Raw genomic sequence first — 65859 nt, 5'->3', positions numbered from 1 at the left:
GGAGTTTATTCAACATGGCTAGCGCGAGACAGACTGTTGTCAATGACTCGTGTCGGTGTGTTTTTGGTAATTTAAAACTGATTTTACCGTGGATTGGAACATATTCTCGGCTCTGCTGTTCACCATCTGTGTTGTTGTGGAGACTTCCGATGCGCAAGAGTGACGTTGCTCGTTAAGAACACGTCACGCAAATAAACAAATCTGATTTGTCGATTGATTTTGTACCTGCTCGAGAGGCCGTTAATGGCCTGGTTCCCAGACTTTTCTCTCAGTGTTTGAAAAACACAGGGAGAACAGTCTGGCCGTGCCAGGCAACTTACTTACCAACACATTTTGTGGCCAAATTGACCGCGTGTGTGTACGGCGTAATTCCGGGTTGTGCGTGCGCATCCGCGCCCGCCCCCACCTTTGTGTTTATTGCACTGTGCTAATCATTTGTGTGTTGTTGATTATTGTGCAGTCAATTTACATTGTTTTATATTTCCACTGATATGCTGTTAAACCTAACCCCAAAACCCTAAACCGAAATTCAGAATTTTTGACGTTAGGCTTAATCTTCGAAGTAGCGCGGTTTAAATAGTCGGTGGAGTTGATTTCAACAAATTCCATACGGTTTGTCAGTTATTTGATAGTTTCAGGGGCTCTGGAATGGCTAAAATAGCATAAGATTAAGCCTTATGTGAAAAATTCAGATCTTTTCCTTTATATTCAATTATTGGAAAGTCAATTACATGTGATGACATTTTTCTGTTGTCATTTTTCTGTTGAGGCAGCAAAGGGAGAAAAATTGGTAAAAAGTAACTGATAAATTACTTATAAAGTAACTTAGTTAATTTGATAATAAAGTATCAGTTCAATAAATAGATTACTGTTTTTGAGGCGTAATCTGTAATTAAATTACTTTTTCAAGTAATCTGTGACAACAATGGTGGCGAGATAGCTGTGCTCAGGTACCACACGTTTATACCCCAGTTCTAGGGGTGTGGGTTTGAATCTCACCTCAAGCCTTCCTGTGTGAAGTTTTCATGTTTTCAATGGATTTGCATGGGTTACAGGTATTTCGGCTTCTTCACACACTTCTGGTAAATCTCTAATTGTCCATATGTGTGCCTGCAAGGGTAGAAGGTTACTGTATTTGTTTACATGTGCCCTGCAATTAGCTGCTGACCAGTCCAGGGTTTACCCTGCTCCTAGCTGAAAGTGAACAGGGCAATAATATGTTTTTGGTGAATTCCACTGAATAATACACACATTTCTGTGCTTGGCAGTTCTATATAACTTGTTTTACTGCTATTTGGTAGAATACCAATGAAGTTGTACTTGAGTTTGTTCATCCAAAGACTATTTTATCTCACTGGCCATTTAAAAAGATCAGCTCATTGTGGGAGAAATGTGTTTCATGCCCTCATGTGCGCTGACCTGCCATGTGTATGTCACATTATACCCCTCCGGGGTACGCAGTGGATCTCAGAGTGTAGGTCAGGTGTTAGTTAATGTCTGTGTGTGCTTAACCAGGTCACCCTCCCCTCACAGCTGTTTTGCTGTGATTGTAGGTTGAGCAAAAACACAAGTGCGATCATTGCCTTTGAATTAAGGTGAACGTCATGTGACCTCACCCCACACAGTGTGGTGCGGTCATACCAGGTGTATGTGTTTGTACGTGTGTGCTTGTGCCGGTGTTCCAAGGTGCCTCCCACCATAACCACGATAACAATAAAAAAATTTAAAAAAAACTTTATTGAATAATAAGTCATGTTGAAAAATGTCTGTAGTGCTGTGTGGGTTAAGACTTGTCATTTTACTTAACTTGTCATCACAGTGGATGACGACATACCATTAAAAAAAGAGGTAACCAACCACAGGTAAGAGCTTGGCGGATTGAGATATCGAGATCATGTAAAGGGAACAACACAGTAGCCACAGTCACTCATAAAACAATAGGTTGGAAGAAGACAATTTTATTCTTAAAAGATTACATTACTTTTTTCCCTCAAAAAATGCCTTTGTTCTTGTAGGCAAAACTTTATTTTTCTTAAAAAGATATAAAACTCTGTTCTTATAGCACTAAAGAAATTTCATTTGTGTGTGTGTGTGTGTGTGCGTGTGCGTGTGCGTGTGCGTGTGCGTGTGCGTGTGTGTGTGTGTGTGTGTGTGATTACGTCACAATCTTTTCCTCAAATGTTCAAGCTTCAAAGGAAATTAGGGTGGCATTTTTTTCTGCATACATGTTAAGTTTTGCCTTACAAATTAGTGCCAATTTTTGTTGCATGGAAGAGGCCCTTTAAATGTGTTTCATGGAGGATGTTCTCACCAGTGTGAATGTGAGTGTGTATGTTGTTTGTCTTTAAGTTCCTTGTGTTTGGCTGCCAACCAGCCCAGTATGTAACCACTCGTGATCCAAATGAGTACAAGCAGTGTGCAAAATATATATAAGGTTGTATATGGATAGGAAGAAAGAAAATGAGTAATTCAAACTAGTGTTAATCTCTTTAAAGATGCATACATGAAGCTTTCCCTAAGGGTTGACCCACTCCAAAGGGTCATTCTCCAGTGACTGACATATTTAAAGCCATATACCCAACACCTTCCTTCTCTTTATCTTTATCTTTCCCTCCGTGAGACTGCCATCTGAGCTCATGGTACCATTGTGGCCAGGTTAGAGCGAGGTCAGATGATTTGGGTTGAGGGGCGTGGGTCCATGAGGCGTTTCTGCCTGTCCTGTAATCTCATCTCTCTGCGGTTACTGTAAGTGATCTGCAGAAGTGGGAACGGGTCCCAGGCACCGCAGAAGAGTGAAAACTCTGGGAAGGGCCATGCTTCTCCTTAGCAACCCGCCACATAAGTATGCTGCTGCATTTACAATCCAACTCCGACGTCTGGGAATCTGAGGGCTTCCCAATGCAGAAGCACCATAAAATAGCACGCATTAGTTAGCCACTGTATGAAACTGAAGTGAACCTCAAAAAAAAAAAAAGACACCACTTTGAGGTCATTAAGCATTAACAAAACCACAGAGCTAAACAGTGCTAACTATAAGCAGCAAACCATCTAAGGGAGATGCTACTTATGAAATGGAACATTTAATAAACCTTAAATATGCTCTAAATTTACCAGACGTGTAAATGTGAGTGTGAATGGCTGGCAACCAGTACAGATTGGACACCGCCTTCTACCACCTGGAAATACACACCTATTTAATTTATCCAACCATGATTTATCCTTAATTTCAATGACCATCCAACCGTCATTCTCTCTAGCATCCATCAAACCCTTCTTCCCCCATTCAGCTGTCAATCTAGCCATCCATTAATCCATACTTCCATCTACCAAACAACTAAACTGGCACGGAGGATGGATTGTTCTATATATCCGCTACGGAAATATTTCACATATCAATCTGGTAAAGATCTAATTGAGATAGTTTTCATGAGAGGATCTTTCAAAATAATATACAGCTGTTGATTGGACGATGGCTCTTCCCGTCGCACTCATCACCAACCAATCGGCATTAAGCCACAGTTTGACGTGTTAGTTGAGAGAAGAACAAAAACATTGTTTCCTGTCTAAAAAGCTTTTAGTTGCATTTTTTACTTCTCTTTTCATGAGGAAATTTAATGTATTTCTGACAAAACTTTGGAAATTAACTTACCTACAAGAACCGTTTGGCACCGCGCCATTGTTGTCAACCAAATTGTCACTTCCTGGTGATGTCACTTTGGCAGCTCCTGTCTCTTTCCCATGATTGGCTCAGTATCAGAAGGCTGAGAGCAGGTTGGGTGACTTGAGGTTGTCAAGATGGTACCGCGTGATGAATCAGGCATGATTGTCTAGGATGCATGGCTATTAATCATCCATTCATCCAACCGTCATGAAATCATGAATTCCTCCATTAATTCATGATTTGTTTTATCCAGCAAGCCAGTCATCCATCCAAAATCCCTTCATCTAGCCTTCTATCCATTCAACCATAATTCCATCTACCACCTATCTAGCTACCATCCACCAATCTTACATCAATCACAATCCCTCCGTCCACCCATCCTTCATTCATCCATCCACCAGCCACCAATCTTTCATCAATCACAATCCCTCCCTTCACCCATCCTTCTATTCATCCATCTACCATCCATCCACCCATGCGTTTATCCGTGTCTCGTTTACTCAATCTTTGCATCCATAATTAATTCTGCATCTATCCATCCATCAATTGGTCCATACATCCAACCATCTATCCTCCATCAATTCATCTTTCCTTCCATCTGCCATCTTTCATCTATCTGTGTTTGTCTGTCATCCATCCATCCATCCATCCATCCATCCACCCACCCACCTTTCATCAATCACATTCCCTTTCACCCATCCTTCTATTCTTCCATCTACCAACCATCCACCTATGCATTTATCCCTGTCTCGATTACTCCATCTTTGCATCCATAATTAATTCTGCCATCCATCAATTGGTCCATACTTCCAACCATCTATCCTTCATCGTTTCATCTTTCCTTGCATCTGCCATCTTTCATCTATCTGTGTTTGTCTGTCCGTCCTTATCTATCTTTCTATCCATCCATCCATCTAGAAGCCCCCAATCATCCACCATGTGGCTTCACTCAGTTTGCGAGATGACTCACACTCTAAGAATAGATCATCTGATTGCCCATTTTCTATTTTTAGCTCCGAGTTGAAGTCATCACCAAACATGTCCAATTGGCCTGTAGTGGATTGCTTTTTTTTTATGTGCTTGAGCTTTTTTTCTGCTTAATTCAGCTTCTGAGGGAGTTGCTCTATTGATTTATTGTTGCTTTACTCATCTACGCAAGATCAGTATGTGTTATGTTGACTCCGACATCGTGGAAAAGGAGAGCTGGCTAACAGCCGCCTGATGTTTACCATTTTTCTGATCCCACTTGAGAGAAAATGAGGAGGTGCAGAGGAGATGTGTGTTTGCTGTCTAGCTCACCCAGACGTCTGAGTTCGTCTCGCTGCAGGCTTTGGGACACGATCCATCAGAGGAGAAAAGATGTTTGTTGGATTTAAACAAATAGGACCGCCTGTTTTTCTTCTCTACCCATCTGGCCAAAAGAACAAAGAGGGAGAAAAACAGGCACAATGTTCACTCGCCTTGCGTCATGGTTTTTCCTTCACAATTCAAAGCTAGAATGACACTAAGTTGAGCAGTTAATTAAAAATGCGGCGGGGCTATCCTCGGATGTTGATCTGAAAATGTACAGTGAGCACTAATTTCTGCAATAGGAACCCTGTACTCTCCTACTCATGAAAATGCATTGGTACGAATAAAATAAAATAAAATAAAGCACATGCTCATTAATAAATGCCTTTTCTTGAACGATCACCTGATTCTCTTCAGCAGAGTGAACAAATACCTCTGGGCTATAAAAGCTACCGTAATTTTTGGACTATAAGGCGCACCTGATTATAAACTGCCACCAGACAAACTTGCCACGAAAACGACATTTGTTCATAGATAAGCCGCAGCTGTCCTCACTGTATTATGTGATATTTACACACAAAAGACATTAACCGGTAACACTTTATTTGACTGCGGCATCATACGACTGTCATAAGACCAAGTGAACCATCATGAAGCTTTGCGGCTATTTGTTTCAAAGCTTCATGTTGGTTCATTTAGTCTTATGACAGTCGTATGATACCAAGTGAACCATCATGAAGCTTTGCGGCTATTTGTTTCAAAGCTTCATGTTGGTTCATTTAGTCTTATGACGGTCGTATGATGCCGCAGTCATAAGACCAAGTGAACCATCATGAAGCTTTGGGGCTATTTGTTTCAAAGCTTCATGTTGGTTCATTTAGTCTTATTACAGTCGCTGAAACAAATAAAACCAATTGGCTGCAAAGCTTCATTGCTTCCAGAAGCTTCATTTGGCCATCACTGCTCCCTTAGGAGACAGTCAACCTCTGCTGCCACCTGCTGTCAACACTGTTGTTGTCCGACATGCCTCCTAGCATGCATTGCAGATGTAAATAAAAATCAAAATTCATGTACTGTGCTAATTATTTACTCAGTTACTGTTCCAGGTGTTTCATTAATTGCTAGTTATGGTATTTGGTAACAGTGGCGCCCCCAGGGGGTGGCCAGGGGTGGCTACGGCCACCCCTACAAATTTGTTGGCCACCCCACTGGCCACCCCGCTTGCCAGTATATCGATAGATTGTTGCAGCATCAGTTATGCATTTCATCCCAAATGCAAATCTGCCAGCACCTGCTTTTCCCCAGTAATTATTTGGTTTTGTTAAATGTACACCTTATGCCTAATATATACATAACACAATAAAACAGAATTGTTGTGGAACTCAAAATGTTGACTGGACAGTTATGGACTATGCACATTAAATCATTAGTAACATCAAATATTACACAATACACCAAAGTATATCAGTAGCCGTGTCCTTAAGTCTTTCTGATAGTTTTCCCCTGACCTTTTTACTGCAATAATATAATGAAAACCTGAAATTATGGCTTTTAGTTTTGGCCACCCCAAGATTTTAAGTGGCCCCATCTGGCCACCCCTATGAAAAATTTCTGGAGGCGCCACTGTTTGGTAACACTTTATTTGACAGTGGCGCAATAAGACTGTCACTAGACAATCATAATTATGACATGACACTGTCATAAGAAAAAAAAATCAACTAAAATGTTACCTAAATAAGCTGCACTGGACTGAAAGTCACAGGATTTAAAATGAAGGAAAAAAATAGTGGCTTATAGTCCGAAAATTATGGTAAATACGGTAATATTTGGTGCTCTGACAAGAGTGAGGCAGTATATGGTAACATAAAAGAGAAGTTAATGTAAACACCCTGCTGGAGCCTATCCGGCTGACCTTGGTGACCTTGCAGTACGTATTAAAAGTTATTGTGAAATGCATGGGTAAAAACTAAAGGCCGCCAGACAACACTGTCTGAAACAGTCGCGCAAAAACACTTAAATTTTCAACAACCCTGCTATACTTTGTGTCAAAGCCAAAATATAACCAGGACTTGTCACGGACCCGACAGAGGAGGACCACAAATGCGTCACGTTTTCAACAATTTATTGACAGGACCAGCAGGGCAGGTGAAAAGATTGCAGCAGTACAGACAAGGGCTAGGCAGAAGTCAGGTTTCCAAAAGCAAAAGGCAGGTCGAGTTACCAGGGCAGCAGTCGGGCAGGTTCAGATTCGGCAACGAGAGTCAGATTCAGAGAGCTAGGCAGGCAGGTAACAGGCAGGCTTCGCACACGGTCTGACAGAGTGGAACTGAGAAGCAAGGCTTTAAATACACATGTTGATTGATGAATGAGGCAGTGCTATTGGCTGGGCTGTGAGTAGGTGAATTGAGGACAGGTGGGGATAATTGAAGGCAATTAGGCCATGCTGCAGGAGAGAATCAGGTCATGACAGGACTGCATTTAATTTTACATTTTTATTGCTTGCAGCATTTGTGGAGAGACAATGTCACTACAATACAGACATGAAAAAGACAGCAATATGCAGAGCACACCAAAAAACTAAAGTAGAAATGTTGATTGAAATTGTTCTCACAGCATTTATCTGAACACTTCTACCAGCCTCAGCCATTGTAAGACCATGATTGAGAACATGGTCTACAAGTGTTGCTCTTATCTCATCAGGAACGAGGACATGTCTTCTTCCTCTTCTGCTCTTCTGCTTCCTCTCCCAACTCCTCTACCACGCACCCTCACTCCTCTTCCTCTACTCTCTGGCTGTTGAGCCTGTCCAATTTATTTTCCTTCCATTGTCAGACATTGTAAGGTCGCATTATATACCATATACTGTATATATTCTTATTAGTTTATGGCTAATGGGATGGACCTTTGAGCTATTTCAGAGAACTGGTTGAATATCGGTTGATCTAATGCTTCTCTTCAGTAGAAGAAGTCAAGAAACACCTGGGAACAATTTATCACTTCAGGACAGATTTAGAAAATAGTAATAAGTATGTCAAGAAACATGCTCGACATATTATAACAATATGTTCAGCTATTTTGCATGTAAAGACGTATGCAATGGACTAATGCCTAAAAATTCTGGAGGGTAAGACTATTCAATGGTGACCCGTGATGATACATTTTGAGCAATGTGACACAAGTAATCAATAATGTAGGAAACATCAGAGAATTGTAATGCATTTGCAACATGTTCAAGAAACCAGAAATCTCTTTTTTGATGTGTAGAGGTGACACAATGTTATGAAAATTGAACGAGTAGTTTTGAGAATTTCAAGTCTGATCTGAAATATGGCGTAGAACATTCAGCATGAGCGGACCAGTGACTTTGAAAGTGAAGCTTAAAACACCTAGCCTGGTACACCAGACTCAACGCTGTTCCAGCTATTGAGTCTGGCCACCCTTCCCACGGAAACAATTTCCAGGGCGGAGCAAGCCACAGCATACAGACAGCGGAGTGGACCAATCAGCGACGGGCAGACGTGACGTTAGTAAAATGGCGACTTCAGGATGACGGACTTGCGCGCGGAAGTAAACATATGAAGAGAGCGGAGTTTATTCGACATGGCTAGCGCGAGACAGATTGTTGTCAGTGACTCGTGTCGATGTGTTTTTGGTCATTTAAAACTGATTTTACCGTGGATTGGAACATATTCTCGGCTCTGCCGTTCACCGTCTGTGTTGCTGAAGGGACGACTTTCGACGCGCAAGAGTGACGTTGCTCGTGAAGAACACGTCATGCAAATAAACGAATCTGATTTGTCGATTGATTTTGTATCTGCTCGAAAAGGCCGTCAATGGGATGGGTCCCAGACTATTTCTCTCTGTTTGAAAAATACAGGGAGAATAGTCTGGCAGAGCCAGGCTATAAAACACCTACAGTTGTCATGGTGACTTAGATCTGGAATCATGTTTTTAGCTTACAGTGGGGCAAATAAGTATTTCGTCAACCACTAATTGTGCAAGTTCTCCCACTTGAAAATATTAGAGAGGCCTGTAATTGTCAATCTTGGTAAACCTCAACCATGAGAGACAGAATGTGGAGAAAAAAAAAAAAAGAGAGAAAATCACATTGTTTGATTTTTAAAGAATTTATTTGCAAATCATGGTGGAAAATAAGTATTTGGTCTATACCAAAAGTTCATCTCAATACTTTGTTATGTGCCCTTTGTTGGCAATAACGGAGGCCAAACGTTTTTTGTAACTCTTCAGAAGCTTTTCACACACTATTGCTGGTATTTTTGGCCCATTCCTCCTTGCAGATCTCCTCAAGAGCAGTGATGTTTTGGGGCTGTCGTTGGGCAACACGGACTTTCAACTCCCTCCTCTCCCCGTGGCGTCAAAATTATAACAAGAACGGGGAGCAAAAATACCAGAACCACACGGGGGGACCTAGTGAATGACCTACAGAGCGCTGGGACCACAGTAACAAAGGCTACTATCAGTAACACAATGCGCTGCCAGGGACTCAAATCCTGCACTGCCAGACATGTCCCCCTGCTGAAGCCAGTACACGTCCAGGCCCGTCTGCGGTTCGCGAGAGAGCATTTGGATGATCCAGAAGAAGATTGGGAGAATGTGTTATGGTCAGATGAAACCATAATACAACTTTTTGGTAGACACACAGGTTCTCTTGTTTGGAGGGAAAAAAATACTGAATTGCACCATACTCACTGTGAAGCATGGGGGTGGAAACATCAATAACGGAGGCCAAACGTTTTCTGTAACTCTTCACAAGCTTTTCACACACTGTTGCTGGTATTTTAGCCCATTCCTCCATGTAGATCTCATCTTGAGCAGTGATGTTTTTTGGGCTTTCATTGGGCAACACTGACTTTTAACTCCCTCCATAGATTTTCTATAAATTTTCTATGGGCTTGAGATCTGGAGACTGGCAAGGCCACTCCAGGACCTTGAAATGCTTCTTACGAAGCCACTCCTTTGTTGCCCAGGCTGTGTGTTTGGGATCATTGTCATGCTGAAAGACCGAGCCACGTCTTATCTTCAATGCCCTTGCTGATGGAAGGAGATTTTAACTCAAAATCTCTGGATACATGGCCCCATTCATTCTTTCCTTTACGCAGATCAGTCGTCCTGGTCCCTTTGCAGAAAAACAGCCCCAAAGCATGAGGTTTACACCCCCATGCTTCACAGTGGGTATGGTGTTCTTCGGATGCAATCCAGTATTCTTTCTCGTCCAAACACGAGAACCTGTGTTTCTACCAAAAAGTTGTATTTTGGTTTCATCTGACCATAACACATTCTCCCAGTCCTCTTCTGGATCATCCAAATGCTTTCTAGCGAACCGCAAACGGGCCTGGACGTGTACTTTCTTCAGCAGGTAGGACACGTCTGGCAGTGCAGGATTTGAGTCCCTGGCGGCGCATTGTGTTACTGATAGGAGCCTTTGTTACTGTGGTCCCAGCTCTCTGTAGGTCATTCACTAGGTCGCCCCGTGTGGTTCTGGGATTTTTGCTCACCGTTCTTGTTATCATTTTGATGCCACGGGGTGAGATCTTGCATGGAGCCCCAGATCGAGGGATATTATCAGTGGTCTTGTATGTCTTCCATTTTCTAATTATTGCTCCCACAGTTGATTTCTTTACACAAAGTGTTATACCTATTGCAGATTCAGTCTTCCCAGCATGGTGCAGGTCTACAATTTTGTCTCTGGTGTCCTTCGACAGCTCTTTGGTCTTGGCCATAGTGGAGTTTGGTGTGTGACTGACTGAGATTGTGGACAGGTGTCTTTTATACCGATAATGAGTGAAAACAGGTGCCATTAATACAGGGAACGAGTGGAGCCTCGTTAGACCTTGTTAGAAGAAGTTAGACCACTTTGATAGCTAGAAATCTTGTTTGTTTGTAGGTGACCAAATACTTATTTTCCACTCTAATTTTGAAATAAATTCTTTTAAAAAATCCAACAATCTGATTTTCAGTTTTTTTTTTCCACAGTCTGTCTCTCATGGTTGAGGTTTACCCATGTTGACAATTACATGCCTCTCTAATCTTTTCAAGTAGGGGAACTTACATGATTGATGGTTGACTAAATACTTATTTGGCCCACTGTATATAGCGCTTTATCTACATTGTTACAATGCCCAAAACGCTTTACATTAGCACACATTTACCCTTTCACACACACATTCACACACCAATGGTGCTGCTGCCATGCAAGGCGCTGTCAACCCATTGGGGGCAAGTTAGGGTTCAGTGCCTTGCCCAAGGGCACGTCGACAGTGGGCAGTCATAGCCAGGAATCAAACCGCGCCATGTGGGAAAAAAATCTTCTATGAGATTGAAGAATAGGGATTATTGTGGAAGAAACATTACCATTATGTTGTATGTTGCAAACCATTCCCTGATTATGTTGCAGTGGTGGAAACCCACATTGTCCCAAACTATCAGAAATGTTGACAGGTTAAAATAAGTTAAGTAAAATAAGTCATGAAAATGCTTAGAACACACATGTTGACATATTCTGACAACATGTTCATGCATTTTGCATGTGAGGACTTATGCAATTAAGTAATGACTAAATGTTGTGGGTGCTGAGACTATTCAATAGAGACCCATGATCATTTATTTTGACGATCATGACAGATGCAACTGATAATGTAGGAAACAGTAGAGAATTGTACAAAATAATTTGCACGGATGCACAAAAACCTCTGCAACTTGCTCAAAGAAATGAGAAACTGCTTTTTTATGTGCACTAGTGATACAATGTTGCGAGGATTGAACAAGTAGTTTTGAGAATTTAAATGCTGATCTGAGAAATGCAATTGAGAAGAACTGTAATATACTATACTTAAGAAGTATAACTGAGTCATAGAGCACCACTTTTTCTTGTAAACTGAACGTAGTCTCTGATGGGTAATTGTTGGATTGAAGAGAAGAAAAAAAGATATTGTCTGTGCTACTAGGCGCCTAATAAAAAAAATATGCTGAACCCTTTTATATTAGGTGGAGGATAATGGCTTCCTCATCGTTTTCCTTCCTAATAAATTGAAAACAGTGTCCCTTTCTCTATCTATCACAAGATGCTATGCCGTCAGTTAAGAAGTTTTTGCATGTCAGTAAATCGCGACTTTTGTCAGCATTTACAGTAATTCATATGAGTATTCCCAAAAAGCTGCTGAAGCTAACACTAACGTCCACGGAAAGTCCCTTTCTGCCTGGCTACACACTTTTTCTCTGAGCCCCTCTCTGAGGAAAGTTTCTTTGTTCTTAGAATGTGACCTCAGTCTTAGTCAGGAGAAAGTGCTCAGTCTGCTAGTTGCAGCTTGCACATTCAGGTGTGTGTGTTAGTAGTTGCAAACACACAACGCAGCACTTGGCCAAGAGGCCAAGAAGCTGGCTGAAAGTGAGGTGTTGCTCAGAAGAGAGTTGTGTTCCTGTGAAGTGTTTTTCTCTTTGATGAGGGCTGCTTTTTACTGTCAACCTCAACCGCAACACACACACACACACGCACACACACACAACTCCACACATACACACTTTCCTCACCTAACTGTGATCATATCATCTGACCCATATTCCACGATATATCACAGCTCACTCTTTTATGTGCTCGTGGGTGATTGCACAAGCTTCCACGTGCGTGTGTGAGGAGGGGAAAAAACACGTTTAAATTGCTTCAAGTCCGCTCACATAACTGAAACAGACATATCGTGAACCTTTATTTATTTATTTTTAAAAATAGAATGACAAAAATCACACTCTATAAGATTGTACTTCATGAAACCGTACAGTAATAAAATTAATGTTATGTAGAATATTTAACATTGCTTGCTCCTCGTTTGCACGACTTGGCCACAGGAAACCGTATAATAGAGCAAAGCGTATACTGATGAAGAGTTTGAAGCGAGTGACATGTGTATCATTTTCACTTTTTTAAAATGGCCATTCGTATCGCAAAGAACCACTGTACTCATTACCCATTTTTAATACTTCTCACAACAGAGAGAAAAAAACCACCAAAGCGAACAGAACCCGCACTCTAAAAGTGATCACCTTCCTTGGTCAATTGGTTTGAGATGGGCAGAAAGAGCAGCGGAACAGGGCCAAGATGGAGAAAGAAAACAGCAACTTCAACCACAATGAAAACGGGCGAGAGAACAGTGGGCGCAAGAAGTTTTATCAAAACAATAAAAGTCCCAATATAACAGTTACAATCATCATCGGCATGTAGACAAACAAGAAAAACCAAACTGCTTTTATCTGCTTTTGCAGTCATGAGTCAACAACTCTAGTTGTGCAGAAAACTACTGCTTTTTTTTGGGACGACTTGCAACATTTTGACTCTGAAAGATGTCAAGTCAGCATTAAAGGTCTGGTGCCTGAAAAGAGCACATGTCACAAACACAAGGGTTTGTAACTCTCATGATCTATCACGTTTATACAGTCACATTCATCTTTTTTTCTTTTTTAGGGGGGAAAAGGAGAAAGAATGACACCATGCCAACTTCCTGATTTTTTTTAAGCTCAATCAACCTCAATTCTAGAACTGTCACCTGAGAAGTGAAAAGGAAATATACTTAGCCATAAATGGGTATGCTGGAGTATTAGGGCCAAAGAAAGAAAAAATAGGACTAACAGATTAAAGTCATATTATTAGTACAAGAAAAAAGTCGAACTATTAGTACGAGAATAAAGTCGTAGTATTACGTGATGTAATCATGTAGCTAAATTAGTTGCTGCATACTTTACATAGCGCTTCGCCACCACCGTTATAATCAACAATTTTGAAAGCATCTCGTGAGGCTGTGTTTTAGAATCAGTTTCACATATAGGTAGCCCCCGGGTTACGACGTACCCGACTTACGTGATTTGGACTTTACGAAACCGGCGTCTCGTCCGCCATTTTGTCTACAGTCAGTTTTTGAATTAAATCAAATTTTGGAATGTTGACTTGTTTGGTGATGCATGCTTTTATTTTGGCACAGGAAGCGCAGAGCAGGGAGTACTTCCGCACGCGAGTAGAAGCACATGTACACGAAGAACGCACGTGCACACACAAGGAAGAGCGTAGGGAGGGAAGAGTGAGAAAGAGAGGGGATAGTTTACAGCTGCAATCTTGCATGTACAATTGTTGCTTGTTAAGCATCCACATAGGGCACGCCTGTATATAAAATATACTGTTTATTGTGTGTATTCAATTGTGGTCGAATACTCATGGGTGAGTTTATGTGATTGTTTTTGATGATGTGTGGACGCTAACTGATACATGCTAACGCAAATTTGAATTGCTGTCATAGAAGATTAAACTGATTTAATTTCATTTTTATTTTAGTTTCATTCTGCAAGTGTTGATGTCATGAGCAGCAGAATAAAGTCAGCAAACCAAACGGACGTCTGACATCATCATTGCGGAGCTTGGCTCGCTGTCTAGCTAGGACTTAGCTCCAACGTCTTGGCGAGGACAGTACAATAACGTATAATAATGTTTTGCTTAGTTATTTTGAGATTTAGGGGTACTTAAAGGGTTAACTCCGATTTACGTGGAAATTCAGGTTACGTCGTTAGCGTAGGAACGGAACTTGTTCGCAACCCGAGGACTACCTGTGTAAGGAAATCCTCTTCTTTTGGATTATCTACATCAAATTATAATCAGTAGAAAGATTTTTTTTTTTAATAATACTTCATGATTTTAACGGCGAAGGCGAAGCGCAACGTAAAGTGCATAGCAGCAAATTTAACTGCATAAGCCATAGTGCATCCATACATATTATGTCATGTACAGTGCTTAATTTGTAAATCATAAGGTATCGGAACGCAAAGTACATATGACAGCGCAGGGACAGGTCCCCGAACAACACGCAAATGCCCACTTGCCATGCTGTGAGACTTACAAGCCTCAATTTCAGATAATATCCATGGTATAAACATTACGACAAAACTTACAATTCTTTAGGCTATTCTCTGCACAGCACGGGCAATTGCCCTCATAACCACAGGTGGGGCTTACAGTAACGTACAGTCTAACTTTTTAAACATAAAAAAAGAAATCAGAGATTTCAATGAATAACACAAACCCATTCTTTTGCAAGTTTCATCCCCCCAGTGTTCTCTGGCCCCAAAGTTCCCACCGCCTTACAAATTGTGCAGCCCAAACCCGAATTTCCTATAGAGGTAATGGCCTGTTGCTCCGGCTGTAGCTGGCCCCCACTCTGGGTGGCGCTGAACCTGACCAGCTGCTGCCACGGTAGCAGCCTCCTGCCCCGGCTTGGCTGGCTGTTCGTGAACCTGGCTTGCTGCTGCGGCGCTAGCCTCCTGCTGTTAGCATGCCTCCGTTAGCTTGATCGCTGCAGCTGCCCTCATCGCCGGTTGTTGCTTTTCTGACTCGTTTTGAACCATCTTCCTTCTTTATGAAAAAAAGACAGTATATGAAACTGTCTTTTGGCATGTTGAAATACTGTTTGATCCTGGCTGCTTTCTCCCCAGGTGCCGCAAATTTCCAGTTTTTTTGTTGTTGTTTTTTTTAATGTCACTATAATCCCCTTTCCACGTTGTATCAAACAGCAGCCTCTGCTCCAAAAGACTCTGCACCTCATTTAGTGTCTTTGCAGGAAAAATGATCATCGGAATGGCCTACTATGACAGTCAACCTTTCCATGCAGACTTTAGAAGAATGCCCTCCTTATATGATACTGTATTTCCTCAACTAGTGTACTCTGCTCCAATGCTTCAGTTAATATTTTTGAAAAACAAATATTTACCATGATGTCATTCCTTTCTGTGAAAACTGCACTACTTTTGACCACAATAAAGTAATTTTGCAAGACTAGTATTTGGGGTTTTTTTGCATAACATCTGCTTATTCAAGTAATACTACTTTAATAAATGCCTTGCTTCAATTTGTCGTTTCACATTAAAAATAATTACCAACATGGTTTTGCTCCTTGTGAAGTTCTGCATACTGGCTGTATTACTTTCTTTAGAATACACTTTGGTGTATGCTACGCCTCCTTTGCCCTAATAGACACCTTCTTTTCATGTGACTGGTGATGACCAACCTGGTGTTGCTTCCTGTGGAGTTTTGCATACTGTCTGCATTACTCTCTTTGGAATACACTTTGATATTTTAAAGTTTACTTCCGCTCCGCTTTAATAAATGCCCCACTTAATTTCTGTTTGTCACTTTTTAAATACCCTCGGTCATGCATGTGAATGTGTATAAGGCTTGCGCAGCATGTATACAAGAGGTGAGTCAAATACAGAAGTGAGCTTTGCTCTAATAGAGGTGCTGCCTCTTTAGCAGGACTGGCAATGATCAAGTAGGCGTTTTGCATACAGCCTGCACAAATCCCTTTTGAATACACGAGTTAATTGCTTTTCCGCTTAAGACATCACACCTCAATCAATCAGTTCATAACTTAAGGCACGATGTTGTTTGGTGGTGCACTTTGCATACTGTGTATTGAATACACTTTGTTAAGAAGCTGCTCGCGAAAGAACACTTGTGAATCAAGAAGTCATTTGATTTCAAATATTTATTCACAGATCATGAACAGAATGCGTGCAAATTCCCAAATAATTGTCGCATTGCTTTGCTGACACAGTTTCTAAGAAAAAAAAGATCATCAAAGTTCATAAAATGCCATTAAAGGTGCAGCTCAAATCAAGATTTTCCACAAGTCTCTTGCTACTGATGTCAGCATTTAAAGAAAAAGTCCAGTCTTTTTTTTTGTAAGCCATTCTTCTCCCGGAACAGCATCATTCCCATCTGATGAGCTCCGGTCCAGCCTCCGCACTCTCACATCCACCTCTTCACAGTCTGATGCAGCCCTGCCCACGCACCTCCGACGTCTTCTCACTATTCATCGAGTGGGCAGTCATCACTCTCACAACGCCTCTCAGAGTGTTCTCACGCCACACCACTGAGGCACCCCCCTTACTGGCTTCTGAGTCTTTCTTCCCTCAGGGTATATCCGCAACATCCTGACCCAGATCGCACTGGCTGGAAGGCTATTTCCCCCTACACGTGGAAGCAGGATTGGTCAGGGAGTTGGGAATGACATGATTAGCTTCCATTCCAGCCACGCAGCCTTTTAATCCTGGCAAACAGAAGGCGGAAAGGCCTGGGACACCCGAGTGAAGCCTTGACTTTCTTTCTCATCATCATCGTTGTCGATGCATCTTCAAGGGATTGGGGGAGAATGACCGAATCAGCGTTCAGGGAAGGTGATTGTGGGAACCCAGTCACACATGCTGCGGCTCTGCTCGCAGAACAGACTCAGTTTATCCAGAGCTGGGTCCTTCCAAGGATTGGCACTGGGGCTCTGGATAGGAGGACAAAAAGAAAATATTTAAATAAATGCAATATTCATCAACTTATTCACTGTTATTGACAGCATTGGACATCAAATCAATTTGAACTGGGATGGCAGGCATTGCATGATCATGTTTTAGTGCTGCTGACGGTGATAGACGTCCATTTGGGCTGGTCAACTATTTTTTTTTTAAAGCAACTCTGATTGTGGCAGCCAATGAGGTAATAGGCTACAACCTCAACCATATGTAGCCTTTTATAAGGCATGAAAGCATATGTTGCCACTATATCATAATAGAACCATGTGACTAGGCCTTATGAATAAAGTATATCTTATAAAAAGTGTAATTATTTATAGTAATTATATGACGGATGTGTGCCAAGTGAGTGACGTCAAGAGCTTGAATATGGGCATTATTAGCTCTTCATCAGCGGTCTCATTTTGCATGTGACCATATAAGGCGTAGTATAAAGAAACAGCTCGTGTCTTGAAATATTGATTGATCTCAGAACGAGATTGGAGACAAGCCTTACCGTGACGAGGATGCAGTGGGCGTCCTTTGGCTCGCCGCCCTCGTCGGCGCCCACCAGATCGGCGAGGCGCTCGATGTCGGTGACGCGCACCACGTTGATGTCGTTGTCGAAGCAAAAAGCCTGGATGAGCGTGAAGTGGATTTGCAAGGCGATGTCGCACGCGTGCTCCTGGTCGGTGGCGAGCACACAGAAGGCGACGCTGTCCGGGTCGCTGTGGGAGGAAGAGGAGGACGGTAAGAACCTGCACAGCGACTTGTGAATCGTGTGTAAATAATAATAATAATGCGTAAAAATACTCACACATTCATAACTTTGGCCGACTCGTACACGCCGACTGTCAAGTAGTCTTGCTTCTTAGCGGCGAGCAGCAACTCCTCCAGTGCCGTGCCAGCACTTTGCACCCTTTTCCACGAGAACATCAGTTAGATGACTGTGCGCTTCCACAAAAACATCAAACATCGATTCAGAATCCGTCCAAGACTCACCTCTCGTTGTGTTCCATCGTGCTTTCCTGTCCGCGGATCTCCTCAAGAGTCATAGTTATAATCCACGCGTGATCGTGATGCGAGCAAGCACAGGATGAAAAAAAGACAAGTGGATCTCGTGTATTCCAGTGCGGTAAAGTTGATTCTCCTCTCTGGCGTTATTCTGAGCTCAGAGCGAGCTGTGGTAGGCTTTATAGAGAGCCCAGCTTCGTTTCTCGGCAAGGGGTGGGCTTTTCCGCTCACGCTTCTCTCTGATTGGTGCAAAGCAAGCCGGCAGGAGGAAAGCAAAAGTCCCCCCCACCCCCCCTCCCTACTCCCCGCCACCCGCATTTACAGCTCAAGGTTTGTTGACAAGCCCACGCGGGGAAGGATTACGAACTTTCAAGAAATCACCCCACCTCCTTTTGCCTTTGTCAACATAACCGCAGTACAAAAACACGTTCAAAAGGGACAGTGAGATATGGTGAACTCCACTGGTGTGATTAAGCAGTAAAATCGATCAAGAGTGTCGTGTTGTCACCTTATGGATGATTCGAAAGTCAAAAGGAGTGCACTGCAAAACATGTTTACACCTTGTTTGCTTCTTTATCGTGTTTTCAAACATTCCTCTTGACGGATTTTTTTTTAAAAATCGGTCTCCCACTTATTGTATAACCTACAAAACAAAGGCTTACCACGTGACGACTGGATGCTTGGAATTGAACTAATTTCTGTGTGTGAATATTCTTCAAATTTTCTCATTCCAAGACCTGTTGAGACTTAGAACGCATGGGAATTTAATGCAGGGAAGGGTTCAGAGGTGATCAGTGTGCAACCTTTTCCAAAGTGCAGGACTTTCCCAGCTCGGGGAATTAACAGACTATAAATAGCTCATTTTATAACAACCTCATTGGATGCCAACAGACGTCTCTTTCTTTGGCTCCAATAAACAAGCTAGCTTGCATGGTAGTGTATTCGAAATGCATGGCACCCCCATGTTTGTTGCCTATTTCACACTCCACCTGTCTGGTCAGGGGGACCTGAGAGCCATTTAGATCATATTTTTTTAGAGCTAGATGCGCGCTGCGCGCTGTCACCCAACCGGGACGGCCGTTATTATTTGTCGGCCGTTTTGTGTCAGTATCGTTCGATAAACATAGCATTAAACAGTACTCGAAGAAGCGTGTGCTTTCAAATACTGTAGCTATAAATTGCTCAATTTTCAACCGATTTTCCAACGAATTAAAAAAAAAAAAAATATATATATATATATATATATATATATATATATGTTTATATATAAACGTCAGTTTGCTGCATCCAAAATAATTCTTTTTTTTTTTTTTCAACACCCAGTCGGAACCGTAGCCATGCACCCACGTTAATACGGTTTGTTTTCAATCAAACCGTTTGAAAATCGGTCAAAAATTCACAAATAATATTTTAGAGGCGAAAATTACTCACATTAGCTTCGCTGCAGAAGAACACGCCAGACAAATGTACTGTCTTAAGATGGCCACCTATTACTAACGCCACCCACTCTGATATTGTGCATCTAGCGCCCTACGTGATGTCTGTAGTGAAAAACACGCCAGTTATTTCCCTTTAACTGGCTATTAGCTTAATTAGCCGTCTGTCGCCACGCGTGTAGTTTATCCACGGGGGCTTTTCTTGACTATGCAAAGAGGCCAGACCTCTGTCGCCTTTTAGCTTGTAGTGCGTATCATGTTATTAAAATACAGCCTCCCAATAAATAAATGATTCTACCAAAAAGTATTTGCTGCCAAATGTTTTTACTTTGACCATACAGTAGCTTTGATATATTACAACAAATAGATCAACAACTTTCCCAGTGTTCTAACTGATTTAACTTAAATTTCTAAATTAACTCATTGGCTGCCATTGACGTCGGTGGACAAACGATTGTTGCCAACCCTCCCAGTCCAAACAGATTGTTCGTCTATCGCCGTCAATGGTATTGAAAAATGATAATTCAGTGCCAACCATCGCAGTTTAAATGCATTTGATGTCTATCTGTGAATGGCATTGAATGAATGAATTGCTTTATATCAACAAAAACGTCCAATTCAATTAATTCTCATTAAATGACAATGACAATACGTGTATTAATGCCTCATAAACATTTTCTATTTTTCTTTTCACATTTTTTATATTTAAACGTGGTCATTGAGCATAAAAGTCTGCCCCTAGTTTAAAACATTGCAGCAGGTTGCATCAACAGAAATGATAACACTGTTTATTTATTTATTTTATTACTCGAGTATATTCTGCCCGAAACGCCAAAAACCAGTAAGCAAGCATGCAGAAAAAACAAAGAAAACACCTAATGGGGATATGTTGCAGAGATAGTGGATAGATCAGCCTTTTAACCAATTACCAGCTTTTTATTGCATGGACTATATACTTTATTCCTTTGTAGAGAGGGGATAGCTAGACTTACAACGCCACCTTCAGGCCATTCAAATATTGTGACCTTTCCTCCACACAAACTAGTCGGGGCTTGTTGCTTTGTAATCATGAGTCATATGATGCTGCTGAGTCACCTGCCTCTACTTCCCCCTTAAAAAAACAGAAGGGGGCTGATGTCATGTCTAATGCAGTACAAGTGTTGTTTACCAAGCACGGGACTTTGCTGTGGCGTGTATCTGACAAAGCAGACTTGGATGACTTTGGAGTAATAAAAAATCTTGTATCCCCCAACAACAAATGCCTAAATGTCTTTAAAATATGAACGATTATCGTAAGCAATTGAATCTTAGCCCCTCTGAAAACTGTATTTATGATTTCAAAATGTCGTTTTGGTTTGGGATATACAGTGCTGGCCAAAAGTATTCTATCCCCTGCAATTCTGTCATATAATGCTGAGTTTCTCCCAGAAAATGATTGCAATTACAAATGATTTGGTGGTAATGTCTACATTTATTTTGCTTGCAATGAAAAAACACAAAAAAAGAATGGGAAAAATAATAATAAATGATTATCATTTTACACAAAACTCCAAAAATGGGCAGGACAAAAGTATTGGCACCCTCAGCCATACTTGGTAGCACAACCTTTAGACAAAATAACTGCGAACAACTGCTTCCAGTATCCATCAATGAGATTTTTACAATGCTCTGCTAGAATTTTAGACCATTCTTGTTTAGCCAACTGCTCCTGGTCTCTGAGATTTGAAGGGTGCCTTCTCCAAACTGCCATTTTTAGATCTCTCCACAGGTGTTCTATGGGATTCAGGTCTGGACTCATTGCTGGCCACTTTAGAGGTCTCCAGTGCTTTCTCTCAAACCATTTTCTAGTGCTTTTTGAAGTGTGTTTTGGGGCATTGTCCTGCTGGAAGACCCAAGACCTCTTAGGGAGACCCAGCTTTCTCACACTGGGCCCAACATTATGCTGCAAAATTTGTTGGTAGTCTCTAGACTTCATAATGCCATGCACACGGTCAAGCAGTCCAGTGCCAGAGGTAGCAAAGCAACCCTAAAACATCAGGGAACCTATGCCATGTTTGACTGTGGGGACCGCGCTTTTTTCTTTGAAGGCCTCATTTTTTTCCCTGTGAACTCTATGTTGATGCCTTTTCCCAAAAAGCTCTACTTTTCTCTCATCTGACAAGAGAACATTCTTCCAAAACGTTTTTGGCTTTCTCAGGTAAGTTTTGGCAAACTCCAGCCTGGCTTTTTTATGTCTCTGGGTCACAAGTGTATCATACCATAGAGTCCCTTTTCATTCAGATATCGACGGATAGTACAGGTTGACACTGATGTACCCTCGGACTGCAGGACAGCTTGAACTTGTTTGGATGTTAGTCAAGGTATTTATCCACCATCCGCACAATCTTTCGTTGAAATCTCTCGTCAATTTTTCTTTCCCGTCTACATCTAGGCAGGTTAGCCACAGTGCCATGGGCTTTACGCTTATTGATAAAACTGCGCACAGTAGACACAGGAACATTCGGGTCTTAGGAGATGGACGTCTAGCCTTGAGATTGCCCATGGTTCCTCACAATTTTGCTTCTCAAGTCCTCAGACAATTCTTTGGTTTTCTTTCTTTTCTCCATGCTCAATATGGTACACACAAGGACACAGGATAGAGGTTGAGTCAACTTTAATCCATTTTAACTGGCTGCAAGTGTAATTTAGGTATTGCCACCACGTTATGTGCCACAGGTACGTAACAGGTGCTGTTAATTACACAAATTAGAAGAACATCACTTTTTTTTTTTCAAAGGGTGACAATACTTTTGTCCGGCCCATTTTTGGAGTTTTATGTAAAATGTAGGGCTGTCAAACGATTAAAATTTTTAATCGAGTTAATTACAGCTTAAAAATTAATTAATCGTAATTAATCGCAATTAATCGCAATTCAAACCATCTATAAAATATGCCATATTTTTCTGTAAATTATTGTTGGAATGGAAAGATAAGACAAGATGGATATATACATTCAACATGCGGTACATAAGGACTGTATTTGTTTATTATAACAATAAATCAACAAGATGGCATTAACATTATTAACATTCTGTTAAAGTGATCCAGGGATAGAAAGACTTGTAGTTCTTAAAAGATGAATATTAGTACAAGTTATAGAAATGTTATATTAAAACGCCTCTTAATGTTTTCGTTTTAATAAAATTTGTAAAATTTTCAATCAAAAAATAAACTAGTAGCCCTATTCTGTCCTCAATGTGTGTGAGTACACAAATTGACAGATAGCGAACATAAGTTCCAAAAAGAAATCAGACGGTGTGGCAAAGTTGCATGGGCTTTACTGAAGTCATCTCTTTTTGACAGGAGCACGTTTATTGTATTTTTGTAAAACTGAAAATAACAAGGCAATGTGTCAATAACTTGCATAAATCACAAAATAACATAAAATGTACACACACGTGTCCATTTGAGCAGTAGCACTAGCCAATTAGCTCACAAGCATCTAACAATGTAACTGCATTTCACCATATATGTGAACAAATTCAAATACACATCATCAATAACTATCTAATGCTCATGAATATAAACAAAGGAGGAATATAACTCACAAGCGATGCATGTATTAGACACAAACAGTGTGATGGGGCTATGAGAACTGCCACTGAATACTGGATGCGGACGTTAGCTGGTCTGAATAGTAGTGTTGTATCGGTCGCGAACGATTCGTTCTTTTTGAACGAATTGTTTGGGTGAACGAGACCGAACTAATCACCATCTGCACTGATTCGTTCTATGAAGTTGGTGGCGCTTGTTCGCTGCGTGGGAGGGCGTTGAGCAAGCGGCAGCGTCTTCTGACATCGCACACGACCAATCAGACGCCAGCCTCATCGCGGGCAGGGGAGGGAGCGGAAACAGAATCATGGCGTATGTCACTCATTTCCACGTGTGGCCAATAAGCAGCCAGCGTGCAGGCAGGGGGGAAAGACTGAGTTTTGTCACTTCCCGTTCAGTGATTCGGTCCTCCGGTTCCTGACCTGGCTTGCTGCTAACTTGACTTTCCAGTAATGACTATGCGGTGAACGAGTCATAAAATGAAAGGAAACGACTTTGTCACATATTTGTTAACGTGGAGCCTATCAAATGCTGCTCAAAAAGACAAAAACACCACACAAATCTAGCGAGCATGGTTTAGTGTTCTACTTTTCTCAACAGACTCGGGACTGTGCCTATGACGATATACTATCAAATTTACAGTAATTTAAAACACGCGTAGCTGCGAGGCAAGCAAAACCTGAGCTGCGGTCGCGTGACGGCAGTGAAGCGGGCAGAGAACTGTCACTATATGGAGGCTTCATGGCAGCGATATGTACCTCATATGTGCACAGAAAAAAAATAATATTTAGTATGATCACCATAATACTGATTTGCAATGAAACTGTATATACATGTCAATTTTTTCCGAGTGTTTTTTTTTTTTTTTTTTCGTGTCAGAGGGTGTCGGTTGGTTTGACAAATTATGTCAATCCGTCCATCAGGTGCTACTCAAGCGCCCCAAAAACAAAGCGCGCGGACACGGGAGATGTCGCAATATGTCTACATTTTTCTTAACAGACTAATGAGAGTAGAAAGGCGAAATCATAAAGCAAACAATTATTTCTCGTCAGCATTTGACGATCTGAGATGCGGGGACGACAGGGGAGCTGACCGGATTATTTTATTTATTAATACCAGTGCAAAAATTCAAAACGATCATCTTAATAATAAAAAACAAAAATACAACAGAGCGAGAGGTTAATATGATGTGTTGGCCGTTCCATAATTAGAAATTAAACTTTCGATTTATTTTTATTTTCGTGACAGCAGGCATGCCGCGTTGGCTGTTAGCAGCAGCATTGTATATGTGAGCAAGATCATGCTAAAGAAAGTCCGTGCGCCCCCGACCCCAAACCCCGACTTCCCCCTCAAAAGGAAAATGTTTAACCGTGTCCTAATTCGAAATGCAAGCACGAGCCATGACTTTGAGCCCATAGAACTAGGACAGACGACGCGGAAGTTCTCCCTCGCTTTTACAGCAGCGGGAGGGAGACGAGGCTGTCTCTGAGAGCAGAATGATATCGCCTGTCACTCATTTCTGAAACTACGACGAGTGGTCAATGTGCAAGAGAGGGAGGGACCAAGCAATGTCACTTCCCGTTCAGTTATACTGCGAAGCGGTCTTTGGTGATTCGTTCGGCAACGTCACTTCCCGTTCACTAACCGAACGATTCATTTGGGTGGGGAGGGAGATGAGGGGGGCGAACGATTCGTTGAACGATTCGTTTGAACGAATCGTTTTACTGAACGAACCGGAATGGATTCGTTTACTCAAGTGAACGACAGATCCCGTCACTACTGAATAGCACTGTCTATTAGTGTGAGTTCGCGTCGACATATATAATCACGTCAGAAAAGCGCGCCGAAACCCAAATAATCAGCTGCACTGAATCGACAGCAGAAGGCGACATTACGCCACATAACATATGCAAGTCACACCCAAGCGCCAGCAGAGGGCGGAAAAACTCCATAAAACACAATTAACAAGTTGGCCTTTCACTGTACAGACATTTAAATCTATCTGAGCGGGCCTAGTGCGTTAATTGCGTCAAATATTTTAACGTGATTAATTTAAAAAAATAATCAACGCCCGTTAACGCGATTATTTTGACAGCCCTAGTAAAATGATCATGTTTTAATTTTGTCCCATTCTCTTTTGTTTTTTTTCCATTGCAAGCAAAATAAATGAATACATTACTACGAAAGCATTTGTAACTGCAATCATTTTCTAGGAGAAATTGAACATTATCTGACAGACTTGCAGGGGTGCCAATACTTTCGGCAAGCACTGGCAGATAAATTGCATGTCCAGGGAGTAGTTTTTTTCCTTATGTGTGGCCTTTTACATTTTTTTTTTTTAAATCCATGTTAAAAGTTGTGCCTGTGTGGAAAGCTTGTGAGCGTTAAGAGCCAAAAAGGACTGTCAAGGTACATAAAAACTTTATTACCGTAACATAAAGATTCAATGTACAGAAAAGTTACAATCATTTTCATATTTACATTCCATTTTTCTGAAATCAGTGCCTTTCCCCTATTCACAAATAAAATCTCATCAGCTCATAATACAGTATACATGCCATTACTATTTACAGTAACATAGAAATATACTAAAAATGCTTGACAGACATTTTGGGTATTGTTAGAGAACTGCAAAACATTTTTAATTGGCAACATTTTTCTTTGTACATAATCAAGAATGCAATTAGGACGTGTATATAAAAAGGATGGCTCTGCATCTTAACAGGTATCGTATGGGGGGGACATCACATGACACTCAAAAAAAAAAAAAACCCCTTGCTACAAGGGAAACACTTAACAAGTCATCTATTGTACATGGCCAAATGCCCTGCAATGGCTTTGTGGTGCAAATGAGACAAATCACTTTAATTAAGCAGCCTAATCTTCTATCAAGCAATGAATGATGAAAGGTAGTTAAGCATTTTAAGTTTGGGTGTATCTTTGACCTATTTAACACCGTCGTTATTTTTGCTTTGTATGGAGATTGGGCCTATAAAATACATGCATGTACTTAAATTTGTTCAAGACTGAGAATGGCCATTTCAATTTTTATAACATGATTGGATAAGTGCAAATCTAGTAACAGTAGTTTATAAGAAGGCTGAACTTCCCTTTTATATAAGTGGAGTAGCACCCCTAAAGTTGAATTGTGATAAATTCAACAACATTGGTTGACTTAGAAGCAGTTAAAATATTATATATATTACTGTATCGGGAAATATATTTAGGAAACTACTGCAATTTGGTGTGGCGTATCTTTTTGGAAATAACTTACATTTTCTTGTCCAAAAAATATTTGTGAACCAAACTACAAATTGTACTACTATTGACTATAAAAACTTTGTTTGGGAGGGAGCGGCGGTTTTGCCATTTCCATGTTTGTGTCCCAATGTAGTTTTCCCTCAAGTACAAACAGTATATTATAGCTCCATCTGGTGGTCATATACACAACCACGCTACATCTCATCTGAACGGTGCTGCTGTAATATAACAGACGGAGGATTCCGGTCTATCCACGTTGCCTTGGACCCTGGGACCTCATACGACACAGCGTCCACCGCTACAGGATCTTGGGAGGCTTCTTGTGAGCCCCCCGGTGTCACCTCTCCCACCTGCGGTGCAGCGGGGAAATCGGTCGAAGAGTTGCCATTGATGGCTGTCTCTGAGTCGGGCTGCTCCACGCGCTGGTAGTCGGGGGTATGATTCTTATTACTGGCTGCAAAAACTGCATCGATGTTCTCCAGTTCAGCTTGGGGAAGCAGGTGAAGATCTGGCTCATCGTCTTCGGGTTCCAGGTAGGGAACTGCGTCGGTGCTCTCTGACGGCAGCGAGCGCAAAGTTCGGGAAATGACTGTGATTGTCAATAAAGAAAACAGAAACCGGAGGATGGTTACTAGAAAGTTCTGAAAGTTTTTTTTTTTTTTTTATGACAAATACACTGACGCCAGATGCAATCAAATGTTTTCCTTTTCTTTGTGATGATAACATTGTGTCTCATTTTTTATGTGATGCATTGGTAATTGTTTTTCCTCTAAAATGTTTCAAAGGAGCACAACAGTGTTTCGTTTGCGTATAAATGACATCAGCAAAACCAGGACCAATCATAACAGTGAACCCACTACATACTGCGTATGTTAGTAAGTTAGGAAAAGCACATCCCCACTTTGAAATGTCCTACAACCTTATCATATAATGGAGGAGATCGACTTCCAACTTTTCTTGTCAATTAGTGAGGAAAGTACAATAATAGAACATTTTTAATGTAATACTATACAAGAGAAGTTTAAAATTGTTATACAAGGAACTTTAAAAACTGTTGTAGATAACTTAATTTTATCATATGAAAAATCTTCTATTAAGCTCCAAGTATCTACAAATATTCACAAGTAGATTAAAATGAACGTAGGAGTCATGTAATACAATACAAGAGAAGTTTTAAATTGTTATACAAGGAACTTTAAAAACTGTTGTAGATAATTTTATCATATGAAAAATCATCTATTAAGCTCCAAGGATCTACAAATATTCACAAGTAGATTAAAATGAACGTTGGAGTCACACGCATACGTTTTATTTTTATGAATTGTTTACACAGTGAATGACCAGTGGTCATGAGCCACTTGTTCAAAGTTACAATTAATCAAAGCATTTTTAAGCATGAAAATTCATGTAATAAAAGACTAAGTGGATAGGTTATCCATCTGATTATCGAAATCTGATCAATTTAGAAATAGCTACTGTAATTTTTGGACTATAAGCCGCTACTTTTTTCCCCTCATTTTGAGTCCTGCGGCTCATAGTCCAGTGCGGCTTATTTGTTGTTTTATTGGGTTATGTAACACTTTATTTGACAGCGGCGTTATAAGACTGCCATAAGACCGTCATAATTATGACATGACACTATCATGGGCATTAATGAATGAGACTGCCATAAGACCGTCATAATTATGACATGACACTATCATGGGCATTAATGAATGCTTATGACTGATGTAATTCAGTGCCATCTGGAAAATTATGTCACTAACTCCATTTATGTCCAGCTCAGATCTTTTACATACATTCTAAAGTGAATTAATGTATTTGTCGGATGACACAAAATGACATCTGCCATAAGCATTCATTAATGCTCATGGCAGTGTACTGTCATGTCATAACTATGATGGGACAGTCTTATGACAACCTTATGGCGCCAATGTCAAATAAAGTCTTACCAAATACCATAACTAGCAATTAATGAAACAACTGGAACAGTAACTGAAGAAATAATTAGCACAGAACATGACTTTTAATTGTTATTTACATCTGTATCGCTACAATGCATGCTAGGAAGTAGAGGTGTGCGAAATTTCCGATTCTTTGATTATTCGCAATCCGGCCGTGGAAGATTCGAGAACGATTCACCAACATCCAAATTCCCATTATTGAAATATGTCAAGTAAACCGGAACCAAAACACAGTCAGCGCAGTCTTCAGGACGCAATGAGGTACGGACCGCATTGCGTCCAGAGAGTAAACATCATGCTTGTCATTACCGGGGTAATGACAATGCTTAAGTCACAGCTCTGGCTCAACTCATGCCACTAGACAGAAAAAAAAACAATACCCGACTGCTGCCGACAGCCGCTACAAACTACGTCCACATCATGCTACGGTAGATAATAGGTATCATATGTATATAGAACTAGATGCAAAATGACAAACTCGACGGTGTTAGCAGCACATGTATTGAAAACTAGATGCGAAATGACAGACTTGCCGGCGTTAGTAAACAGCCGCCATCTTAAAGCAGGAGACTTCCCTAGAAGGCTGTTGTAGCAAACAGTCCAAGCAAACCTAATTAACTTTTTTATCTAAAATACTCCTAAATCGGCAAAATCTTGACTTGAATCTATCTATAAAATAATTTTAAAACTTTCACGTAATTTTAACAACTTTAACGATTGATTAACAACATTAAGTATTTTATTTACTGTTTTGAAATTTTAACTTGATACTGAAATAGTCGTTTATTTAAGCCTGAGAGGCTTTTTGTACAATTTTTGTAACCAATGTACGAAACATTAAAAGCAGCGAATAGCTTGGGGGGTTTGTGGGTGTCCTCAATAATCGATTTATAATCAAATCGTAGCCTCTGAATCGTAATCGAATCGTTCGGTGCCCAAAGATTCCCACGTCTACTAAGAAGCATGTTGGACGACAACAGTGTTTACAGCAGGTGGCAGCAAAGGTTGACTGTCTCCTCCAAGGGAGCAGTGATGGCCAAATGAAGCTTTTTCAAGCAATTATAGTGGTTCATTTGGTCTTATGACAGTCTCATGATGCCGCTGTCAACGTGTTACTGGTTAATAATATTTTGTTGTAAATATCCCATAAGACAGTGAGAACAGCTGCGGCTTATAGTCCGGTGCATCTAATCTAAGAACAAATGCCGTTTTCGTGTCAAATTTGGTGGGTGGCCCGTTAAGAGTCTGAACATTAAGATCTCATTTATAAAAATATGTATTTTTATTACAATTTTATTCATTTTTATTTTCTTATGTTAAAACAGTTCAGGTTCAATGTTTAGTCATATTGGAAGTTGGAAAAAAATTTTTCTCATAAATATATACAGTGGTACCTCTACATACGAAGTTAATTCGCTCCAGGACCTTGTTTGTAAATCGAAATGGTCATATGTCTAGCAGGATTTTCCCATTAGAATACATTATAATTCCATTAATTCGTTCCACAACCCCAAAAACTTACACTAAATCCTTAATAAATACTGCTGGTACTATTACAAATGGCAATTACACATAGCAAAGCAAATAAATTATGAATAAAAAAAACGGGATAGTAATATAATAATAATTCCTGTAATAATGTAATGAATGAATCGGGTTCTAATGTGGCAGACATTTTTGGCTGTATGTGAACCCCCCAACCCCCCATGTGGCTGATATGGCTGAGAGAGGGAGCGATGAGGTTTTGAGTTACTTTCACTTTCAATGTTTTACTTGAGAAAACCGTCAACTCAGGCCTACAGTAGGCATTTTGTGTTGGATAAGTTCTGAAATAAATGATTAAAACCTGACGAAGCTGGCGATTTCTTTGGCGATGTTACCACAATAATAATTGTCAACTTATAAAGACTGGCGAACGGTGGTCGGAGGAAGACCGTGGATATGTATTGTTGAGCCAGTTCACAGATGCGCACCCCTTGCTCATTTTTTTCCATAATTTGCATCTTCATTTCAAAGGTAAGCGTCACCCTTTTCCTTGTTTCACCACCTGTACCAACCTTTTTGAAACCTGTGTTGATTATTTTACACAAGAAAAATCCTCCGTGCGGTCGTCTGTGGTAGTGTCATGTCGTCGTATTTCGAGCATGTCGTCGAATATAGAAACAAATGGCGAGTCAAATTTTACATCGGATGTCGAAAAGATCGTGTGTCGAAGCGATCGTATGTTGAGGTACCACTGTATTTGTTTCTGCCGTGTTTATTTCATGACCCTGATAATGGCATAAGGCAAGTTTAGTTGGAGAGCACTTACTGGAAGAAGGGAGGTAGAGTTCCTTCTTGTCCGTTTTGCTGCCAAATGGATTGACAGACGGGAAGATGATGAGACAAAAAGACAGCAGGAACACCTGGAGGGTGGAAAGTATACCGGATGAAGAAAAAGGAAAGTAAAACATAGAAATGATGAGAAACTTCCTCTCACCATGACACATGTGCTTGTCGTGCTGGACTTCAAGGTAGACATCTTCACCACTGCCTGCAGTTTCCTCAGCTGCTCAATTAAAGAGCTGTGAGGAAGAACATGGAGTGAATTCGTGTTACTTTTTAACAATGTGACACAGCGCATCATCAAGGATTCTTACATGTTCTGCTTCTGCAGCAATTGTACTTTCTTCTGCAGCTCCACATTGTGTGCGGTGCAGACGGCGACCCTGAGAAAAACAGAGGTTTCAGTCATTTAATCATGATCAAGTTAACAACTAGCAGAAAATCCCTTTTTAAAAGATCACAGCAGTCTGATGCTAAATAGTATTATTTGATTTGCAAATTAATGACATTCCCTCCAGTGAGCGAGTAATACCATTCACCTGAAAGCCCATCATTGTCTAGGGATAGCAAGGCTTTGAAGCTCATTGCTTGTCACTGTCTCAGTCTTATGTACAAGCAAGACAAGAACTAGTTATTCTCACCTGTTCTCCAAGCCGTCAACGTAAACCTTCTTCTTTTTGCGACTCTCCTGAGCGGACTGCTTGTTACGAATCTTCCTCCTTATTCGCTTCAGGGTCCTCTCTTCAGCCTGCGTACAAAACATGATAGGATGCTCAGTAAAACCATCAAGTTATTTAGAGTGGGATGCAAACATCAAATTTTGTTTTATATTCATGGCCAGCAAGTGTTTTTAATACAAATAGTGTTTACGATAATAATTTCATCCTTTCAACTGCATCGAATAATGCAGTAAAATGAGGAAATAAAATGACACCTCGAGTTTGTTCTTTCATACTGATTGGCTGCCAGTGACAGTGATGGAATCACAGTTAAAACAGATTGAATTTCTATGGCTGTCACTGGCAGCCAATGAGTTAATAGGCCCTGCGAACAAGAGCATCACAGTACTGTGAGCAGGGTCCCTTTTGTTATTGATGTGTGATGAGCTTTGTGTGATTTTAGTAAAGTTCCAAAAGACAGCACTGAGGGCATGGCTACAAATTAGGCCTGAACGATATATCGTTTAAACATCGCCATCGCGATGTGCGCATGTGCAATAGTGCCATCGCAAGGACGTGCGATAGTTTTTTCATTTCATTTTTTTTAATCCACAAACGTTTGTTTTGAGGAAGGAGAGGGAAGGAGAGCGCACAGCTTCTCTTTCCCTCCAGCAAGTCATCGGCTCCTCCCCCTCCCCCTGCGACAGCGGAGTGGAGGGAGGAGGGGCCGAACAGCAGAGCGGAGGGAGGAGGGCCCGTTCTCAAAGTGAAAGCAAGCAAGCAACACGTTGGAGGAGCAAGGAAGACTGTATCCAAAAGGAGTTTTGGATGTATTTTGGCAAGAACAAGACTATAAGGGACAAAAAACAGCCCTGTCGACAGTGCCTCGCCGTGGTTCCCCTCAACAAGAAGTAATCTGTCAAACATGTGGGACCATTTAAAACGCAGGTATCTATGCATTCCTGCGACGAGCTTCCCATCAGAGGCTTTTTAGCACAGGTGGGAACATTGTTACGTGCCAACGTTCTTGTCTCAAGCCTGCTATAGTGGATAAACTAATAGTCTTGGCCAAAAACCTATGAGACCCAGTTGAGAATTGCTGACAAATACATAACACAGCTGCAGGAATGTCTTTTCTTCTTTTTATTCATGTGACAGCTATCAGGAAGGCAGGAAATTTGGGAGTTAAAATGGTTCTGTTATTCATCACAGTTATTTGCAGTTATTCAGTTCAATTATTTACAAGTTCAATTGAGTTTCTGTTTCTTTTATATTTAAATTTATTGTAAATCGTATTTTTCAAATAACTATATATAGTACAGCTGCACATAAAGTTTTGATACTTAATATTTTTGTTGAAATATTTTTACAACTTTGTTGCCGTTTTGCAGTTTTATATTGTTATATTTTGTGTAAACAACTCAGGGGACTAATGCACTTGCACTTTTATTAGTCAGATTTAATATTTAAGTTCAAATATGTTGACAACTTTGTTGTTTTACTGAGGTTTTTATTTATTGTTATAGTTTGTGAACAACTCTTTTATTTGTCATATTTAATATTTTTGTTCAAATGTGTTGACAACTATGTTGTTTTACTGAGGTTTTTATTTATTGTTATAGTTTGTGAACAACTCTTTTATTTGTCATATTTAATATTTTTGTTCAAATGTGTTGACAACTATGTTGTTATTTTACAGAAGTTTTTATTTATTGTTATATTTTGTCAAAAACTTAGGGGACTAATGCTCCTGCTCTTTTATTTATCATTTAATGTATTTGCTGCTGTTGAAGTGTAAAATATTGTGTTCAATAAATGATCTATTTTGTGCAGACATGGCTTCCTGGATCCCTTCATACAGCAATCTTCATCATTCACAAATGAAACGGTATTATATGAATACACTGTGGTCACGGTGTGTTATGTAAAGTATTTCCAAACAGCTTTTCAAGTCATTTAGTGAAAATTTCTTTAAAAAAGATATATATATATATATTTTAATATCGCAATATAATATCGCAATACAGTGGTACCTCTACATACGATCACTTCGACACACGATCTTTTCGACATCCGACGTAAAATTTGAGCCGCCATTTGTTTCTACATCCGACGAGTTGCTCGAAAAACGACGACATGACAGCACTGCAAACGAACGCACGGTGGATTTTCTTGTGTGAGAAATCAACACAGTTTTCAAAAAAAGTTGATACAGTTGGAGAAACAAGGAAAAAAGTGATGCTTACCTTTGAAATGAAGATGCAAGTTATAGAAAAATATGAGCTTGGGGTGCGCGTCCCTGAACTGGCTCAACAATACAGCTCCATGGTCCTCTTCCGACCACCGTTCGCCACTATTTATAAGTTAAGGTGACAATTATTATCGGTGGTAACATTGCCAAGGAAATCGCCAGCTTCGTCACGTTTTTATCATTTATTTAAGAACTTATCCAACACAAAACGCCCATTGTCTTAAGCAGTTGACTGCTCTCAAGAAAACGAAAGTATTATCTCTACCGCACCGACCTATCTCACTGAGACGTCAGCTTCGCGGTGCGTTCAGGGACAGTAAAAAGTGTCCGCCATATTAGAATCCGATTCGTTACATTATTTACAGGAATAATTATTAATTATTCTTCTTATTATTATATTATTCTGAATTATTTATTTATAACTTATTTGTTTTTCTATGTTTAATTGCCATTTGTAACAGTGCCAGCAGTATTTATTAAGAATTTAGTGTATGTTTTTAGGCTTTGGAACGAATTAATGGAATTATAATGTATTCCTATGGGAAAATCCTGCTCGACATACGACCATTTCGACTTACAAACAAGGTCCTGGAACGAATTAAATTCGTATGTAGAGGTACCACTGTATATTGCAAACCTCAAAAAAATCGCAACAATAGTTTTTTCCAATATCGTTCAGGCCTACTACAAATCCATTGTTTTATCTGAATTTAAGAATATGGAAGGAAAGAAGTATAATTAATCTGTCACCAAAACTAATTATGAGGTGGCTTCAGATTCCACATCCCTGCTCACAATCATACAGTATTTATCCACTAAGGTTACCTTTGTAAGAGGCATATTTGTGGGAATTGTTGCGCCCTCTTTGGCTAAAAGCCGCTTCTCCTCCTCAGAGAGCACAATCTCCTTAAAGTCGAACTGAAAAGCAGTGACAATAATAGTTTTTGCAAGTTGTCTTACATTTGCAAACATGGTATGAATCTTTTTTTTTTTTTTTTTTTTTTTTAATGGACCCACCTGTTCTGTGTTGTCGTGCTGCACTGCCTCCAGCGTTGAGTCCTCAATGGCCAGTGTACAAGGCAACTCACTGGCATAATCACTGACAAAGTCATTCGCCATTTCCTCAGTAACCAGATTATCTGTGGTGGTTATTAAAGAGACGTATCATGAAAATTAACATCTGAAAAAAGAACTACCAAGTTATTCAACTGACTTGCGTTCCAAGTGCTGTACACAAATAAAACTTACTAATGACTCTAACAAGCTGTAGTATTCGAGCCAAAAATTGGGCATTAGGCCTCACACAATACTCTGGAAAATGACTTTCCACAGAATTCCCATAGGTACAAATCTGAGTATCATTGGTTGATCACTCATATGTGCCCTGCGACCAATCCAGGGTATGCCCCATCTCTCCTCCAAGGTCAACTTGGTGAGCTTGAAGTTCACCCATGACGCCAATATAGAGGAAATGCATACAAGATGGATGGATGGCAGCAACCCGCAGAGGGCACAGTTAGGTTTCAACCTAAAGAGGCAGCAGTAATAAAGTGTAGGCCTACCACTAGTTAAGGGTCTTAGGCCTGGACTGTTTTAAACTAAAATGTGAGTTTAATGCCTGCCTGATCAGTCTTGTTGATATGATGATGATAGAAAGTAATTATTCAATATTGGCACATACCCAGATCAATGAAGATATCTGTATCAGGCTTCTCTGCCCAAACACTTTGCAGCAGATCCATGTCCTCGCTTCTGCCTCTGGTCAAAGAGTAGCTGTGATCCGCCTGAACTCTCAAAGCCTCCGGGCTCTCTGCTTGCAGCTCATCAGCGACGAAGACAGGGTCGGAGCATGCTGGGCTCGGATTGGAGTAGTTGGGACTGTGCGAGAAATCGATGTCGCCGCTCTCGGGGCTCGGGCAACCCAAGGGGGTGCCGTTTTCGACGCGGCCTGCGTTGCTGCTGTAGTCGGAGATGCCGCTGTCGCTGCCCATTGGGGAGTGTGAAGGACTAAGTGTCTCCATGTTGTCCCCTTCCTGCAACAAGCTGAGCACCTGAGCCCAAAGAGGAACTGTTCAAAAATGTAATACTTCATAAATCACTTCTTAGTTGAGCTCCATGTTTTGCACGAGCACAATAATGTGTCTACATATAGGACTGTGCCGTGCATCATGTAACGAAAAACCCAAACGAGCAATATAAACCGATAGAACGGTACACTGACATTGAGACGTTGCTTTAAGTAACAGAAACTCAATTGTAAAAAATCTAATTAATACAAAAAACAGATATTTAAGTGTAATCAATTATAGTCTGGGAAAAGGGAACAGGATTGTGTTTGTAGATAGATACCGTCACCTAGTGGCGTTTTACAAGTACTGTATAAGCCCTAGTCACAGTGATGTCACTCAACTTCCGGAGTGTATCTTCAGTATTCAATGGAGGGAAAAAAAAACATTTATCAGTCATTTAAGTCATTTAAATTTGAAAGGTACTAGTTAACATTAATACTTTTTTTCTGTCTTGATAATGTTACCTTGTCTTTTATGCGTTACCATTTGGAAAATACTTTAAATTCACCTTTAGATGTATGCTATAAACCAATGCTAGTAATGTTGTCGTCTGCCTGTGTGTATCACAGCCTTATTTTGTTATTAAAAGTATTATTTTAGAATAATGATAGAATGATAGAACAATTGAATGGTGATAGAATCATCCAAACTAACCGTAACAAAGGATTTCTTGTGTTATCGTTTTATCTTATATGTCTGACTGCACATCATGTTGGATACATTTCTGTTGGTGGCTTTAAACCTTTCATATTAAGATCCATTATGTATTTGACATTTGATTAGACGCATCGTGATTGATGATACATTGATATTAAAAGGAAATACATTACGAAGTGAGGCTTAACACACAGCTCATTCATGCTATTTTGCTTAGTTTTGCTTACTTTAAAGTTACTTTGCTTCCATTCCCACCTCAGAAATTTTTAATATAGTTAAATTTGAAATATATCTACTGTAATGACTGGTATTATCTGTTCCACCCGCAATGGTTGATGGATAGTTGTGCAACCACAGGGGTCGCGTTAACCGAATATTTTCCGTCGTTGACCGGTTTTTTAAAACGGTGACGGAAAAAACTGAAGTCCATCCGTCATTTTGACGGGTTGCAATTCACACCCCAGACCACAGGGTGGCGAGTGAGCATATCAATTAGCTATTGTCTCTCTTGATGCATGATTGGCGTTGGCCTTACTCGGAAAAATGTCAAGGCAACTGAGCGTCCGAACTAAGGCTACGTTAATACTACAGGTCTTAATGCACGAATCAGATTTTTTCGTGTTTTTCCGACTCGAGTGAGGCATTAACTTGACGGTCTGAACGTGACAAGTCACATAGAACGTGACCATTTCAAATCCGATCTGGGTCACTTTCGTATGTGGTCTAAATCCGATCTGGGCTACATTTTTCGCGTCGGTCTGTACTGTCCAGTCCCGCAAATCGGATTTAATGCAGCAATTACGTCATCAAAAAGCAAGAGACGGTACGGTAGCTACGGTAGCGATGCAGCTGTGCGTTATTAGCGCCTAGCTTGCCTTGAACACGGCATTTTAGGAAGGGTCGGACTTGACAACAGTCATAAAAAAATAAAAATAGGTTTGAGGATAAGCCTGAGAATGATCGGTTTTCTCTCTGCTCCATATAAGCAATATTTCAACATTGCTTACACGGCCGAGAGCAGGGGCAAACTGCCCGTATGTGTGTGTGACATGCTATCGATCCATATACTTTGAATATAAGCCTAAACGGGGATTATATATGCCTGTTATTTGTGTCCTCTTTTTAACAGCAACAAGCCTATGGCTACGTTCATACTACAGGTCTTAATGCACGAATCCGATTTTTTGTCATATCTGTTTTTTTGGCGTGCCCGTTCAGACTGCCTTTGTCCATTGAGACCATTCAAGTATTACGCATGCACACTAATTCGCAGTCCGACATGCACTGAGCAAGACGACCCGCATGCGCAGAAGCATCAAAACAAATGACCATACAATCACACATGCTGGCTGTCATCCGTCATTCCAGGGATATCATATTTTGCTTATTAAAAAGAGGACACAAATAACAGGCATAAATAATCCCTATACAGGTTTATATTCAAAGTATATGGATCGATAGCATGCACGCACTGTTCGTGCATGTCACACACACATACGAGCAGTTTGCCCCGACTCTCGGCCGTGTAAGCAATGTTGAAATATTGCTTATATGGAGCAGAGAGAAAACCGATCATTCTCAGGCTTATCCTCAAACCCTTTTTTTTTTTTTTTTTTTTTTTATTAATGACTTGTCAAGTCCGACCCTTCCTAAAAAGCCGTGTTCAAGGCAAGCTAGGCGCTAATAACGCACAGCTGGTTGATGTGTGATGGCGCGGTGTGGATTCTCTGTTAAGCTTGTTCGGACAGAATATTAATTAAAGATGAATGAAAACTAAATACTATTGAATATGTCATTATTAACATTTTAAAAATTTAAGTGATGGGTAAAAATAGATTATGACCGGATTTTTATGACCCTGTCAGTCAAAATGACAGACAACGAAAAAGTCTAGCGCAACCTCTGGGCAACCATGACTGACAGTGGTGGTTGCCGTTGTTATGTTCTCTGTTATGGTCTCATACAAACTGTAATTGCATGTGTCTGCGGCTTGCAAGACGGGGGCGCGTCTGGAAATTGAGGCACGTCTCTCCTAGACATGCGACAATTATCGGTTTCAAGGTATACCGTGGTATGAAAACGTCAAGGTTTTAGAACGGCAAAAATTTTACGTCATACCGTCCCTACGTTATTAGCTATTTTTTATGTCCCAAAAATGCAGGGAGAAATCCCTTGCTTGCAGCTGCAAGGCTCAACCCTCCCCCACTGGTTGTTGCTCACTGTCAGTGTGTCAGCTGTGCTACACCATGGCTTGAGGAGGTGAAACTCCTGAACTCCCCCCATCGAAAAAAAATGAAATCGCTGGTAGGGGAATACTGCAGCGACAGAAAAGTTACAGACGGCCGCGGCTTAGAGGAAGAGGGCCACCAGACATGTAAACATGTTTGCGCAGGGTGGCTGCTGAGGAGGCAATACCCCCAATATGATTTCTCATTTATACAAAATTAAAGGTTAGTAAACACTGTCGTGAACATTTCCCTCCAGCTACGAATTAACTCCAGCGTGTTTAGTGTGTCTATCGGTGGTAAAATGTTTTTTTTTTTTTCTCTCTCTCTCTCTCTCTCTCTCTCTGATAACTGTCTGAGTAAGAGAGTGTGTACACATGTGTTTTTATGGAAAATAATTCATTAATTTTTTTTCTGATGTTAATAATGTTTAGCTGTGGCTGTGGGTTTACGCCAGGGGTGGGCAAACTATTCCACAAAGGGCCGCAGTGGGTGCGGGTTTTTGTTGAAACCCATTAACAGGACACATTTTCACCAATCTGAAGTGCAATCAGTCGATTGCAGGCAGGTGCTTCTCATTTCTGCTGAAACCTCATTGGATAAACTATTTAAACTATCTGTGCTGGGTCAGTTGGAACAAAGACCAGCACCCTCTGCGGCCCTCGAGGACCGGTTTGCCCACCCATGGTTTACGCTAACCTAAATGACTGCATTTATTTTGATTTTATTTAGAATATTTCAGTTATTTATTTATTTATTTATTTAACATTATACTCATTTTACAATTTGCTAATATGTTTTGAAATATAAAATCCTGTTTAATGGAATTTATTTTTAGCCCAGATATCTCATAATAGCACATTTTAGAGCTGTAATTGCAATACCGTGATATTTTTGCTTAAGATACAGTCAGAATCTCATACCGGCACATGCCTAGTCTGCCCATAGGTCTCATAACTATGAGGCCAGGGTTCACAAAAGACCACGTCCCAGTAGAGAAGGTTCACGTAAGCGGCTCTTAACAATGAAATTATAGCCCTATTTGTAGAAACACACCCATTTCCAAACACGCCCCCCATATTTGTATTGCTCATATTGTATTGTATTGTGGACTTCTACTCCACCCAGTGCCTCAGCAGAGCTCTAAACATCCTCAATGACTTCTCACATCCTGGTTTCCAGCTGTTCAAACTGCTCCCATCTGAGAGATGCTATAGGTGTTTAAAAGCAAGAACAAACAGACTGAGGAACAGTTTCTTTGCTAAAGCCATCTCCAACCTGAACTACCGTATGTAACACCACATCACCCAATGTCCAATATTCATTATCTGGGGCTTTGCCTTGCAAAGAACAAGATATTATTTACATGCAATATTCTATGTGCAATACTACTTACGTGCAATATTAACATATTCAACATACATATATACATATTCAATGCCTGCACTGTCAACTGCTGCTACTTCACTTCTATTCAAACATATTCTATGTGCAAAACTATTACGTGCAATATTAACGTGCAATAGTCCAATGCCTTCACTGTCAACTGCTGCTACTTCAATTATTTGCACTGCCTGAACAAAGGACTATCTCGTACACATTTTATTTTATTACATTTATTTAGATTTTATACATTTATACTTGCAAGTCACTTTTGAGATATTTACTTATTATAAAGGGAGATGCTCCACAATTTAATTGCACAACTGTATAATGACAATAAAGGGCTATTCTATTCTATATTGTAATGAGAAACTACACTTACCAATGTCACAGAAAGTACCAGTTCTGATTAAGCTTTTGAACTCATTTCGCCCTCTTTTCCATCAGAGGCAAGACAAAGAGTTTATAAAACAAAAAATGTAGACCTGATGCACAAAATAAAATCTGTTATAATCAGGGGGGCACATAAGTGGTCCGCATGCGCGCATGCGTATTGGACGTATACAAACGCGCTGGCCCTCAACGGCTTCCATACGCTTTTGTGTACCGATGGCTGACCACTGTATTTGTGGCGGACACGAGCTCATCACTTCTCAAAATGTCGGAGGCAGGCCCCACTGAGTAATTATTTCCGTGTTCCCCCAACCCCGTCAAAGGACAGACAGACAACAGAAACGTCACCGGAGCTACCGAAAAAAGGACTTTTGCTGAAAAGTGGCTGCAGGAGGTACCATGGCTAGAAGCAAATGATGCTCGCACGGATATGTGGTACAAAATTTGCTGTGAGAATCCCAATGTCGCTGATAAGAGCAGCGCATTTTATGTAGGGTCAAAGAATTTCAGCCATCCAAACTTTGAAATGCACGAAAAAAACAGCATGTGGCAATTAGGCAAACTATCGATGTCAGGCAGCACCCCACTCGCCCTATGGACAAGTGGCGGAATAAAGTTAATGAAGAGCAGCGCCATGCACTGACAAACGTGTTTTTGCTCGCATTTCACAAAGCTAAACATGCACGTTCAGAGAGTTTTTATGAGGAGGAGGACATCCCACTTTTACAAAGGCTTGGAGTTAATGTGGGAGCCGCATAATGCCATTTATTTTGAATTAGTACTGCTTTTATGTTTATTTCTTTACATTTCACTTCAAAGTAATGGCAATTTTGTTGTGCCAGTTGATGTTAATCAGGCAATAATTGTTAATATAATTAATTAAAGGTATTTGGCTCTAACTAAAGCTTGTCATAATTTTATCGCATCAGGCGGGTCGGCTCTCAAGCTCAATGAGGACCAAGTCACACTTCCACGTCCTCCTCTGAGAACCTGGGCAAAAAAAATATGTGCACCCCTGGTTATAATAATTAACCCACAGCCCAGAGAATCATATTCATTTGAATCATTAAGTGGCTACAGGCATGATGCACAAAATAAAATCTGTTATATAATAATTAACCCACAGCCCTGAGAATCATATTCATTTAATATCATTAAGTGGCTACAGTCATTTCTAAAAAAAGATAAAGAGAAAGCCTGATGCGTTGTAGGATTTGATGATATGGCGAGTGCTGACATTTTAAATGCAAAATTTTGCCTTTTCATTTTCTCGTATCAGCTCATGCATTAAAAACAACAAATTCCGAAAGCCTTACGTCACGGTCGGGGGGCCAGGAGTCAATGAGGCTACTGACGTAAGCAAAGAGCGGGTCCTCGGAAGGCCCGTCCAGGCCGTCATCAAACTGCAACCGAAGCAGTTCTGCTCCGTCCATGTCCACCTGGTCCAGGACCTCAGTGATTGACATCTAAAATTGACATAATTGCAGTGTCTATAAAGCATCATACAGCACAAATGGACATGTTGTGAAAGCTAGATAGTCAACTACATTAATTTCTCCATGAAATGATAAGAATTTAGTATGTTGGCATGGTATGTCAATATGAAGTTTCAGGAATCATCACACTGTGTTATGAAAGTAGCAAAACAACGTGTCCAAGTGGGTGTAAATATTGCATCACTCAAAATGGGCTCATCTTGGACAAAGCCCCGCCCCCTCAAAGCTTGATCACAAGATGTGCAGCAATGTCAACACAAAAGGCGAGATTTAGCATTTCATGAAATAAATACTACTGACTTAATTAAAGCGTGATTTGTTTTAACTGCGCTAGAGTGATTGCAGCTGAATGGCAATGACTCTAATGTAATGCAAAATATATATATACAGACGATTGCATTGAGCATTTGCGTTACTACACACGACCCAAAGACGAAGCAAGTGGCCAGAATGATCAAAGAGAACGCCTTTTATGTTTTTAATCATTTAAATTACAGTAACGTAATCTGAATGGAATAAATAGTAAACCATTGTCTTCATGCACTAGGGGCGTGAATTAGCATTAGCTTGACTAAAATGATGGTGTAATGGTTTCACGCTGAAATTAAACACGCAGCAACCAATTACTAACACGGAGGTGTATATAGGAATCGAATTTCTTACCACAGAAGGGAAAATGCGACCAGAATGACTGTGTCTGAATTTTGTCGTCTTTGTAACGTTTCTTGTCGGTGTGCCTCTTCCCAGTCTTTCCTGTCAGTCTGCGTTTCTTGTTCCGGTTTGACAGCAGCTTCCAACAAGACAAAAAATGCGTCATCGCTTAAAAATCTGATACGTCGTACGCAGGGCCATGTGGTCGTACGTAAATTCATACAATGCACTGTGGGAAATGAAGTCACGTGCAATTTCCGTATTCTAATTCAAATATTTTCCAATTTCAGTCGGGAAAAAAAGCCGAGATGATTCAAGTCTCAAACTAGTGTACAAAAACTCCTCGCGATGCAATTTTCAGAGCAAAGAAAAAAAAAAACCTTTTACTTTTAGTTTTTTAAATTTTTGTGTTCAACGCATTTTGTGATTTTACCATAACCGTTGAAAACTTCTTAAAGAGAAAAAAAAAGTGAAACAGTCTAATGGTTTAATGCCGGACAAATTAGTTATTTATTTATTCATTTTAAGAAAAAAATGTCATTACTTTATTGTGGCCAGTCAACGACATACTACCTAGGACAACTATCATGCGGTCTAATCAGCATCTTGATATGTCTGTGGAAAATGTTTTGGATCTTCATCTCATGAAGATGAAAAAAATTTCACCTTTATATTTTTATTCAGTGTACAAAATTGCTTTTGTGTGTGTGTGTCACAATATTCAGAAAAGCATAAGGCAGTCATTTTTAAAATAATTAAATAAAAAAAATTAAATGTAGGGACAAATAGAAGCCATTCTCATTTATAACCAGTGTTGTTAATCTTACTTTAAAAAAAAAGTAATTAGTTACAAATTACTTCTCCCAAAAAGTAATTGCGTTAGTAACTCAGTTACCTGAATGTATGAGTAATTAGTTACTTGGCAAAGTAACTGGTGATAATTTTCATGTTTTTTTTTCTTTCTTTAAAAAAAAAACAACAACAACAACAACAAAAACAGGTCACACAATGTGTAGTTTAAAGGCTTTTTGGGACAATTGGCCATAGCCCAATTCTTTACCCTAAACCTAACTAGACACAGGGGTATTGCGACCTTTGCTATGTGTGGAAGTCATTTAATGTTGTGAATCAACCGTTAAAGTTGCTAAAATGGCTCCCGTTATTGCATTAGTTCCCTTCTGTCTATTTTGGACATGTGTAAGTTTTAAAACTGTTTCATCATTGAAAGATAGATTTAAGTTATGTTTTGCCGATTTAGCAGCATTTTAGATACAAAGCGACTTTGGTTCGCTAGGAAGGTTCTCTTCAACAGAGCCTTCCTGAGATGGCGGCTGTTTACCAACGCATCTAGTTCTTTATTATACATGTTGCGAATGCCGCCGTGTCTCATTTGCATCTAGTTCTGTATATATGTGATATCTATCAAAGCATTATGTGGCAGTAGTTTGTAGGCTATCGGCTACAGTCAGGTATTATTGGAGCCACCTAGCATAGTAGCATCGCGTTTGCAACGGCGTCACACTCCCTTGCCTCCTCCCCACTCCTGCTCTGCTCTCGTCTCCATGAGTCTTTTTCAGACTTTTCTCGCATCAGTCAACCAACATCGTAACGCATAATAACGCACGCCTTTCCCGCCTCAGTAATGGTAACGGCTTTGCCAAGATGAGAAAAGTAATTAATTAGATTACTCACTACTGAAGAAAATAATGCCGTTAGTAATGCCGTTATATTCTAACGCCGTTATTAACAACACTGTTTATAACAGGTTAATTTTTAGTCAGTTATGAGCAAGGGTATGGGTACGATCAGAAGATTCAAAGTTGAGTCAAAACAAATTCCAAGTCATTTATTGGCTTTCCCTGACAGGCTAAGGACCTGTGGGACATCTCGTAGAGATACATCAGGCAAGATGGCAGCGAAGCATCTCTAACGACATTGGAAATGGAAAGTTTACCCTGAAGTATGTGCATACAAGCCTTTGCACATTCTAAAGTGATTATTGTTTTAGAGTGATTATTATTATTATAAGGAAGATAAGTGCTAAATCATGCCAAGCCTAGTGTCAGATACATTCATCCAGCCAAAGACTAAGTACATCACATTCAATGTTCTCCAAATCTTGTGCATTAAGAAGTCTCTGTCAAAAGATGAGACAATTCAATCAGCAACATTCTCACAGAGACTAATTTCACTCACTAAATGAATAATATGAAATCCTAGATTTCATTTTTCGAATGCAGGGAGTAGCGTGTTTTTAATGTTTTAACCTACTGCTGGACATTCACTTTTCAAATCAAAATATTGTCTTACTGTATAAATAATATCTAGCATCAACCTGAGCATTATGTCACAGAATCACACAGAGTTTGGATGTGTGCCGTAAACTACGGTACACCTTTAAACGCTCCTTTTTCGTCGCTTTTGGTCCAGGTACCTGCGTGGCTGTTGGCATGCTCTCTACAGTGTGCTTCTTGTGTGCACCATGCAGCAGGATTCTATAAACTCCTGTGATGGAACTCCTGCAGTCCTTTCCCTGATTGTTCAGGATGTGTTCTGAGGTTATGCCAAGTGTCTCTAGTGCTGTTATTACTTCCATTTCCTCCACCCCCAGCTCAGAAGGATTCTTTTCTACAAGGTGAGATGGCTCCAGCTTGAAGGGCTCCATGGGCCGAGGGAAGTCGACATGTTGCAGCCAGTCACTGCTCATCACCTGTTCTATAGAGCAACGGTCAGTCGGTAATGGTTGGAGGATCGCACGGATCAGTTTTTGGCATGTCTCTGGAAGCCAGGAGGGCATTGTAAAGGCACCTTCAAGAATACATCTCTTGAGTTTAGCCACAGTATCTGCCCTGAACGGCATGGTGCCCGTCACCATAAAGAATAGCATCACTCCCAAGGCCCAGATGTCCACAAAGACACCCACATAATTTTCATCACGGAAGAGCTCAGGGGCAGCGTAAGGTGGGGAGCCGCAGAAAGTGTTGAGCGTTTCATCACGACGGCTCAAAGTGCTGAAGCCAAAGTCACCCACCTTAACGCAAGAAATGCTGGTGTAGAAAACGTTTTCCGCCTTCAAGTCTCGGTGAATTATGTTGTTTTCATGCTGATGGCAGAAAAAAACACACATAGTAGATGAAATATTAATACATTGGGAGGAAAAGATCAGACAAAAAGGAACAATCGTCATTTGATTGCTGCCAGACCTTCCCAATCCAAATGGATAGGACTTCTATTGCTGTCAATGGCACTGAAACATTATCATTCAATGCCGTCCATCCCAGTTAAAATATATATTATGTCTATCACTGTCAATGGCAGTGAATTGGTTAACGTCATGGTTTATATATAATGATGTACAGAGGTTGGTAGTAAAGCGTTACATTTACTCCGTTACATTTACTTGAGAAACATTTTAAGAAAGATGTACTTACAATGCCATAGTTTTTACTTTTACTTGAGCAGATTTGTGAAGAAGAAATACTACTCTTACGCCGTTATGTTGGGCTACACTTGTCGTTACATTTTTCCTCTTTTTAGTCTACATATTAGATTTTGCTTTATTTTTGTCAGAGATGCCCAAAGTAACTCTAAAACTTTCACCAATGAGAAGTTGCAACAATAATCGCAAGACTCCATTATACTAATCAGACATAACAAGTCACATGACCACACAGAAGCTTTCAGTCGGAAGTCCTATGATCACGCCGGCCTGTTCAATCAAATGGCGTCTTTAAAGCTCCGTAAAAAACAAAACGTTTTCACATCAGGCACTGCCATCAATATTATTCCAAAGCGCTGATTTCAACCTCTCCCCCAATTTTTATTTGGCCCCGATAGATCACAGATGATTGTTTTAATTTCACGGTGGGAAATATGCTTTCTCTACTAGGGGACCCTCATGCTCTGTTGACAGGTGACGTTTCATTCCTGGAGATTTTTCTGTTCCACTTTATTTCAACTCAGTATCACAAGACTGTCAAAATCATGACATGACAGCCGTCATGAATATGAATGAGGGCTTATGACAGATGTCATTGAGTATCATTTAGTAAATTATGTCACTTTTGATGCAATATTGAGATTTTTTTCAAATGTCTTTAGGTTGGGATGAGAGTTTAGGAACTGTGTTAGGGTTAGGAAACTTAATGACATCTGTCATTATCGTTTATCAATGTTTATGACAGTGTCATGTCATCATTATGACGGTCTTATGAAACCGAGTTAAAAAAAAAAAGTCGATTTTTCTAGCCATAATTCGTTGATTTTTGTGTATTGTTCCAGCATAATATGGTCATGTAATAGGTTATATAGTACAGTATAATTATAACAGTTTATATAGATGATGTCGTGATGAGAGAAAAAATATACCATTATTTAAAAAAGAATAAATCTGACATTGTAAACATTTACTTATTACTTGCGTATTCTTTTCACCAAATACTTTTTTTACTTGCACTTGTCATAATATTTTGGGATGACTTTTACTTAACGCTACTCTTACTTCCTACAAATTTTTGGGCTATTCTACCCACCTCTGATGATGTACTTGAGGATTCAAACACAAGGTATTGTACCGTCAGCATTCTTTCCTTCATTCCTTTTTTTTTATTGCTGTACCTTTGTATGTGCCATCCCTCAATGAAGTTTAAGTGAAAATGGCTTTGTAATTTTTGTGTCATCATGCTTAACACACAAACCAATTGAGAGGTAATACAGTGGTACCTTGACATACGATCCTTTCGACATCCAACGTAAAATTGGTCTCGTCATTTGTCTCGACATATGACAACATGCTCGAGATACGACGATTTATGACAGCTTGGCAAATTCATTGTTTTCCCGCAAGATGGACGCACAGTGGATATTCTTGTGAGAGAAATCAACATGGGTCCCTAGGTTAGTGCAGATGGTGAAAAAAGGAAAAAGGTTACGCTTAGCATTGAAATTAAGATGAAAATGATAGAAAAATATGAGCGAGGTGTGCGCGTCAGTGAACTGGCTCAACAATACGGCCGAAGTATGTCTACAATCTCGACGGTCCTCCTTCGACCTCCCTTCGCATGTCTTTCTAAGTTAAGGTGACAATTATTATTGTCGAAACTTCGTCAGGTTTTTAATCATTTATTTCAGAACTGGTGCAAAACAACACAGCTACTGGCCGCCATAGCCGACGCCAACAACAACATAAAAAGAGAAAGTAAAAACTCTTCCGCAATTCCCTCACTCTGTAGTCAGTCACACGGTGCATTCAGGAACAGCATGCAAAACACAACCGCACATTAGAAGCCTATTTGTTAATTATATTATTATTCCGATTTGTATTTATAATTTATTTGTTTTGCAATGTGTAATTGCTATTAGTAATTGTACCTGCAGTATTTATGAAGGATTTAAGCGTAGAATTTTGGGCTGCGAAACGAATTCATCAAATTATAATGTATTCTTATGGAAAAGTCCTTCTCAAGATACGACCATTTCGACTTACAAAACAGGTCCTAGAACGAATTAAATTTGTATGTAGAGGTACCACTGTATTGGTAAATTTTACACTATGCTGAAGTAATTAGTAAATGTACTCTGTACTAAATGTGGACATGATACCAACCATGTGTTTAACAGCAGACAGGATCTGAGCAAATACAATTTTGCTGTCAGCATCAGAAAGCTTCCCCTCTGTGGTGATTTTGCTGTAGAGTTCTCCTCCACCAGCATACTCCAACACTAGGTGTAACCGTGACAATGTCTCCACCACCTGAAGAAATTAGGAAAATGGGCAATCATACTGTTTTCATATATTTAAATGGTGACGACATTAAGACAGTAACGGGTATATAATCAATAACAGTGTGTAAATGACAAACCTCATAGAGGCGTATGATGTTAGGGTGATGTAGTTTCTCCATGCTGGAGATCTCTCTGGACAGCAAGCGCTGGGTCTTTTGATCCAACTTTGTCTTGTCAAGGATCTTGATGGCCACTTTGTCTGTTGTTGCAGGGAAAGAAGTGTAATAAAAATAAAATAAAATAAAATAAAATAAATAAAAATAAAAATAAAGAGATGTTAAATTTTGATGTGAAGTTAAGAAGGGGCATTTTGGAAATAATAGTGAAAGTGTAAACATGAACATTTTGTTGTATAAGCAGATATGTATGCAAAAAAAAAATCAACAAATTTATTAACTGTATTTGAATAAATTTTAAGTATTTTATTTCAGTTTTAATAATAACCTATTTTCTATAGCACTTTTTCTCCTCATACATTTTCATTTGTAGAGCTGCCTCTTCAAGATTCGAGCTAAATGTGACATCTGCAAGTTGCTGCCACCCATCCCATCACCTATTTGTATGCCATTGGACCGCATTTAGTCAAAGGTGAACTGGTAGCTTATCCCAGCTGACTTTGGGAAGGAGGAGGGGAACGCCCCAGATTCATCGCATAATAATACAGTTTTTTCAAGTAAAGAAAAAAATATGTAGCCCATTGTTGATTTAAATATTACTTTTACCACGGAACCACCAACTCATTCCAGCATTGACAAAACAATTCAGGCAAATCTCTTTCAAAAACTGAAATAAAAAGTGCACCTTAATCAAACTTATCAAATAAAGCCTCTCCATTTTGCTAAACCCTTTCAGGGAGAGGGTTTTTCATCGTCATCTTTGGATAATCTGTTTTAATCAGGATTTATGTTGAAGTACCCTTTCCCTAAGAACAATAATTGTCTATCCAGAGCCAACATTTATTTGCGAAATTCCAGGTTTATTCCAGCTAATTTTCCACAAATTTGTGTTAACTCCCAGGAAAAGTTTCCAACTTTGACCATAATTTTGCAACTCTAAAAATACATTTGTTTAAATTCTTTATCTATAATGTTTATAGATGAATGGTTAATAGTAACACTCCAAAGAGACTGCGAAATGTACTCCTAAATTATTTACACGGCAGGAAAATATACTTCAGGTAAATTATTACACAAAATGATTAAGCAAGATCTAATTGTGCATCTGTATGCATTATGTAGTGTCACTTTGGCTTCTTTCCCCATGACGGACTCAGAAATACAAGTGTTATATCCTATTGAAGAGAAAAACAATTTGTGCATCACCAGGAAGTAGCCAACATAAAACTTTTTAATTGAAAAAAAAAGAAAAAAAAAAAGCACACAAACGTGCATGCATACACACACAAAGAGTGGAAAAAAGCACCCTTCTTTCTTCCCTATTGAGCTTTGATGTGTCATGTCACCAAGGACACAAGAGGTCTCTGATCATTCTGTTCAAGGTCAGCACACAATCAGTTACACTTTGTACGCATTCTTGCTATCCAGCAAAATAAAAATGTGCGTGTTGTACATTTTTTAATTGTACAGTATTGGAATTTGTATCGGTTTTTTTTGGTCCATGTATCATGTTTCGCGATGCACATGTATCTTGACCTCTGTAAGTATTGTATTGTGATGTTGTTGGCAATACCTAGACCGAGTTACCAAAGTAACTACACAAAATACAACATATTGCTGTGATCTCAAGCAACATGGTCCAAAAAGGATTTATGCAGTTTTAATAAAATTAAATAATGACCAAATAATAAATAATGAAACAATATGAAAACATTTTCAATGTTCTTAGTGGAACACCCTTTAAAATTTTGTGGTTTCACTGATTATTAGATCTATTATTATGCAAAGCGACTTCCGAGATTTGTACTTTTAATCAAGTGTTCGTTTATAATTGGGTTTGTTTTACCTTTGGTGAGGGCATGAATTCCCAGCTTGACATGGGAAAAATTTCCACAGCCAAGCTCTCCTCGAATTTTGTAAAAGCTTATTCTTCTGCCCACTGCAAGTTCACGGACCACCCTGTTGTCAAACCACAAAATAATAGACGGAATGCAAAAGTGGTGTAGAGAGAGGAAAGAAGAAAGAATCCGAGCCTCACCTCTCATCCTGGCACATATCCAGGTTGAGTTTCTCCAGCGGTGTAAGGCGGCGGACGTTCGCTCCTTCATCATCTGTGTTTATGTCTGAGCTGTCCTGGGTGCTGCAGCGCGTGTACCTCTGGCCATGGGCTGTGACCACTGTACCTCCAAAAGAACCTCCCGCAGAATCTACATTGGATTCCCCAGTGTCAACACCGGAAACGGAGCTATTCCCTATTGCTCCCGCTGCCCCTGCTTCAGCCCCGTCTGGGCTGTTCTCTGAGGGAAAGACAGCAGTCATCCTGCCAAGGGGATACCTAGGCAGCAAGGTGGGACTTAGCTCATGTCAGCTGTCGATGAAGAAAAAAACATTTTTAGAGTGCAATTCACAATATTAAAGTCATTGATTTTAAAGAATATTAAGTGCAGCACAGGGCCATTTTAATAAAATGATCTCATGTTAATTGTAGAATTGCTAATGCAAAGATGAGACTTAATTGAGATGGCACTCAAATTCATAAGTATTAACTTAAAACATAAATCTACAACACACACACACAAATACTGTAGATTCAACACAAGCAATACAGTAGAACTTCCAAAAGACAGACTATTTTATGACACTGTCAAATGAATAACAACTTGTTCTGTGCTTAAAGTCATGCAATCAAAAAACATCACGAAGTTTGAAGTAACATAACCATTGTCAACCGTGATATTCTCACACGATAATTAGCAATAATTTCTCTGTCTGTTCTGCTTAATTTGGAAATATGACCCACGGTTATCAAACTTGGTGGAAGGGTACGTGTTGGCCTGAGGAAGAACGAGTTTTTTTTGTTCTTTGTTTAAGCGATTGGTCAACTAAAGTCCTCATAATCGAATAAAATACTATAGAAATACGACAGAAATCTTCACCACCAACTGTTGCAGTTGCCACACAAAAGAATCACTCACCTTGCACAAATTCTCAACTTTCCAGCAGTATTTGAGCTATCCTAAAGATTGCTCTTTTGGCTTACAAAAACAACGAAAACAAATACTTTGCTATTGATGTGATCCAGTGTGCACATCTTCAACCAATTCCACGTCAATGGAGGCATACACGGAATTCCCGCTCGTGACCCCATCACCACGGGAATCAACTAGTGCAACCGCTGATGTTTCTCACAGGTATACTATATCCTTCTGGTGCAGATAATTTCCTGACATCTAACATAACATTTTGGTTGAAAATGATAGCGGTGCCCAAGCGTTTCATTTCAGAGGCTCAAATCTAACATCATTCACATAATGTCTTTACATAAAACATATTAAATAATGTATAGGCAAGTACTGTAATGTTAATTTAAAACCACTTACCGATACCTATATATTAGCCATTCCCAGCTGAATCATGTCAGTGTCTTTATCCAAACGTCATTTCTTCTTAAAAAAACATGTTCCCTTCCCAGAATTTGGTGCATGTTGCATCAAAAAATCAAACGAAGCTCCAACAAGTCATCTGAATTTTTTCCTTTGAATTTTGAAGCTTTAATAATTTTGTTGAATCTCTGGATGAGTCCTCTGAAGACTGCCAGTTGTTGCCTTCAAATCTTGAGTGAAGAAGCTGGAGACAGGTGAGAGTAAGAGTTAGTCATTCACAATGGAGCTTTTACCGAAGAGGTCAGTGTGGCTTAAAATGGCCCATTTGAGTGTCCGAGGTTTAAATAGAATCCATTGAAGAGGAGGGTTGGAGGGTTGGGCGGGCGGGAGACAGAGGACGGAGGTGGAACAGATGATAGTGTCAGGGTTGCAGACATTTATTGCCACAAAGTAGAATACATTCAGGCACTAAAAGGATATTATTTAAATTTCTAATACAAACATTTATGGAATTAGTAAACAATCCAGAATTGCATCCTGTGATTAAGTGCAGTTTACATGTCAGCGAACATCCACTGCAGGCTAACGTTGCTATGAGAGCCAGAGCAAACAAGACACACATCCTCATCACTCTCTTGCACCAAAACAAAAGCCCCACCTAACTGGCCTCTTGTTAAACACCCCTTTACCAGAAATCTATTATAAAGTTCAATATAATTCAGAAAATAATGCTTGTGATTCCATCATCATCTGGAAAATGAAAAATTGTTCATCCAATTGTGGAGCACAAAAGTACTGGTAATCATGCGAAATCTGATTTACTGAACCTGGCTGACTTTTCTACTCCAACTTCTAATTTTTGCTGCTACAAAATTACAGTAGCTAAAAACATGCCATGTTGTCTTTTGTTTTAATACAATAGCATGTTTTTGCAAAATGCATAGGTCTACATTAAAAATGGAATCTATATACACATTGCTCATTGGCCCAGAATTGTGTTTGACCTGACGTCTTTTGTAAAGATGACATGCTAATAATAAACCTAAGGGATCATTGTGTTTATTACACATTCACTCGGGTGCATATTTGTGTTTGTTTAGACAAGGTGATTTCCACCTTCAATATTGTTATTATTGAGTGACAGTTTTGCACTAATCATTCATTTATGTAAATAAGACCAGACAGAAATGTGACAGCACATCACGCTGAGCCTGGCTGCCTTCCTACTTCTCCCGACTTACTTCATTGAGTGGCTGGGTAGCTGGTTGGCAGACTGACTTGCTGACAGACTTTTTGGTTTACAAACTGACTGACTGACTTTTCTCATGCTTGATTTTGTTTCAAACAGTATATGCACTTCTTTCATTATCGCTTTAATTAAGAATAGAGCTGGAGTCTGTAAATAAAAGACATTCCAAATACTTTAGTTGTTATTATTTCTATTTTGCCAAGAAATCGTAATTGATATCGGAAATTCGGGTTAGAGAGAAAATAATTGAGATTTTTTAGTTAGGCAAAATCGAACAGCCCTAACTGAATCTCTGAATTAAAGCAAGAAGCATTTTTTTTTTCTGGATTTTTTTGGGCAGGTCAAAAATTGACCCAAGTGACATCACCTAAATTTCTTGCTTTCAGGTCTGCCCCTACCACTATATACTGCATATAGCATGCTGTCAGTGACTGTTCCTGGTTAGTTAGTTGGTTTTCGATTTCAGTCCACTTTCATGAAAGGCTAAATACCAAGAATATTAATTGTTGAGAATCCAATAGTTGTTGATTTAATGTTGCAGTTACATTCGATACAATTCGAACAGTAACCATCTTTGCAATTCTAGGATTCACTATCTCATGTAGTCAGTAGTACCCAGTAGAGATGTCCCGATCGATCGGGTCCGATCACGTCATTTTTAAAGTATCGGAATCGGCAAAATAATATCGGCCGTGCCTTTTTTTAATATAATTTTTTAAATTAAATCGTTTTCTAATTGTATTTAACGTTACAGACATAATATGTTACACTCATCCAGAGTCTTTAGTTTAGGCTTAAAGTACTCACGCATTGTCGCGCTCAATCTGTAATGGCGCCGTTCTACCCATTTAGAGAGATAAAAGGCAGCGTAAAACAAGTAGAGTGAATTTTGGCAGCCTTTGGAGCCTATTTTTAATAGGCTAAAGCCTTACAATCCCTTTCCCTTCGGATAGAAATATCACGGGAAACAATGTGGGGAAGCAAGGTAGCAATTGATCTTTTTCTTAACACCTTATGTTACTTCCCAACGCAGAGAAGATATATCAATTGGTAGCACTACGCACAGTCACGGTTCCACTTCCCATCATGCATTTGGGTTGAATGGCTGCAGTATCATTTACTGAAAGCTCAACAAATACACTAGATGGCAATATTTAGTCACAATGTACAAAGTCACAAGTCTTTCTATCCGCGGATCCCTCTCACAGAAAGAATGTTAATAATGTAAATGCCATCTTGAGGATTTATTGTCATAATAAACTAATACAGTACTTATGTACTGTATATTGAATGTATATATTCGTCCGAGTTTTATTCATTTTTTCTTAATGCATTGCCAAAATGCATATGATCGGGAAAAATTATCGGGAATGATTGGAATTGAATCGGGAGCAAAAAAAAAGCAATCGGATCGGGAAATATCGGGATCGGCAGATACTCAAACTAAAACGATCGAGATCGGATCGGGAGCAAAAAAACATGATAGGAACAACCCTAGTACCCAGTCAATCACACTATAGTACACTATACAAATACACTATCGACAGTACATCCACATATATTCTACAATAAATTTGATGGGAAAAAAAATAATTAAATGTACTTTTAAATGTGATTAATATTAATTTATAATTCTCTCCTGTTATATAGTATTGTGTAAAGGTTGTGGGGAAAAAAACAAAGTACAGGGATATTCTGCCATTCATTTCCATATTAAAATGAGTTCAAGCTACAACTTTGCAACTAAATCAAAGGGTCTTTTTTTAGATGTTCAGTCTGTGAGCATTCAAACACCATGGATGAATACATCAGCATTGATCTCCAGTACCAACAAGGACATGCAAAGAGAATACCAGCCTTTTATGTGTATGAAAAAGGCGAACCTACATAAGGTAAAGCATTAGCGCTGAGCACCATGAGGAAATTAGATGTTCTTGAAAATCGACACACAATAAGTTTGGGCTGTTCTTTTTTTTAATAAATAAATAAATCCTTTTATTGCATGCACTTTTGCAATAATGATTTCAAATCAATCTCCAAACGATGCATACAAATGAGCAGTACTCTCCAGATTGCCATGTGCTTCATCTCTCCTGAACAACAGGTTGCTTGGCAAGGGTGTTTGTCTTTGTCAGGCTGAGGACCGAGCAGCCACCATTAGGTAGTTTGTCAAGAAAGAGAATACACATCACCATGTTTGCAGTTGTACAATGCTGCATTTAACTTGAGAGATTTTATGTTAAATACAGCAAATGGGCGGATCAGTACACACACAAAAAACATCAAGGTACATTTTAAAACACCATTTAAATGAGTGTTCTTGAAGGATATACAACAGCAGCTGTCAACTAGTTAACATGAAGTTGTTTTGATGCAAATCAATGTTTTAAGATATGGATGGATATTAAAAATCCATTTGGGGAAAAACATTTTTGTTATATCTTTAATTAAAATGAAGTTTAACGTATTTTTTTGCAAGGGTAACAATTAACTAAATCAAAACATTAACTAGAATGGTACTGAGTTGAGCATAGGCCTCTGCTAAACCTGAACCATCCTCATTTTGGATCAGCATGAAATCACATTCCCGACTGAATATACACACACACTCCTGCATCAGACCTTCGTCCATGAATTCATTTATCTTCCATCCCGCTTATCCTCGCAAGGGACATGGGGATGCTGGAACTTATCCTAGCTGACTAAGGACAGGTACATCCTGAAATGGTTGCCAGCCAACTGAAGGGGACATACGTAAGCTGTGTCCTAATTCAGGGTCTGCACATACAGTCTGCATTAAAAAGGCCAGTTACGTCACAAGACTGCATAAAGGCCTGCCCCAATCCATTAAAACTCAGAGGATGCCCCTCTTACATACTCATAATAGGTCCTCCATGTCGGCCAATTTGAGCAGATTTTGGAGACCGCAACACTAATAAGTCAGCAGCCGTATCCCATAATGCTTTTCGTGCTTAGCTGGAACAAATCACCTTAAGTGGTGGCAGTGATTTCTAAATGAAACTATTCAAATTTCACGTTTTTACTGTGGATTTTACTTATTTGAGCGTTTAACACCAAACCCCCAAGAATACGGTTAAAACCTGATTGTTAGTGCTTAGTAATGGTTAGCTTGACAGTATAAAAATATTTTCACTTTAGCGGTTGCTTCATAACTTTATATTTTTGAATATATTTGAATTGCTGTAAAATAATTTTCGTTTTTACATGATTCAACCAGGAAGTACATCAAAAGCAACACCGTCCCATTTGGTTACCGAGGAGGTGGGTCCTCTGTCAACCACATCCATCAAGGTCTTCCCCCAACAGAGGAGGACACGACCTAGGAGGATGCAAGCACTGCAATAGACCCTACTCACCAACGTCACAGAATGACGTGTCGTTATATCCGGCCGCCATATTGTCCGTCATTGTTTATCCGTATTCTCAATGGTTTCAATTTGTCGTGCAATTTATAGTGCAATTCATGGAAGCCCCGGTGCTTTCAGACGCTGTAAACTCATTGGATGCGTTGCATAAAAGGTGTTATGCGGAAAAGCTTCAGTCTATCCATTCGCCAGATCCATATTTGATGCCTAAATCGATATTTTTCGACCCGCTGTCTTCGCCCTTTCTGCCTGACATCTGCGACCCTGATATCTACAACTATCTTGTCCATACAAAATCAGCCTATTCTCATGAAAGTTTGAAAAACTTTAAGAGCAGCACTCTAAACAACATTACCCCGTGTGACCCTTTACTTCCAATTTTCTAAAATGGCGACAATCAATTAAAAAAAAAAGTTGACTGCGATGGCCGACGCTTCAAGGATAGGTGGATATTGGACTATTTCTTCAATAAAACACGCAACAACTGTGTCTGCCTCATTTGCAAAGAGACAGTCGCCGTTTTCAAAGAGTTCGATGTGACGCGATAATGATATTACCGAACAAGACACGCTGACATGTACGACAACATTACAGGGAAGCTACGCAGCGAGAAATTATAGCAACTTGAAGCTAGTTTAATTTCACAGCAGCAGTATTTCGCGAGAGCCCGAGTGTCGAAAGAGAACGCCACAAAGACGAGACTGTTGAAATTATAAATTAAAAAAATAAAGCAAATGTGACACACAGAAGGGCTTGCTAAAATTTGTTTAAATATATTGTTCTATGTAAATCAGCCAAGGTAGCCCCCCGCATTTTTACCACACCAAATCTGGCCCCCTTTGCAAAAGGTTTGGACACACCTGTTTAACTGATGATCCGTAGACGAGGCCAGCTTCTTTCACTTGGTACCAGCTAAATATTATTCAAAATGTAATGATGGAGGAAGAAATAAGCAGCTTGAATTTGAAACTGTATGTTGTCGGCGATTAGCCTCGCAATGATCTTAATTGTGGTTGTCAGCCCAAAACCCTCTAAATATATATTAAATGCATCTTACTAGATATAAAATGACTACTACATAATCTGTGGTAATCGTTTGGAGCCCAGTTTTCTCGTCGAATTGCAGCAGTCCATCTCGCTCTCCTCTCCGGGTCTCTCGGAACACGGTAGAACTTCAAGTCTCTCCGTCTATCTTCTCTGTTATTGCAACCAACTGCCACACACGCCTTCACCATTTTGATTATTAATGTTAACGAGCAGAAAAACACGCCATAATAGGAGGAATTTACGTAGCGGTAATGCGTCAACACGACGAGTTGACGGACAATATGGCGCGGAGGCGTGGTTGTGACGTCATGTGAGTAGGGTCTATAGACATAGTGTACAACCTAATACACACACAAAAACATGAGTGTACTGTTCAGTCATCTAGCGGGCATGTTTTGGGGATGTACAAGAAAAGTGGAAAACACAGAAAAATCCGTGCAAGCACAGAGAGATGCAAACTCCACACAGCAAGGCTGGAACCCTTGATATCAGACCTGTGAGGCGTTGTGCTTTTCAGTCTTCTACTGTGCTGCCTCTGTCAGACTAAATTTGGTCAATTAGATTCATAATGTGTAACATAAATAACTGTAAAATTACGGGAAACAACAACAAAGGTTTAGGACTCTTAGCATAATTTCAAAATAGATTCTATTAACAGCGCTATTGTGACATAAATTGCCACTCAAGCACAAACAAGATGGCCACCTTACAGTTTTCATCAAACGAAAAGTAAGGGTTAAGCGCAGGATGTTTCCTGTTTACATTCGACAGGCACAACTAGGGCAGTGCTGTAACTCAAATCTGGACGTAAATCAGATCGTGCCATAGTTTATCACTAACCTACACCAATATGGACGTCAAAATTTTTGTAAAATGTATATGAAAAACAAATTTGACCAAAAATGCATAGGGGGCTATTCAAACAGAATGACACAATTTATTAAGCAATACTGTATTTTAATAGGTCACAATTATTGTACTCACAATGAACTTTTAGTTCCTGTCTTACAACCAAAGTAGGTAATATCAAAGATTATACTATACTGTATGTCTTAACCACTGATGAGACCAACATCCATAATTTGTGAGAGTACACAATTGGTGACCTTTATCAGCCAGAAAGTCAAGTATGGGTGCTCTTTACTCACCAGGTGATTTGTCTGAGGATCCCGAAGAGGGGGTGGGGAGGTGCACACAGCTAAACACACTGCTGGCATCAGCAGCCCCTTAACACACTTGAACAATGGAAAACACTAGAGCCCATCCACCACAGCTGTGGATCAAAAATGAGTCACTGTTTCCATCTAGACACACCGTTTTATTTGTACCATTTAGATTGGACTATTTCAACCGCAACTGGGTCCATCAGTCTTTCCAATTTCTGCAAACTTTCCCTTACACTGATTCCACCATTTTCCCACCACAGGCATGCATCTGGATGCAAAGGAAACACACACACATTCAGATGCTGTACAAGTGCACTCGAGTAAATATAGACACTAAAGTGCTCTTGCAAACACACACACATGCACCAGGCTCTCTCCACACAAAGCTCTCGTAGTGTTAATTGAGATGTACAGTTGACAAGGATTGAGAGCTCAACAGAGCAACAATGGAGACTGAACAGAGGCAGGCCCCTTTGGAATCCATAGTGTACATACGTATGTCACATTTGCAAGTATCTTGTATTTTGTAGTATCTAAGGCAAATCTAACTTGAGACTTTACAAAAGGTGACCCTGGCTCTTATTGGCAAGTATTACAGGAACAGCTAGCATTCATTTGAACAAGAGAGAGAAAACTCTCTATTGTATTTATTTATTTCAGGGGGGCAGGGCTGGGGTCTTAAGTAGGTTTAAAAAGGATTCTGCTTTTTCTGCTGTAATTAATGTAAGGAGTCTGTTTCCATACGTCTCATTCGTACTGGTGCGTTGAATATTTTGATTTACTTTGTGTTGAAAATGCTGACGGACGGGGTTCAGGTAAGTGTTTGTATACATTTGTTTGTATGTATACACCTATTGTCATGCAGTGCCCTCATTTTCATTGTTGTGGGCCACGTTCTTTTGGCTGTGGCATTTGTAGGCCTCAAGTATACAGTATGTTTCTTTTGTAAGGTGACACAAAGGCAGTCTTCTATTTTTATTGTAATTTGTTGCGCTTAGGATGTATCCCGTAGTGTTTGATTGTATAGCATTTTGTTTAGCTTGTTTTTATTATGTTTAACGGCTGTCCCAAAATAAATGGCCACATATGTTCATTTTCAAACTTTCAAGTACCCTTTCATGAATTATTGAAAGGGTCGTGACAGTGCTAATACTTTGTGGGATACATCAATATTACATATACAGATAGAAGATACATATAGATTGACTTGCATAGCAGCCTACAGGCTGAAACCTGATTGAACCTAACATAAAGCATTGATATACTGGAAGTAGTTTGCCCAACAGAAATGCTAGCAAATTAAATGGATTGACTGTTGGTATTAAATTAATAAAATTGTAAAAACAAAAATAAATTCAGTTTAAATGTAGTGATACAAGACCTTGTCGGCCATCATCATTCACGGCTAGCGAACTTCATATTAATTCATTGGCTGCCTTTGACAGCACTAAAGGTACAATCAGTTTTGACTGGGCAGGTTAGCAGTGATCGTTCGCACATCTGAAGCTTCAGCATCAACAGCCAGTACTTCAAGTTTAAATACATTGGACGTCTATTGTTGTCAATGGCATAGAAATGTATTCATTTGTTTGTTTTAGTGCTGCAACGATTAATCGATTAACTCAAGTACCGTATTGGCCCGAATATAAGACGATGTTTTTTGCACTGAAATAAGATTGAAAAAGAGGAGGTCGTCTTATAACTGCGGTCTAAAAAAAAAAAAAAAAAAAAAAAAAAACTGCGGCCTAGACATATACCCATTCACGACGCTTGATGGCGCCAGTCATCAATGAATCGAATGCTGAACGCGACTCGGGCGGCCAAAGCGAACCCCTGACACGAAGAAGAAAGTGGTAAGAAGGAAAAGAGAAGAAAATACCGGTAATAGAAGAGATAACCGAAAATGGAGAAACTTCGCGACAATTTGGAGAAAAGTGGGTCGAAGATTGGCCAGGTTAACCGGTGTTTGGCCATTCCTTACTACGCGGCGAAACGTCCTACACAATGCTCAGGGCGCTTGCATATGCATTCACACGCATGCGCACATCCGTTGGAAGCGGCGAGTACTCACTATTTTTGTTTTTATTTAGTTATTTAGAACCTTTTCACAGCCTCAAAGATACTTTTTGCATGTATTACCCTCTCATACTTTTAACCATTGTGTTTTTTTGTGTTAGCTTTGAAGCAGTTGACCACATTAGTCACGTAGCGTATTTAAATCGTCCTTATTTGACATAACTACATTTAAGTATTTTCTGCAGGCATTTCTTTAGTACGTTATTCCTGTATGCATCTAAACAAAACAAGTTTAGAGCGCACGGTAGTAATTTAGGTGTCAAATTCGACTAATGTAGGACGTTTCGCCGATGTAGGACATTTTGGCAGAACACCGGCAGCTGAGGAGAAGTTATGACGCAAACTTCAAGTTGATGGTGATAAATGAGGCGGTGTCTTCAAACAACTGCAAAGCGGCTGTGAAATATGGTGTCACAGAGTGTAATGTACGGAGATGGAGAGCTCAAAAAGATCGCCTAAAAAATGCTCAGTCAGAGAAAAGCTTTCCGTGGTCGTTTCTGTATAAAAATTAATTTGGTGTTCAAAAAGTCTTTTTTCAAACTTAAGTCTTGAAAAAGAGGGGGTCGTCTTATAATCGGGGTCGTCTTATATTCGGGCCAATACGGTAATTCTATTAGAACAAAGCTCAAAATCAAATTTTGCTGCTTCGGGTATTCGTTTAATTTGTGGTATTGTAATGGTTTGTTTTGAAAGTGTTTGCATTTAGTTTTATTGATTTGGGTGGATACACTGCCCTCTAGTGGGAACAGTGAATATTACATAACTGATTAAAATGTGTAAATCGTTAGAGAGATTTTTATTATGGAGAGGCTCTCCTACGCAATAAAGCTACAACTGGACATGTTTTATGTGATGTAGACAAAATGGACAGAATATGTTAAGCCTGTACGAAGTGATTTTGGTTAATATATGCTCATACATAATGATTTCTTGCATGTAAAAGGTATAGTGATGTAATAGGTTCCCTGCTCCTTGGTATTTGTTTTTTTTTGTTTGTTTTGTTTTGTTTTGTCTGTAAAAAGGAAAAGCAACAGAAATCTGTAAAATCTGTTCGTATTGTACGTTGAAAGAACGATATGCTTTCCAATAAAAACAGTCAATTTTAACAAAATAAAATGTGTGAATCCAGTTGCTCCTTGTTAAGACCAACATAAGCTAAAAAATTTTGGAGCTGTTTTTTATGCATTCGTAATTTAGTTTATAGGTATATTTAGCCTTTTTTTTTTTTTTTTTGAGGGAATATGTGTTTGAATGATTTGTTAGGAGCATTGTAAAAAAAAAAAGAAAGAAAAAAGTTTGCATTTTAAAGAATTTAAGTTAGCCAACTTTTGCTTCTTTTTTTGTATACCGTTTGAGGCTAAGATCAAGTGTTTTAATTTATTTATAAATGAAAGTGAAAATCCGCATAGTTTGAAGAAACACTTGAGAATTTTATTTTGTATTCACATTTAATGATGTTTTACATCTCCAAAAATTGATTTTGCAATGCATTAAATGTTGCTAATCCAATTGCTCGATCATTCGAACTAACTAGTTGATGGATTAATCGACTACTAAAATAATCGATAGCAGCAGCCCTAATTTGTTTATCATTTTACCCTTGTAATGGAAAGGTGGTTGGGAAGTTCCCAATTTGAAATAAAAATGATCAATAATAAAGTAAACAGGTGTTATGTTACACGTGCTCATTACGGGGATGTGATTAACTTTAACCTAAAAACATTCTTTCTCAGGTGATGCCTGTGTTTTGTCACTGAATAAAAAAAAGCTAGGAAGCTAAGCGCCGTGAAGCAACAGGTGCCGATCGGTATCTCAGCCACCGAGTTGGTGAGTAAATCAGTGATCCCCAATTAGATTGTGTGTATGTGCCAAGTGCTGATACACACAAGACCATCACAAATCTGGACAGGAATAAAACCCCACATATGGATCAGCACACGCCTGAAGCATAAAAACAATTAATTATTGTTAACACCTGCAAATGCGCATCATGTAAAACAACGCAAGCTTAAATGACATCGCTAAAAGTGATGTCCTCACAGCCAACAGCTAGCGCTTGCACATATACATCACTCCCTAGGAGTCACATAATTTCTGCTCAAAACACAAACAAGCAGACCACTTCGGGATGGTTTCACAAACGGTGGTTACCTTAATGTAGTTGTCGAATTAAGATTAATTTTGCCCGATGTATGATGACTCCGCGGCGACTGCTACATGGGTTGATTGTTGTCAAGGGGAATTGTTTGGAGTGGTTGGCCAGCGAGCCAATCAGAGGTAGCTTCCGGGTAGGGTCATGTGGCTTTCGACCAATGAGGAAGCGGGAGTTTCTACTAGGCGGGTACGGGGGGGGGGGGGGGGGGGTAGTCGCAGTTGTGAGCACACACGCACACAAAAAAATCCCCACTAGCCCTTACCCTTAATTATAATTTTAAAACAAGGATAAACACTATATAAAAGCAAAATACTGTATAAATAAGTATTATCCCAATTTGATTGTGACTCAATTAACGTGCCCTCGTGAATTACCTAAGGGCTAAACTAGAATTGGTAGTGGTACACCTGACTTCCCACCTCGTTAAAAATTGCCTCCATCTAGTGTACTGTACACGGACGTATTGCATGGCTACCCACGTATATATTAATCAGTGTTGTTAATTTTACTTTTAAAAAGTAATTAATTACAGTTACAAATTACTTGTCCCAAAAAGTAATTGCGTTAGTAACTCAGTTACCTGAATGTAAGAGTAATTAGTTACTTGGCAAAGTAACTATTGATAATTTTCATGTATTTTTTTTCTCAAAAGAAAAAAAAAAAGGTCACACAATGTAAAGTTTAAAGGGTTTTGGGAACAATTGGCCCTAGCCCAATTCTTTACCCTCCACTTAACTAGACACAAGGGTCTTGCGATAACTAGACAGTAACCTTTGCTATGTGTGGAAGTCATTTAAAGTTGTGAGGGTCATTATCAATATACGGTGCCTTTGAGAACTTCCAACTTGCCCAAAAAAAAGCTGAGATTTTCCATTCAACTTCACATTTATAGTATCAATTACCTGTTGTACTGTTAGGAATGCACGTCGGTCAAGCTCCCACACTTTTTTAATAATAACTACAAGCAGACAAAGTACACGTAAACAGCAAATTATGTCAACTCTGTCATGGACAAATTCAAAGCAGAATAAATATACTCTAATTGCATAGTGATTATAAAATGTATATTTTCAGGAAGGTTTTTTGTCCTTATCTACAGCCTACGTTTTGTTTAATTGGAAAAGTATTTGGATAATAATTAAATTAGGGGAAATTATTTGATTTTCCTGAAAATCAGCAAAAATTCTACATTCTTTTCTTAATAAAATCTGTCAACAAAGATATGTGGTCAAATTTTCAGCTGATACTATAAGGCCCTTACTTGTTCATGCAGAAATCGCACAAAAAGTTTACTAACTTGTGAAAAAAAATGCATTATTTTCCTAGAATATAAAAAATAACAGAGTGGACAGTAAACTGACAGGGTTGACCTAGCATGACAGAGTGGACAAATTGTGAAAGATCGTTGAATGAATCAAATAATTTAAATGTAAATATATATACCAGAAGTCCTATCCCCTTCAGATGGAACTACCAGAACCTACCAAAACACCAAAATGAGCCATAATTGTGGCATTCTACAACTTAACTCCATGGATGATTCTGCTGAATCAGCCAAACATTGAACAGTACAATGAGATGGTAAATTGCTGAATAATGATTGACCTGAAGAGAAACAAATGAACATAACTGAACACCAATGAGGCACATCTATAAACAAAATTTATTTCTGCAGAGGCATGGCTCAAGATGGTTCAATCTGTACAGAGCACTTGTTCACACCCTGTGGTTCTGGTATTCGGCAAAGTACCTGCCAGTCATGGTACCAACAAATGTCATCCCAGGTACTTGGCCAATAGAACTTGTTTATGCCATGGCGGTGCATGCACTGAACTTTCACACTGTGCCCTTAGACCTCTCTGATGACATCTGAATATGCTTCATTGTCATTATTAACGACACACCAGTTTCCAATGTGTTTTACCGCAATCATATTTGGTCTCCAAGTATTTTCTGATGTCTTTCCACATGATGGGGACTCGTTAGATGAATCAGCAGGAGTGACCTCTTAAATGCTTGGTGGATTCTCATGGTGTCCTTTATGGCAGCTATTGCAGGTACTTCACTTTTGGATACAATATCCTTTTCTGAGATGAAGAGCAACTCGACAGATGTGTCAAGGCTTTTCAGCTTGTCATACTAGGTCTGAGCATCAGGGATATCTGTATCTGCTGAGCTCTTGAGGACCCCACCCACAGCATCTGGTGCCCCTTTGCCATGACTTGCCGCAAAGTAATTCCATGTCATTTCGTTGAATCCATACTAGTAGGGCTTTGCTGAGAGGGAAGTTATATGTCCTTTGTCGATACCGCATAGCAGGCCCATAACTGATAAAATTATTGTGACGTGTAGGTGTCGTTCTCTCACTACCTTCAAAACTGGATCGAGGTGGGCCCAGACTGACAAGGGATCATGTCTTTCGGAGGGTCATTTGGAAGCCCTTTCTTTTTCCAGATATTCTCTTCTTTCAGTGTCAGCACCACGACTTTCCTGATTATCTCCTTACTGTCTTAGCTCCTTTTGATCTCGTACCTTGAAAATTTCAACACAAAAAGTGTAACTTAACCAATTTAATGGGGAGTAAATCTGCCTTGCCCAATCAAACTAGGCTTTCTGTAGTGCTGCTCTGATCCATTTTTACCATGTCTAGCATGACCCATTATAAAATGTACGTAATAACTCTTATCATATTAGCACGTTGACATTATCAGTATGTGGCTTAAACTTTTAAGAACCCTGTCCACCCTGTCATGGAAGCTTTGCTGACAGGGAGGACAATGACAGGGTGGAGATTTTTGTCTAATATTGGTATTTATTAACCACATGGTGGACCTTCAGTGC

At 39.6% G+C, this 65859-nt stretch overlaps 3 protein-coding genes across 3 annotated transcripts; all 3 read right to left on the bottom strand.

The window, feature by feature from the left end:
- Positions 1 to 16470: 16470 nt before the first annotated feature.
- gadd45ga (growth arrest and DNA-damage-inducible, gamma a) lies at positions 16471 to 18460 on the bottom strand. The gene is made up of 4 exons (XM_057831969.1): positions 18284 to 18460; positions 18099 to 18200; positions 17799 to 18009; positions 16471 to 17274 (listed from the first exon to the last, which is right to left on the bottom strand). Exons 1-4 carry the CDS (start codon positions 18334 to 18336, stop codon positions 17161 to 17163), a joined length of 480 nt encoding a protein of 159 aa, XP_057687952.1. The 5' UTR covers positions 18337 to 18460; the 3' UTR covers positions 16471 to 17160.
- A 7261-nt stretch (positions 18461 to 25721) lies between these two features.
- On the bottom strand, positions 25722 to 42822 carry creb3l3l (cAMP responsive element binding protein 3-like 3 like). The gene is made up of 10 exons (XM_057832709.1): positions 42669 to 42822; positions 41826 to 41975; positions 35464 to 35833; positions 34800 to 34921; positions 34608 to 34700; positions 31514 to 31620; positions 31187 to 31255; positions 31027 to 31111; positions 30859 to 30952; positions 25722 to 27172 (listed from the first exon to the last, which is right to left on the bottom strand). Exons 2-10 carry the CDS (start codon positions 41973 to 41975, stop codon positions 26778 to 26780), a joined length of 1485 nt encoding a protein of 494 aa, XP_057688692.1. The 5' UTR covers positions 42669 to 42822; the 3' UTR covers positions 25722 to 26777.
- Positions 42823 to 44226: 1404 nt separating this feature from the next.
- On the bottom strand, positions 44227 to 63140 carry nim1ka (NIM1 serine/threonine protein kinase a). The gene is made up of 7 exons (XM_057831981.1): positions 63015 to 63140; positions 51937 to 52183; positions 50595 to 50924; positions 50403 to 50515; positions 48518 to 48639; positions 48262 to 48408; positions 44227 to 45759 (listed from the first exon to the last, which is right to left on the bottom strand). Exons 3-7 carry the CDS (start codon positions 50873 to 50875, stop codon positions 45004 to 45006), a joined length of 1419 nt encoding a protein of 472 aa, XP_057687964.1. The 5' UTR covers positions 50876 to 50924; positions 51937 to 52183; positions 63015 to 63140; the 3' UTR covers positions 44227 to 45003.
- Positions 63141 to 65859: the final 2719 nt, after the last annotated feature.

The sequence above is a fragment of the Corythoichthys intestinalis genome, chromosome 3 (genome assembly GCF_030265065.1).
Source record: "Corythoichthys intestinalis isolate RoL2023-P3 chromosome 3, ASM3026506v1, whole genome shotgun sequence".
In the NCBI taxonomy this organism is placed as follows: Eukaryota; Metazoa; Chordata; class Actinopteri; order Syngnathiformes; family Syngnathidae; genus Corythoichthys; species Corythoichthys intestinalis.
The sequence above is the reverse complement of the archived record's forward strand: the minus strand, read 5'-3'. Positions and strand labels throughout refer to the sequence as shown.

Excerpts from the sequence above, each read along its gene's own strand:
- nim1ka (XM_057831981.1), bottom strand. The coding sequence starts at position 50,875 with ATGACTGCTGTCTTTCCCTCAGAGAACAGCCCAGACGGGGCTGAAGCA. Across the intron at positions 50,516-50,594 it reads GATATGTGCCAGGATGAGAG|GGTGGTCCGTGAACTTGCAG; the intron begins GTGAGGCTCGGA and ends GTTTGACAACAG. Across the intron at positions 45,760-48,261 it reads TGTCTGCTGTTAAACACATG|CATGAAAACAACATAATTCA; the intron begins GTTGGTATCATG and ends TTCTGCCATCAG.
- creb3l3l (XM_057832709.1), bottom strand. The coding sequence starts at position 41,975 with ATGTCAATCACTGAGGTCCTGGACCAGGTGGACATGGACGGAGCAGAA. Across the intron at positions 34,922-35,463 it reads AGATATCTTCATTGATCTGG|ATAATCTGGTTACTGAGGAA; the intron begins GTATGTGCCAAT and ends TAACCACCACAG. Across the intron at positions 27,173-30,858 it reads ACTCTACCTCCCTTCTTCCA|TCATTTCCCGAACTTTGCGC; the intron begins GTAAGTGCTCTC and ends TGACAATCACAG.
- gadd45ga (XM_057831969.1), bottom strand. The coding sequence starts at position 18,336 with ATGACTCTTGAGGAGATCCGCGGACAGGAAAGCACGATGGAACACAAC. Across the intron at positions 18,010-18,098 it reads TCGGCCAAAGTTATGAATGT|CGACCCGGACAGCGTCGCCT; the intron begins GTGAGTATTTTT and ends TTCCTCCCACAG. Across the intron at positions 17,275-17,798 it reads CCCACTGCATCCTCGTCACG|AGCCCCAGTGCCAATCCTTG; the intron begins GTAAGGCTTGTC and ends CCTCCTATCCAG.